This window comes from Lactuca saligna, chromosome 9 (assembly GCF_052625555.1).
Source record: "Lactuca saligna cultivar CGN05327 chromosome 9, ASM5262555v1, whole genome shotgun sequence".
Lineage (NCBI taxonomy): Eukaryota > Viridiplantae > Streptophyta > Magnoliopsida > Asterales > Asteraceae > Lactuca > Lactuca saligna.
This window is the reverse complement of record NC_136425.1, coordinates 187,191,555-187,263,643: the sequence shown is the minus strand read 5'-3', so window position 1 is coordinate 187,263,643 and position 72,089 is coordinate 187,191,555. Positions and strand designations below refer to the sequence as shown.

The following is a 72,089-nucleotide window of genomic DNA, read 5'->3' as shown; positions in this document are numbered from 1 at the left end:
ATGTTATGAAATTGTGTAACAGCCCGGATTTGCAGGTATTATTTTATTCTTGTATTTTTGGTGATTTGTAAGGGGACTCGGCGAGTTGGATCTCAAACTCGTCGAGTAGGATCGCGGTTTGGACGCGGGTTCGCGTTTGGACTCGGCGAGTCCATGCTGTTTAATGAAACCCTAATTTCCAGAGTATGAGACCTATTTAAAGGGCCTTATGGCCGTCATTTGTGCTCGCCAGTCCATAGAGAGAAACCCTAGAGTGCTTGAACGTTTTGAGAGAGAAAGGAAGCATTTCTTGACCTTTGTGTGTTGTTTAGAAAAGGAGAAGGAGGTTCTAGCCAAGAGGAAGCAAAGGAGGTTGCTATACTGTGGATTTGAATCTTAGATCATCGATCTAGAGGTATGATTTCGGCTTATCTTCTGTTTTGTGAAGTATAATTGGATTTTGGGTTTCTTGTGGCCTTTGTTGGGTTGATTTGATGGCCAAATAGTCCCTTGCTAATGATGGGGATTTGGATCTGGATCCATAGAGGTCCAGAGGGCCTCATTCATCAAGCTTTATGAAGAACAATGGAGGTTATTGATGGGTTTTGGTCATAAGACATCCTATGTGCTCATACAAACCCTAATGCTTGGATCTAGGTTTCTCTATTGTACATGCTTTGAATCCAAGTCTATAAACCCTAATTGCAGCATACAAGTAATCATATTAACATAAGAATAAGTTTATAATGTTACCTTTATTGTTATGTAGCAATAACAATCCCAAATCTCCTTGTATTGACTTTGGAATGCTTAGAGTCACAAGTGTCACTCCTCTAATGGCTTACAAACACCAAGAGAAAATGGAGAAGGTATAAAGAGAGAGGAGAGAGGTTAGAACTCATCCTTTGGACTTCTTGGGAAGGGATACACGAATTCATGAGCCTTGGGGTCTTTATATAGGTGTAGAGATAGGGTTTCAGTCATTATCCTTATCTAGTTGCTTATCCACAAAGCAACCCATAAGATAAGTCTTAGAAAAACCCTTATCTCTTGGCCTTGAACGATTTCAAGGATATCCTTATCCTTGAATTCGTCCATCCTATAACAAGGATAACCATTGTCCTATTTTGCAACTATCACATAATTACAATTCAGCCCCTCTAGTTTAATTAATTACATTTGATCACAAAATTAATTCCTAATTAATTATTGACCAATATTAATTAAACAAATATGATTTCTCCTTTAATATATTATTCTTATAACATATTAATAAATCATAATAACCTCTCTCTCTATTTATTTCTCCAATCAGGTTGCTTTGGTGAAGGCAACCCAAAAGGACCATGCACCATCGGGTCAAGTACATACCAAAATAGTTATGGACTTAGACACTAATCCAACAGTCTCCCACTTGGATAAGTCTAATAACTATTATGCGTATGACTTTAGATCCTGATCTGCAATCGTAGCTTTCCAAAGCCGCTGTCAACTCTGATCCTATCAGATACGCGTGTCATTAGATAAGGGATCATATATTCCTCCATTCCAGATATCGTATGAGATATGATTTCTAATCATTCTCTATGTACTATTTCTCGATTCCCGATTTATGACGACTGACTAATTGAACAAATCAAATTTGCCCTAGCCCGGCCGAGCATTTACGTTTGTCATCACTAAACCATCGAGGGGCCCAAAGATATCTCTTTTATCCTTCTTTGGATAAAACGAACGGATAAACTTTGATACAATGCTTGCTTGCACTCACTAACCAAATCACACACAACAATATGTTTTATAACACCAAGTTACTAGTGCGTTTACATATTATCAATGTGCAACCGATTAGCAAGATACAACTCACACATCTCGGTTTCAAGAATATAAGATGTTATCGTCTCACCAATCACTCGTGATACAATTCATGGAGTGATCCAAGTGAGCGTGGGTTTAATCCAATGCTCAAATTCATATTCATAAGCACTCATGAATGTTGCAGCAAACATTTGCTTATGTCTAATACTCTTTTAGACAATCCACACACCAATTCACGACAGTCTTCATTCATATCTACTTCCAACATATGAACGACTGTGGCCCATTTGAATAATTCGATTATTCTTAATAAACTCAATTATTTTGGAAGTCAAAACATGCAAAGTGAAACACAAGAATAATACTAATCCCATATGGCCTCAAAACTTTGAGTATAAATAAAACTCCTTTTACTTATCACCATATCGATTACTCATTGTTTGTTGTTTCGGGTAATCAACTTCTTACTTGAATTATTACACTTGTCCCATGTTCTTAGCATGCACACAATGTTTACCTACAGTTCTTACTTTGTGAAATAGATCAAATTGACCACATTTCCAATCATTCTCATTTCACAACTCCAAATCCGTTTTTCATAAGTTTAAGAATATCAAATTCTTGCCACTTATAGAATATGCTAGATTCTAATTTTCTATGCAATGATTCTTTCGTAATATCACTAACCAAAGTCACAAAGACTATTGCCAATGAAATTACAAAGTCTTCTAACGGAGATTGTTACAAGACAATTCCTTAAATATGATGTCTCTCACTCAAAGTACATTCCTTTGAACATCCTTTTGCATAAAAGTTTCTAATCTAGTCATGGATTTTCAATATTTACTTCCCAATATGGACACGCTTCCATATTTTCCATATAACAACTTATTCTTAATAGAATCTTTTCTATTCATAATAAGGTCGATATGGTCCATTCAATACCATTCTTCCAACTATTCACAAGCAACCAATCCTCGTCGAACTTTGGATTGTCCTTTGATGGTTGTTTAATTATTTTAGTCAAAACCGATTCTAGTCCCTTTTCCCTCTAAATGCGCTAGACATTTGGAAAATTTTAGAATGGTCAAATGTTAAAGCACTTGCAATCGATCCTTTACCCGAAGCGTATGGGACACAATGCATAATGTTTTATTTGCTATGTTCTCAAAATTCGAATTGTGAAAAGGAATGCCGTAATCATAATCGAAATTTTAAGAACACACTATGTACCTTTGACTAAATTTATTAACATTTCTCAACCCAAGCCTTTAGATTTGAAATGAAGCATAATATTCTCTCCCTTAATTATAGCAAAACAACTTTACAAACCTTACGACTTTGCAAGGTATAACTCTTGTTTTCTATAATTAATATTGCCAACTTGCAATACGTTCCTTAATAATCATACAATCATAACATTTATGCTCCCACTATCATGATGATTACTATAAAACATAACACTTATGCTCCCACTAGCTTCGACATGTATTCCTAAACATCTTAACTTTTAGAAAAACAATACCTATTGAATTTCTTAAGTCCATGTTTCTAATACTTAATGCTTTGATAATCTTTTATCAAGGCTTCTTGAACTTGTACACCTTTGCCTTCGATAGTCCGTATGTGTGTCTAAACAATTAAGACTAATTGCCAAACCTCACAATTCAAATTATGGAAAGGGATACCGTAACCATGATCGAATTCGAGAATGCAATTTTACAATCACTATCTTATTAAAACCTTTCTTAGTGAAAGCATTTCCTCACAATCATTTTCATGAAGGAGGAAATCTTATGACACTTAGATTTTAAACGGTGTATGTGTTTCTATCCATGTGAATTTGTTAAAACCAAAGTTTACGACAAATTCAAACTCATATGGACCGAACTTTCTTAATCTTGATTTCTTGCCTTATGGTAGCACAGCTGCCCACCACGTCTTCCAAGTAGTTAAGCATCTCGCCTTTTTCCTATCAATGTACCTTTCATTGATCAAGGTGCCTTGACATATAAGATTCTTTTCTCAATAAACATTTCTTGACAAACAAATATTCAAGGGTTAGTGTAGCATTTATCAAAACACTTCATAAATTGGTCCTAGTTGGTCTTTGTCTTATCCAAGACATCACAACTTACCACATTTGATGAATGTTATAAACCTTCAATACTTTTCACTCATTGTCACAATCTTAACTTTAAGACTTGTTATTGGAACAAAGTATGACAGACTTCTTGATTTAACCATTTCTTCAATCCTTGAATCCTATTCTTGGACATACAATTGTACCAAGACTCACTTAGAGGATCAATTGAGATATGGTTCTTAATCATTAAGACCTATCATAAAGCATAAAAAGGTACTCTCCCTTCTTCTTAGAATGGAGAAACTTTTTTCTTTCTGCCTACTTGATTCTTCCTATTCGTTTTGCTATTGATTTAAACCTTTTTAATCAATTCCGAATTACACTTAATCTTATAATATAATCATATTTACTAAACCTTTAGCAAATCATGACGAATATCTTTGTTACTCTTATGTTGGACTTGATCAATACGCAACTTTGTGTACTCAATCTCCTAGTCCTTCACTTGACACTTTGTCAACGAATTAGTCTAATTATCAAATATGAAATTTCTCATTCATCATGCAACCAAGTTGCATGATTCCAAATTTTTGTCCAATTGAAACTTTGGGCGATGAGAAACTCTCCCTATTTGGTAATTCTCGACAATAACATAACTAAGAATCATATCCATTCGTTGTAGAAATATTCAAACGTCAATTTTCATAACGATTTCATTGCAAGGAAGTAAACAAATAAATAAATGAGTCAAACAAAATTTATTTTATTTATAAAAGCAGCGGAAAAACATTTTTCCTTACAATGCAAAATCTATTGAAAACTATGTAAAAGGAAATTTTCTAACAACTCTATCATAACTATCTAAGCTCAAAATCCAATCTTCAAGTCAATGCGATTGAGATCCATCTCTTGTGATTAGATTCATCTTGCTCTCTTATCAAGTTTCCTTTCTTTTCACATATCCTACAAAAACACTCAAATGCAATCTTATCACATCATGTATTAAGAATCAATGAATAGGAACTTAATGGAGTTAGATAGTGGATTCTTACCTAAAGTAGAGCCATACGTTCTGACTCTCCCATCTCTTAGATCTCTTAGGCAACTTCGTCTCCAATGCCCCTTCTCTTGGCAATAAAAGCAAATTGACTCTTTTGGAACAACACATGGAACTACTTCAGACATCACCTTTCTCTTATGATCAAACTTTTCGATCATTGCATGTCTTTCATTGCCATTGTCTATATCCATAGAGGTCTTGAAGGCAGATTCACCAATCAACTTTGCTTTTCTATTGCGCCAAACCACTGCTGATTCAGCAGCAATAAGCATGTAGGTGAGATCCATAAGGGTCACGTCGTGGTTCATAATATAGTACTCTCTTACGAACTCACTATATGAGTTGGGAAGTGACTGAAGAACCCAATCAACAGCCATCTCTTCACTAACAACGGATCCCATCATTCTTAACCTATCAATGTGTGACTTCATCCCTAGGATGTGTGCACACACCGACTTTCCTTCTTTATGTTTACTTGCTAAAAGGGCTTGAGTGATATTGAATCTTTCAATTTTACAATCTTGTGGGTTAGGGAGAATAATTGGAGGAGGAGGAGGAAGTGAAGCATGATTTCTTGTTCCTCGATCGAATCGTGGAATACCATCTTCATGTGGAATTCTTGTTCCACGGGATTTGGGAAGACCATGATTGTCGAACTTTGACATCTACAAAATGGGAGAAAATGAAATTCAAGTTAGTTGATCGATTGAGTCCTTAGTAAATCACCCAAATGAGATACTAAGGCTAGGACCCAACACAATACGCTACAACCTAGAAAAGGGATGCCGTAATCTAGTTGCAGAATATTTGAAGGTAAGTGAATGATGATTCACTAATTTCCACCATGAAAAACGAAAAAGAAATTTAAGTTTTTAAATCTATGAAAACTCCTAGATCCTTTGAGATTCACTGAACTTTCAATGGCATGTTTAAATCTCGATATGCCCCTCTTGTTTGTGACTGGGATGCCGAGGATCACAAAGCGGGTGTGAATAACCATGAAAAGTTACATGGTGCCCTCACATGTTACAGTCACCTATTCAATGTGCCGGTAAACCACACACGCTCCACCGAACTATGACAAACATTGAGTCACCCTTTGCTACCTTTGCTTAGAACCATTTAGTGTGCCGGTAAACCACACACGCTCCACTAACGTCTTCGCAAGGGCACAAAGTGTAATTTCATGGAATTGCATCAATTCACTTTTTCCTAAGTAACTAAGATTGGGAATTTGAAAAACATTTAGTTACTTTGTATTTCATTCTACTTATAATGGAAGGATTCGTCCTATCCTACCCGTTCGGCTAACGACCCTTCACTAGTCAAGAGTGCGGTGGGTAAAAGTGGATACCCATTCAATCGCCATATTATAGGCAATTTCCTTAAACACCCCTTATAGACCAGCTTCGTGAATGAGGCCTACTACCGGTAAGACTGACTTTTACTCATACATATATATAATGTTAGACTTTTAATGTTATATATATAGTATAGGGTGCATTTTACACTTTTAAAATACTAAGTGGTCAAATTTAACAATTATACTTTTAATTCAATTAAATTGTAAACCTAAACTTTTATGGATTTATTAAATCTCTTTTAATTATACTCCTTAATTAATTAATAAAACCATAAGGGTGTGATTTGAACTTTTCAAAATATTACTAGGGTTTTAGAATTTAACATTCCTAATTAACTTTTAATCAACTTTTAAATTCCAAAATTTGAGGGCAAGTTTTGAAACATTTTTCAAAACATTAGGGTTTTAACTATTTAAATTTCAAAAGTACAAAACTTTTGGGTTCAAATTTAAACTATAAAACCTAAAGGGCAAAATATGAAACTTGACAAGGATCAAATAACAAATAATTCAAATTAACATTTAATCACATAATTATCCATATTTGATTTATTTAATGATTTCTTGCAAAACAATTTATCAATTTAATCAAAATAATCAATCAATTATCACATAAGGAAAAAAAAATATTTTATTAATTGATAATTATCTTTAATTAGATCAAGAATACAGTCATATATATATCATAAAATCGAATTTATATTGATCTAATATGATAAGGTAACTATCCATATGCAAAAACAGCAAGAAAACCCGAGATAAGCACTATCTGACGCTCGAACTCGCCGAGTACCACACTGTACTCACCGAGTTGAGGTCTACTCATCGAGCTCCTCATCCATAAAGCCCAAAAATGATTTTCCAGTTATACAATGCATTAATACAATTGAAACCATCCCAGGCTCTGATACCACTGATGGGTTTTGGTCATAAGACATCCTATGTGCTCATACAAACCCTAATGCTTGGATCTAGGTTTCTCTATTGTACATGCTTTGAATCCAAGACTATAAACCCTAATTGCAGCATACAAGTAATCATATTAACATAAGAATAAGCTTATAATGTTACCTTGATTGTTATGTAGCAATAACAATCCCAAATCTCCTTGTATTGATTTTGGAATGCTTAGAGTCACAAGTGTCACTCCTCTAATGGCTTACAAACACCAAGAGAAAATGGAGAAGGTATAAAGAGAGAGGAGAGAGGTTAGAATTCATCCTTAGTACTTCTTGGGAAGGGATACACGAATTTATGAGCCTTGGGGTCTTTATATAGGTGTATAGATAGGGTTTCAGTCATTATCCTTATCTAGTTGCTTATCCACAAAGCAACCCATAAGATAAGTCTTAGAAAAACCCTTATCTCTTGGCCTTGAACGATTTCAAGGATATCCTTATCCTTGAATTCATCCATCCTATAACAAGGATAACCATTGTCCTATTTTGCAACTATCACATAATTACAATTCAGCCCCTCTAGTTTAATTAATTACATTTGATCACAAAATTAATTCCTAATTAATTATTGACCAATATTAATTAAAAAAATATGATTTCTCCTTTAATATATTATTCTTATAACATATTAATAAATCATAATAACCTCTCTCTCTCTCTATTTATTTCTCCAATCAGGTTGCTTTGGTGAAGGCAACCCAAAAGGACCATGCACCATCGGGTCAAGTACATACCAAAATAGTTATGGACTTAGACACTAATCAAACAGTTATGACCTTGAGTTGTGGTATTTGTGGCTAATGCATCATATATGGTCATATAGAGGTTGTATGTGCATCAAGATAGCGACTTTACGTAGTAAATGAACTTGGAAGGACTGGATCTATAAGTTAGTGGAACAGATCTGACCTTAGGAGTGAGTTTGAGTCATTGCATGGCATGAACTTGCCGAGTCCGAAGAACAGACTCGGCGAGTAGCATGAAGATTTCCCAGCACCACTCAGCGAGTGGTCTTGTCGAGTTGAGGGATTGACTTAGTGAGTCAGGGAGAGTCAGAGTGGGTTTACAGGTGGACTGAGTCAAGCTGGGACTCGCCGAGTTGTTCTTGAGACTCGGCGAGTTGAGTCGTGGAAGCCCCACAACTCATACCAGGTGACACTCGTTGAGTTAGGAGAATACTCGACGTGTCAGGTGAGGATTTCAGGGAAATCAGTGTATGCGCTCAGACTCACTGAGTCGCTTTGGTGCACTTGCTGAGTTCGGTCAAAGTTGACTGATGACCAGTGTTGACTTAGTAGGGATAGTCAACCTTAGTCTTGAAAGTGTTACTTAGAAATATATATTGTATATAGGAGGATAGCTCGAGGGACCGAGAACGAGTGATTCAGGGATTTGCGACTTATCGAGATACACGAGGTAAGTCTTCTCACTATACTTTACCTTGAGTAGGTAATCAGAGTTATGATACAGTGCTTGTATGCTATATATGTGTTATGTGTTGCATTGCATTATTCTATGTGATTTATGTTGTGCATGTTTACAGAGTTAGAACCTGAGGGTTCACAGAGTTTGGGTGCACGGACCCAAAAAGTTATAGCCTCGAGTGGCTAATATTTGTTATATGTAGTATTTTGGGGAACTCACTAAGCTTTGTGCTTACAGTGTTTGGTGTTATTTGTTTCAGGTACTAGTGAGGACCGTGGGAAGGCGCCGGCTTGATCAGTACACACGTACGGGATTTTACAATTATGAGATCTTGGGATTTTGTATGACTAGGATTGAATTTCAAACATGGGTGTTTTTATGAATGTTAAGTGAATTATGTTTTTATAAAATTCGAAATTTGTTTTGAAATTTACGGTGTTAAAAGTTGGTATTAGAGCCTTGGTTTGAGGGATTCGGGTACACCTTCGGGGGTATTTGAACTCAAACTGAGGATTTGGAAAATATTTTCAACAGAGAACCAAATTTTATAAAAGAAGTAAAAGATTTTTTAGAGAAACTCAGAGCAGAAACGTGTGTACGATCAGTCAGCGCCCGAACGGTGATTTCCCAGAATACCCTTATATTATATGTTTATGAGATTCATATGATGTATTATCTTGCTAGAGCAGGCTAGGTATTCCTATTAGGACTAAAGTTCCCTGATTTGTGATGCCTTAGCCTAGGAGATGGTGAGCTGCTATGAGATGTTTGAGAGTGAATAGGTAGCAGCGAGGAGCTTATGAGAGATCTTTTAGAGAGTGATAGAGTACTTGGGATTTGGAGTCTGAAGAGGAAGGTTTGGGGTGTATACTGAAATGGTGCGGACAGTAGTATTGGGCCCGTACTACTGAAAACACCGGAGCGGTGTACAGTCCAGATAAAAATCTTCGGAATGCCAAGGATCAAGGAGGGAAGAGTTGTCGAGTGAGTGTACGCTTGAATGGATTCTAATTTATCGTATGTTTTGTTTCAGAGGTTGATCATGGTGAGTACACGTCATATGCCAGAGAGCAGTGGGGTTAGTGATGAGGAGATCTGTCAGATCATCCACGAGGAGGTGGTTGCGGCCATCAGGGCAGAGATACCAGAGATGTTCGGGTCTATTAAGACCACGCTGATTGAGACTTTTGACGAGCGTTATCCTGCTCTTTCTGAGGCTGCTGTTGCGGCGGCCACCTTGGCTGTTGCTGCCGCGAGGCCGCAGGGTGGTGATGTGTTGCTGTTCTGAGAGTTCAACAACACAAAACCACCAGAGTTTGATGGGACCCAGGACCCGGTGGTAGCTATGAGATGGATTTCTGATATAGAGGGGTGTTTCTTCACTTGCTCATCTCCTGAGCATTTGAGAGTTCGGTTCGCACTGAACCAGCTTCGCTTAGAAGCGAAGGACTGGTGGAAGTTTGTGACCGCGCACTTTACGCCTGCTGAGCTTGCGGCAGTGACCTAGGAGAGGTTCACTGTCATGTTCCGAGATGAGTACGTTCCCCAGGTGGAAAGGGAGCGTTTGGCCCAGGAGTTTCTGACCCTCAAGCAGGGTACTGAGTCTGTTACGGTGATTACCAGGATGTTCCATGAGAGGGTGATGTTCTGCCCTGAGCACGTGTCTACGGAGCAGTCACGTATAAGCCGATATATGAGTATCTTGAGGCGAGACATTAGGGAGTTCGTGGCGAACTCCTCGTACCGAACATTTGCCGAGCTTCAAGAAAATGCCCGGAAGAGAGAGATTGAGCTAAAGACTCAGGCCAGGGAGGAGGCTGAGTCTCAAGGGAGGGATCGGCGACCGGCACAGTCCCAACCGGCAGCCAAGCGGGCCAGGCCCGCTGATCCCAAATCTGGGAGCCATAAGGGTCGCACCTGTGGAAAGTGCGCCAAGGGTCATGATGGAGTTTGTAGAGCTGGGTCTTGCTACAAGTGTGGCAAGGAGGGGCATATGGCCAAGGACTGCCCTAAGCGGTTTGCAGTGTGTTTTCACTGCAATCAGACCAGACACCGGAAGGCGGAGTGTCCGCAGTTGCGAGGATCAGCTCAGGGAGCACCTCAGGGATCTGCCCCTGCCGCCATCAGAGCTACTGAGGTTCGGCCAGTGAAGGCCGAGGCGCCGAGGGCACGAGGGAGAGCCTTTCAGTTGACCGCGGAGGAGGTCCGCGCAGCGCCCGATGTCGTGGCTGGTATGTATTCTTTCGTGTATTTCTTTTGATGTAGAGATATTATGATTATATTATGTTATGCGTAGGTACTTTTCTTGTGAATTATGTGCCTGCCTTGGTGTTATTTGACTCGGGTGCGAGTCGGTCTTTTATATCTTTGGCTTTTAGCCAGCATATCAGTGTTAGTGGCGAGGCGCTGAGTCGGCCTCTAAGGGTTTCCATAGCTGACGAGAGGGTGATATATGCCACGGAGGTGATCCGTGGGTGCGTGTTCGAGATTTTCGGTGTTGAGTTCCCGATTGATTTGGTTCCCATTGCGATGGGTGACGTCTGTGTCATTGTGGGCATGGACTGGTTGAGCAGATTTGCTGCGTTTATCGACTGCGAGCGGCAGCTGGTGACCATACGAGACCCTAGTGGGGGAGTTCTTACGGTGTACGGAGAGGGTACCCGTTCTGGATCGGCGTTTTGTTCGGCTGCTAGGGTGAGGTAGTGTCTACAGCAGGCTGTAAGGGTTTCGTGGCGTACATGTCAGATACGCGGGTTGATTCTGAGAGGTCAGGGTCAGTGGAGGAGGTTCCGATAGTGCGTGAGTTTCCGGATGTATTTCCAGAGGAGTTGTCGGGTGTGCCTCCCCTGAGGCAAGTAGAGTTCAGTATCGATTTGGTTCCGGGGGCCGCACCTATCGCCAAGGTGCCTTATCGTCTTGCACCTCCAGGGATGCAAGAGTTATCCTCGCAGCTTCAGGAGCTGCTGGGGAAGGGGTTTATTCGGCCAAGCAGCTCTTCGTGGGGAGCGCCTATCCTGTTCGTCAAGAAGAAGGATGGTTCACACCTGATGTGCATTGATTACCGGTAGTTGAACAAGCTGATGGTCAAGAACCGTTACCCATTTTCGAGGATTGACGATTTGTTCGATCAGTTGCAGGGAGCATCTTAGTTCTCCTAGATTGATTTGAGGTCTGGATACCATCACGTGAGGGTGCGAGATGAGGACATCCATAAGACAGCGTTTAGGACGCGTTATGGGCATTACGAGTTTGTGGTGATGCCCTTCGGGCTCACCAATGCCCCAGCAGTGTTCATGGATCTCATGAATCGGGTGTGCAGGCTGATGTTGGATCGGTCAGTGATTGTATTCATCGACGACATCTTGGTATATTCGAGATCTAGAGAGCAGCATGAGGAGAATTTGAGGAAAATCCTTGGAGTTTTGAGATCGGAGAGGCTTTATGCCAAATTCTCCAAGTGTGATTTCTGGTTGCGAGAGGTCCAATTCCTGGGACATCTTGTTAACCAAGAAGGGATACTAGTTGACCCGGCCAAAGTTGAGGCGGTGACGAGTTGGGAGGTGCCGAGGTCACCCTCCGAGATCAGGAGTTTTCTAGGGTTGGCCGGTTATTATCGGAGATTTATCAGGGACTTCTCTAAGATTGCAGTGCCACTCACCAGGTTGACCCGGAAGGGTGTCGCTTTTTCATGGGGCCCCGAGTAGCAGGCCTCCTTTAAGATGCTTCACCAAAGGTTATGCGAGGCCCCGGTGTTAGCCCTCCCGGAGGGAATGGAGGACTTTGTGGTATACTGTGATGCGTCAATCTTGGGGTTGGGAGCGGTGCTGATGCAGAGAGGGCATGTGATAGCATATGCATCGAGGCAACTGAAGCCTCATGAAACGAGATATCCCACCCATGATCTAGAGTTGGGGGCAGTGGTGTTCGCTCTCAAGATTTAGCGTCACTACCTGTATGGGGTTCGGTGTACGATATACACGGACCACAAGAGTTTGAAGTATTTGATGGATCAGCCCAACCTAAATATGTGTCAGAGAAGGTGGTTGGATGTGGTCAAGGATTATGATTGTGAGATCTTGTACCACCCAGACAAGGCTAATGTGGTAGCCGATGCACTGAGTCGCAGGGCGGAGAGCACCCCACTGCGGGATGTATGTTTGAGATTGACCGTGATAGCTCCAGTGTTGGACGCCATTCATGGGGCACAGGCCGAGGCTGTGAAACCCGATATGCAGAAGAAGGAGCGAGTTGTTGGATTGATTTCAGAGTTTGTTACCAATGGTCAGGGGCTTATGACATTCTAGGGGCGTATCTGGGTGCCGTTTGTGGGGGGAACGCGTACCATTTTGATGGAGGAGGCTCATCGGTCGAAATTTTCGATTCATCCGGGGGGCACTAAAATGTATTTGGACCTGAGGAAAGAGTATTGGTGGCCCTGTATGAAGAGGGATGTTGCGTGGTTTGTTGAGAGGTGCTTGACCTGTCGTAGGGTTAAGGTCGAGCACCAGAGACCGCATGGGAAGTTGCAGCTGCTGGATGTTCCCGAATGGAAGTGGGAACAAATCACCATGGATTTTATCACCAAATTGCCAAGGACCGCTAGGGGAGTTGATGCAATTTGGGTGATTGTGGACAGATTGACGAAAAGCGCTCACTTCCTTGCTATCAGCGAGAGTTATTCCGCAGAGAAGTTAGCAGAGATGTACGTGAGGGAAGTGGTATCTCGACATGGGGTGCCGATCTCGATTGTCTCAGACCGGGATGTGCGTTTCACTTCCAGATTTTGGAAGAAGTTTCATGAGGAATTGGGTACTAGGCTACATTTTAGTGCCGCCTATCACCCCCAGACGGACGGACAGAGTGAGCGGATGATTCAGACGCTCGAGGACATGCTTCGGGCATGTGTGTTGGATTTCGGGGGAAGTTGGGATACGTACTTGCCCTTGGCAGAGTTTTCCTACAACAACAGCCATAATTCGAGCATTGGTATGCCGCCCTTTGAGCTGTTGTATGGGAGGAGGTGCACGACCCCCATTTGCTAGGGAGAGGTGGGTCAGCACATGATGGGCAGTACAGAGATAGTGCTTTAGACGATAGAGCAGATCCAGCAGGTCAGACAGAGGTTGTTGACTGCTCAGAGTCGTCAGAAGAGTTATGCGGATAGACGTCGGTCCGAGCTTGAGTTTCAGGTCGGCGACTTTGTGCTCCTGAAGGTCTCTCCTTGGAAAGGATTGATTCGATTCAGGAAGAGGGGCAAGTTAGGACCTCGATTCATTGGTCCATTTCGAGTGATCGCGAGGGTAGGCCGGGTAGCCTATCATTTAGAGTTGCCAGCAGAATTGGGGTAGATTTACGACACTTTCCATGTGTCGCAGCTGCGGAAGTGTATAGCCGATGAGTCGGCAGTGGCTCCGTTGGAGGATATTCAGGTGGATGCGAGTCTGAATTATGCCCAGAAACCAGTGGCAATCAGAGATCGAAAAGTCAAGGTTCTGAGGAACAAGGAGGTACCCTTGGTTTTGGTTCAGTGGCAGCATCGGAAGGGGTCCGAGATGACCTGGGAGTCGGAACGTGAGATGCTTGAGCAGCATCCGGAGTTATTTGCAGAGCGAGACTTCGAGGGTGAAGTCTAGTTCTAGTGGGGGAGAATTGTAACAACCCGGATTTCCAGGTATTATTTTATTCTTGTATTTTTGGTGATTTGTAAGGGGACTCGGCGAGTTGGAGCTCAAACTCGCCGAGTAGGATCGCGGTTTGGACGCGGGTTCGCGTTTGGACTCAGAGAGTCCAAAAGGTGGACTCGGCGAGTCCACGCTGTTTAATGAAACCCTAATTTCCGGGGTATGAGACCTATGTAAAGGGACTTATGGCCGTCATTTGTGCTCACCAGTCCATAGAGAGAAACCCTAGAGTTCTTGAACGTTTTGAGAGAGAAATGAAGCATTTCTTGACCTTTGTGTGTTGTTTAGCAAAGGAGAAGGAGGTTCTAGCCAAGAGGAAGCAAAGGAGGTTGCTATACTATGGATTTGAAGCTTAGATCATCGATCTAGAGGTATGATTTCGGCTCATCTTCTGTTTTGTGAAGTATAATTGGATTTAGGGTTTCTTGTGGCCTTTGTTGGGTTGATTTGATGGCCAAATAGTCCCTTGCTAGTGATGGGGCTTTGGATCTGGATCCATAGAGGTCCAGAGGGCCTCATTCATCAAGCTTTATGAAGAACAATGGAGGTTATGACCTTGAGTTGTGGTATTTGTGGCTAATTCATCATATATGGTCATATAGAGGTTGTATGTACATCAAGATAGCGACTTTACGTGGTAAATGAACTTGGAAGGATTGGATCTATAAGTTAGTGGAACAGATCTGACCTTAGGAGTGAGTTTGAGTCATTGCATGGCATGAACTCGCCGAGTCCGAAGAACAGACTCCGGGAGTAGCATGAAGATTTCCCAGCACCACTCAGTGAGTGGTCTTGTCGAGTTGAGGGATTGACTCAGTGAGTCAGGGAGAGTCAGAGTGGGTTCACAGGTGAACTAAGTCAAGCTGGGACTCACCGAGTTGTTCTTGAGACTCGGCGAGTTGAGTCGTGGAAGCCCCACAACTCATACCAGGTGACACTCGTCGAGTTAGGAGAATACTCAACGTGTCAGGTGAGGATTTCAGGGAAATCAGTGTATGCGCTCAGACTCGCTGAGTCGCTTTGGTGCACTCGCTGAGTTCGGTCAAAGTTGACCATTGACCGTTGACCAGGGTTGACCAGTGTTGACTTAGTAGGGATAGTCAACCTTAGTCTTGAAAGTGTTACTTAGAAATATGTGTTGTATATAGGAGGATTATAGCTCGAGTGATTCAGGGATTTGCGACTTATCGAGATACACGAGGTGAGTCTTCTCACTATACTTTACCTTGAGTAGGTAATCAGAGTTATGATACAGTGCTTGTATTCTATATATGTGTTATGTGTTGCATTGCATTATTCTATGTGATTTATGATGTGCATGTTTACAGAGTTAGGACCTGGGGGTTCACAGAGTTTGGGTGCACGGACCCACAGAGTTATAGCCTCAAGTGGCTAATATTTGTTATATGTGGTATTTTGGGGAGCTCACTAAGCTTTGTGCTTACAGTGTTTGGTGTTATTTGTTTCAAGTACTAGTGACGACCGTGGGAAGGCGCCGGCTTGATCAGTACACACGCATGGGATTTTACGATTATGAGATCTTGGGATTTTGTATGACTAGGATTGAATTTCAAACATGGGTTTTTTTATGAATATTAAGTGAATTATGTTTTTATAAAATTCGAAATTTGTTTTGAAATTTACGGTGTTACAAATTGTAATGTTTAAAACAATGTACTGAATGAACAATATCAGTTGTAATATTTCAATGCGTGGTGATGAATGATGTTATGATTCATGTAGAATCATTGTGATGGTATTCAATTTAAGTCACAAGAGCCCTCGGACGTTTCCGTCGTCCGGTTCGGGGGTGTGACATAGTAGCACAGTCCTTTTGGGTTGCCCTCAAACATAACAACTGGACAAGATGATTTTTGGAGAAAGAGGTTGATTTATTATTTGATTAATAAACTGAAATAAATAATTTATTAATAAATTATTAGAATAATATATTAGATGTAAATAGTACTATTTAATTGATAATTAATTATAAATTAATTGGAATTAATTTTGTGATTAAAGGAATTAATCAAAAGTACAGGGACTAAAGTGGAATTGTTCAATAGTTGAGCAAAAAGCTCCAGAACCTTCCACACATAGCGTGGACGGTTTCTAGAGGCATTTTAGGGTTTCAAGAATTATCCTTAGAGGATAATTAGGAAGCTAGATAATTACCAATTCAAGATAATATTATTATATTGGTTTTCGACTTATCTAGGGTTTCCTACTTGCACTATATAAAGGCCCCCTAGCCTTTATCTTTCGGCCATCTCTTCTTCCTCTAGGGTTGGCCGAAATTATACTCTCCTTCCCCCTCTCTTCTTAATATCCTTCTTGCTAGCTTGGGTGTGAACCATTAAAGGCATGATGCTTGTGGTGCTTGCTTCCAAAGCTTCAACAAAATAAGGATCGTTGTTATTTGTTATAATAACAATACGGTGTGTAATCCTAAACCCTTTTATATTGTTTTCGAAAATAACCTAGGGTTTTTGGGTTCTTATTTTGATGTTCATAGTTATAGGTTCAATAGTGAAAACATAGATATTGTTTTAGGTTGCATGTACACTTAAGAGTTTAAATTTATTTTGTTATATGCCTAAAACCCATCAGTCTCTAGGGTTGCTGATAACCCACAAGGTGTGTTGTTTGCCTACTGAGACTTTGTATATTCTCCAAGGTTGCTGATAACCCATAGCTATTTATGTGTTGTGTTGTATGAGATATCTTGGGGAAATCACTAAGCTTCGTGCTTACAGTTGTTGATTATATGTGTTTCAAGGTTCTGAGGATCGCGGGAAGACGAAGGTCTGATTGTACACACTCGTTGGGTGATTTGTTACTGGTATTTTGTGGCACTCAGATATTTTTTGATGATGATTTGTATTGATAATTGTGTTTTTCCGATGATTTGGTTTATGAAAAATATTTTGGATAATTTAAAAATGAAATTTTTGGTTTCAAATTTTAGGTATTATATATATATATATATATATATATATATATATATATATATATGTGTGTGTGTGTGTGTGTGTGTGTATGTGTGTGTGTTTCATAATCCTAGGTAAACTATGAGCCAAAAAAGAACTATGGATTATTTTTTAAAACGAAAAGACCATGTTCATTACCCACAAATGAGTTTTGTTACTAATAATATCAAGGAAAATGGTCATAATACACCCTCACGACCTGAAAAATAATAGTAACATCGAATAGCTAATATTGAATCTAAAAAAATGATATTTCATATTTAAAAGATGTAAAGTTAGATTCTTTGATTCGTTATCCCAGAAAACGACATTCGGTTTTAACGTATCCAACTCACCATCGAGTTAGGTCATATACAATTATCATATCATGGTTAACTAAATGAAACAACAATATGGCAAAGATTGTGTTTTCATAGTCCATGAATATATTCCCCCGTTATTCTATAATCCTGATTCCTCTCCCCTGCTGATATCACTCCCTTATCGGTTGGCAATTTGACAAAATGTGATAGAATGTCTATTTTTATCCCTAGAAACATTCCTATAGATGTGAAGAAGACCAAGAATTTTGTACAGACTAAAAAGCACACTTTGTGGTGTATTAAAGGTGCAACAAGTTATGGTCTAGTTTATATCAAAAGAAATATGAATGGAAAGAAAGAAAGGTTGAGTAAATCAATGGGAAAAGTCAACTTTGAAAAAATGAAGATGACGCAAAGTTTTGGGATTAAGGGGAAAATGTTGGGATAATCCTGAAAAGTTGGGACAGTTCTAACATTAAACCCAGGGGCATTTTTGGAAAGTTTCTTTTTTAAAGTTTTTTGAGTTAGTTTAGGAATTGGATTCTATCTTGTCTAGTATAAATAGGGTAACGTTTTGATGTATTTAGTATTAGTTTTAAAGCTTTGAATCAATAAAACTTGCAGCCTAAGTAAATTTTCCGGATTTCTTGTTTCTCCCCTATTTTGGTTCTCCTCTGTTTCATTTTTCTTCTTTTTTGCACAGTGAATTGAGCCTTGTTCTGATTTCCCTATTCAGTTTCCTTCTTTGTTTTATGACACACTTTCATAGAATCAAGTAAATTGATTCCTCAATAATCCATTCCGAAAGAATCAATCGAATTGATTCCAACAAACCACTACTAAACACGAATGCAATCATCTAGCACCAGACAATTGATCATTGCTAAGGTTATAATTTGAATCCACAATAACACAATCGATATTCAGATTGTGAGTGTAGATGTCTTTGTGTTGCAAAATCTCCTCTTTGTGCCACTCCTTCCACCTCTCCGCTAACCCATCACCTTCAAGCATTTTCACAACTTTCGATATCTTGGGTCGCTCCATTGGTTTGACTTGTGTGCACAATACAGCTATCTGTATCAACTTTTCCACTTCATCCTCCATGTAGTTACCTTCTAATTCTGTATCGACCAATGTCTTCAGATTCTTATCCTTCAATAGTCTTTTCACCTACACAATTTCAAACTCAATCATCTATCCAAAAAACACAAACTTATGCCTTAAATAAAGATGATATGATCGAACTAGATCCAAGGCTTGTTAACATGCTTACCAAATCAAGCAACAGGATCTCGTTATGATTGTCAAGGCGAGCACGATCATAGGCCCGTTGCCTGGTGATGAGTTCCAGAAGCATAACACCATACCCAAAAACATCGGTTTTTTTTTTAAGATCTCCCAGTGGATGTATACTTTAGCGCTATGTGTCCAATAAAACCACGGGCGTGTGTTGTAACATGAGTATCATTGTAGTCCATGAGTTTAGCCAACCCAAAGTCTCCGATAACAGCTACAAACTCCTCATCGAACAAGATACTTGAGGCTTTCACATAACGATGAATGATCTTTGGGTCACAATGGTCATGCAAAAAAGCAAGGCCCCTTGCGGATCCCAGTGCTATTCGTTTCCTTGTCGACCAATAAAGTGCAGGTTGTGTATCAGGTCGATCTACAATAATTTATCAATTAGTTTGTTAGGTAATATGACAAGTTGTAACCGATTCTTCTATTTAAAATCAGAAAACCGTGTATTTGAAAATACCATGTAGACAGGATGCAACACTGCCATTGACCGTATAGGGATACACAATCAACCGTTCAGTTTGTCTCATGCAAAACCCTTGCAGCTGGAGTAGATTCCTATGTACCACTTTGGTTATCATCTCAACCTCCTTTTGAAACTATAATTCGTTACCTTGAACATAACCTGTGCCGTGTAACATATCTTTTCAAAAAAAAATTACATTTCAGAAAAAAAAAAATTGAGGGGTAGCACGGGCAACCCCTGGCTATTAACTGGTTAGGGACAAAGTAGCGTATGAGGTGAGGCATTTAATCCATTTATTTTTCGTCAAAGGGAGTATTGGCAGTATAATAGATGACTCAAAAATAACTTTAGAATTTGGACAATACCTTTAGAATATAAGAGCATAAATTGATAATAACTTGTTAACTTAATATAGACTTCCATGATTAGCTTATCACTACCAGAATGAAAGGCATCAGCGGCGACACGTAACTTTTGTGTTATGTGTCGTCGCTAAAAGTGGTTGTCGCTGCTAATGCCTATCGACCCCGATCTATGTCGAAATATGAGGTGAAACCTTATCCGTTGATCATTTTGTCCCTAATCGAAGGACTGAAAATCGATACCGTACATACCAATAGCGGCGACGGTGTCGCCGCTAATACTCGAAAATTTTGACCGCCAAAGTTTCCCCCAAAGGTGTCTCCGATAATACTCAAATGACCATCAAAATTTCCCCCCAAGGGTGTCGCCGCTAATACCCTTCGTAGATATAACCCCCTTCAGCTCATTTTTCCTATTCTGTGAACTCTTTTCTCTCAGTCACCACTCCGGCAACAACCCCTTCTTTTCTATTTTTCTTATTCTTTATCTTCTCTCCATGTGACATACTCGTTGTTGGTTTCAGATTGTTTCTGTCCCTTGCTTAAATTTGTTGTTGTCTGCTAGAAATTGGCCAAAAAATTGGTCCTACTACCAAAATACCGCCACCGACACTACTAGAAAAACAATCTTTTACGACGTGCAATGTGTGTCGTAAAACCCTCAGAAGACACGCAAATGCGTGTCAAGGATGGCCCTATCATAACGAGAGGCGACACACTTTTGCGCGTCGTCAATAGACGACACGCATTTACGACGTGCATTTATGACACGAATTTAAGACTCGCATTTACGACGCGCAATGTGTATCAAGGAAACCCCCAGCTGCTACAGGGATCAGCGTAGGGATCTGCACCCGCTGCTATACGAGCTACCGAGAGTCGGCTCGTGAAGGCCAAGGCGTCGAAGGTTCATGAGAGAGCCTTCCAGCTGATAGCGGAGGAGGTCCGTGCGGCACCTGATATCGTGGCAGGTATGTATTCCTTTATTTATTCTATTTTGAGTTATGTGTGCTTATATTGTGATATGCGTAGGTACTTTTCTTGTGAGTTATGTACCTGCCTTGGTGTTATTTGACTCAGGTGCGAGTCGATCCTTCGTATCATTAGTGTTTAGTCGCCACATCAGTATCCGCCGTGAGTCGTTGAGTCGACCTCTAAGAGTTTCTATAGCCGACGAGCATGTCGTTTTCGCTACTGGTGTGTTCCGAAGATCTGTGCTGGAGATTTTTGGTGTCGAGTTTCCGATTGATCTGGTACTAATTACGATGGTTGATGTATGTGTCATCGTGGGCATGAATTGGTTAAGCCGATTTGGAGCAGTGATTGATTGCGAGCGTCAGTTGGTGACTATTAGAGACCCTAGTGGGGGAGTGCTTACAGTATATGGCGAGGGTACCAGATATGGGTCAACTTTCTGCTCTGCTGCCAGGGCGTGGCAGAGTTTGCAGCAAGATTGTATGTGTTTTCTAGCGTATGTGATGGATATGCGGGTTCCTGCTGGGAGACCGAGTTCTATCACCGAGGTTCCAATAGTGAGTGAGTTCCCGGATGTTTTCCCCGAGGAGTTACCAGGTATGCCTCCCGAGAGGCAAGTGGAGTTCCGGATTGATTTGATTCCGGGAGCGGCACCTATCGCCAAGGCACCTTATCGCCTTGCGCCACTAGAGATGCAAGAGTTATCCTCGCAGCTCCAGGAGCTGCTTGGGAAGGGATTTATCAGACCGAGTAGCTCGCCGTGGGGAGCGCTGATCCTTTTTGTTAAGAAAAAGGATGGTTCACACCGGATGTGCATTGATTACCAGGAGTTGAACAAGCTGACAGTCGAGAACCGTTACCCACTTTCGAGGATTAACAATTTGTTCGACCAGTTGCAGGGCGCGTCTTGGTTTTTCAAGATCGATTTGAGGTCTAGATATCATCAGATGAGAGTCTGTGAGGAGGATATCCAAAAGACGGCCTTTAAGACTCGTTATGGGAAATACAATTTCGTGGTGATGCCTTTTAGGCTCAACAACGCACTGGCAGCATTCATAGATCTCATGAACGGGGTGTGCAGGCCTATGTTGGATCGATCGGTGATCGTGTTCATTGATGATATCTTGGTGTATTCGACATCCAAATAGTAGCACGAGGAGCATATGAGAGATATTCTTGGAGTTTTGAGATCGGAGAGGTTGTATGCCAAATTCTCCAAGTGTGAATTCTGGTTACTGAGGTCCAGTTCCTAGGTAATCTCGTTAATCGGAATGGGATATTGGTCGACCCAGCCAAGATTGAGGCAGTTATGCGATGGGAGGTGCCGAGATCCCCATCCGAGATCAGGAGTTTTCTTGGATTGGCCGGCTATTATCGGAGATTTATCAGAGATTTCTCCAAGATTGTCGTCCCCCTCACAAGGTTAACCTAGAAAGGCATTACTTTTACTTGGGGTCCCGATAAGCAAATCTCATTTGAGACTCTTCGCCAGAGATTCTACGATGCCTTGGTGTTAGCCCTTCCTGAGGGAGTGGAGGACTTTGTGGTTTTCTGTGATTCATCTATATCAGGGTTGGGTGCAGTGTTGATGTAGAGAGGGCACGTGATAGCATTTGCATCGAGGCAGTTGAAGCCTCATGAGGCGAGATATCCCACCCACGATCTAGAGCTTGGGGCGGTGGTATTCGCCCTCAAGATCTGGCACCATTACTTTTACGGGGTCCGGTGTACCATATACACAAATCAAAAAAGCCTGAAGTATCTCATGGATCAGCCTAACCTAAACATGAGACAAAGGAGATGGTTGGATGTGGTGAAAGACTATGACTGTGAGATCCTGTATCATCCGGGCAAGGCTAATGTGGTAGCCGACGCCCTGAGCCGTAGAGCAGAGATTGCTCCGATCTGAGATATGTGTATGAGGATGACGGTGATGACTCCAGTCCTAGATACCATTCGAGAGGCTCAGGTGGAGGCCTTGAGACCGCAGAACTGCATGAGATAGCGGGTGATTGGACAGGTGTCCAAGTTTGTGACGGATAGCCGAGGGCTTATGACTTTCCGAGGGTGGATTTGGGTGCCCTTTACGAGCAGAGCTCGACATATACAGATGGAGGAGGCGCATAGATCGAGATTCTTGATTCATCCTGGGGCTACTAAGATGTATTTGGACCTGAAGAGAGATTACCGGTGGCCCTGTATGAAGCGGGATGTTGCTTGGGTGGTTGAGAGGTGCTTGACCTGCCGTCGGGTCAAGGTAGAGCACCAGCATCCGCATGGTCCATTGCAGCCTCTGGAGATTACCCAGTGGAAGTGGGAACAGATCTTTATGGACTTTATCACCAAGCTACGGAGGACTACATGTGGAGTTGACGCAATTTGGGTGATTGTGGACCGACTGACGAAGAGTGCTCACTTCCTTGATATTAGTGAGAGCTCTTCTGCAGATAGATTGGCCGAGATTTATGTGAGAGAGGTGGTATCTCAGCATAGAGTGCTGATTTCGATAGTGTCAGACTGAGACGTACGCTTTACTTCCAGATTCTAAAAAGAAACTTCATGAGGAGTTGGGAACGCGATTGCATTTTAGTACTGCGTACCACCCATAGACGGGCGGGCAGAGCGAGCGGACGATTCAGACGCTTGAGGACATGATGCGTGCCTGTGTCATGGACTTCGAAGGAAGTTGGGACACTTACTTACCCCTAGCTGAGTTTTCCTATAACAAAAGCCACCATTCAAGTATTGGTATGCCTCCCTTTGAGCTATTATATGGGAGGAGGTGTCGGACTCCTATTTGTTGGGGAGAGGTAGGACATAGAGTGATGGGTGGCACTAAGATAGTGCTAAAGACGACTGAGCAGATTCAGCATGCTAGATAGAGATTACTGATGGCCCAGAGTTGCCAGAAGAGTTATGCAAACAGGCGACGATCCGAGCTAGAATTCCAGGTCGGATATTTTGTCCTCCTGAAGGTATCCTCATGGGTCCGATTCAGAAAACAAGGAAAGTAGGGGGCCCGATACATTGGTCCTTTCAAAGTGACTGCCAGAGTAGGAAGAGTAGCCTACCGGTTGCAGCTACCGGCGGAGTTGAGTCAGGTTCATAACACCTTCCATGTATCTCAGTTAAGGAAGTGTGTAGCTGATGAGACGGCAGTGGTACCCCTAGAGGACATTTAGGTGGATGCGAGTCTGAATTACATTAAGAGACCGATCGCGATTTTAGATCAAAAGGTGAAGGTTCTGAAAAACAAGGAAGTGCCCCTGGTTTAGGTCCAGTGGCAGCATTAGAAAGGGTCCGAGTCGACTTGGGAGCCGGAGTCGGAGATGCGGGAGCATTATCCAGACTTATTTGCGGAGCATGAATTCGAGGGCGAAGTCGGATTCTAGTGGGTGAGAATTGTAACATCCCAAGTCCAGGTATACCTTTCAAACCTTGATCTTTTGAGCATTTGTCCATTTTGGCCCTTTTTGGAAAAAGGTGGTAAATGAGTACACGGGGCGTACTAGAGAGTACGCTCAGCGTACTCATATGCATGCATTTGACGCAGAGACCACCTAGTACGCTAGGCATACCAAAGGGTACGCTGAGCGTACTAGGCCGAGAATGAAAACCCTAATTGTTGGTGAGTCCTCTATATAAAGGATATGATAGCCTCATTCATGGCCACCATTCCCAGACACCAAACCCTCATAACCCTAAATCATCGTTCTTATGGCTTGTGAGTACATTTGAGAGCTTGTGAGCGTGATCTTGTGTTCTTGAAGTGGATAAGAAGCCTTGGTGAAGAAGGAGTGAGAGTCCAGGATTTTAGATCTGAGCTCAGTTGTGTGGAAAGCTTCACATAGAGGTATAAAGCTTCAAGCTTTCTCACTCTTTTGATTTGTCCATTTATATGGAGTATTTTAGGGTTTTGTCCCAAAAGATGGAGACTTTATGAGATAATGAGCTCTAGAGGCCACGATCAACCACCTTTTAGTGTATTTTGTGGAGTAAAGTCATAAAAATCCAATCTTAGACGTTAGGAACAAGCCATGCATGAGGTATGAGCTTTATGAGGAAAGAGGATGAGTGTTTGTGACCTAATCAGCCATGCAAAGGCTTAAAGTCACTGACTTTATGGATTAAGAGATATTAGGGAGTCCAGATCTATGATATGAGCCAAGGTCTTAACTGATTAAGACCAAATATGGGAGGAGAGTGAAACTGGGACTTACGTTGGTCGTAATCCTAGTACGCGCAGCGTAGGGGTCAAGCATCCTTGGTATCTACATGGCAGCTACGCCCAGTCTAGGGAGCTGGTACGCGCAGCGTACTCTCTGTCATTGACTTTTGGTTGACTTTTAGGGTTTTGGTCAACGTGTGGTCTATTGAGCCCATGGAGATTTAAAATGGTCTTTTACCCTTCTGTGAGTATTTGGAAGGGTTAGTCTAGCTTCATGAGAGCATATATTAATTAGGGATAATTATTGTGTGTGTTAGGCGGAGGTTGGACTGGTGATTCGAGTTCAAGGTTGTCCAATTCTTACGAGGTGAGTCTTCTCACTATACTTTACCTAGAGTGGTATTTATGTGTGACCAGAGGGTTGTATGTGCTTATTTGAGTTATGCATTTGTCTGTGTGATATATATGCTATATTATGTGTTACTAAGATCGGACCGGGGGGTCCAACGAGCTGTGAGACCAGAGGGTCTTCACTGAGACCGGACCAGAGGGTCCAACGAGCCATGAGACTAGAGGGTTCCACTAAGACACATAGAGTGGAGGGTCTTACAGAGTTATAGCCTCGAGTGGCTAATGTGTTGTATGTCGTATTTTGGGGAACTCACTAAGCTTCGTGCTTACCGTATTATGTGTTATGTGTTTCAAGTACTTCTCAGGATCACGGGAAGGTGCTGACATGATTGTACACACACATCAGATTTTGAGTTATGATTCAGAGGATCCTGGAGTTTTTTTATATATACAGTTTTTGGATTATGGGATTTGATGTTTTGACATTGTGACTTTTGGGATTTTGTTACTATGATAATTATATTTTGAAATTGAAAATTTTGATTCAAAAATTTACGTCGTTACAAAATGAATTTTTGATAGAAGACTATTTAGAGTAAATAATCTTAACAAAGCTATAGTATATGTCACATGGTTTCCGTATATATAAAGAACGCCGAAATCTGAGTTATAACGAATAAATTATGACATGTCGAAGTTTTGCGGCTAAACCGGCACGGCACAGCGTAACGTAAAAAGTGACTTTTTGATAAATTACTTTCTAGCCTTATAAATCTAAATGAAAGTCGTAGTATACGTCAAACCGAGAGCGTGCATAAAAAGAATGCCCAAATCTGACTTCGTATGAGGAAGTTATGATTTTTCTAAGATTTAGCATAGTAGTGCACAACCCGGAATTCGAATTTTAGAGAGACCAATTTTTAGCCGACACAACCTAATCAAGAATCAAATATCTCGTTAATAAGAGCTCAACGATAAAAAGACAGATGAAAACGAACATCAGATGAGAAAGTTATGAATTTTTAATGGACTTTACCTGTCCAGACCTGTTAAAATATAACTTTAAAAATAAAGTCAAAATTAGCCAATGAAATCTAAATGAAAGTTGTAGATCATGTTGCCTCCTACGCGTGGATATTAAGAACGTCAAAAATGGAGCTCGTATGCAAAAGTTATGGATTTTAGAAGTAACTAGTTTTTGAAGTGATCTGTGAGTGACACGTGGCACAAATCCTAACCATTGCTTCCTCTCCATGCCTTGCCACCAGATGGTGACACTTGGCACTCAACTCAACGAGTTGGAGGCCCTGAACTCGGCAAGTTGGTCCAAATCTCATCCTATAAATAGAGGCGCAAATCTCTCATTTCTTCACACCATTCTCAATCCTTCTCTCCCAACACCCCCCCCCCCCCCAAACCCTCAAGTCTTTTCCCTAGCACTTCCTAAGTGTTAGAGGCGAGTTCCGTAGAGCCAGAAGGCTCCGAGAAGAAGAGATTTCGTCACGAAAGTTCTACCCCCGCAGAACCCGATTCCTAGCCAAACCCCTGGTAAGTGAGATATGGTTACCTTACTTTAAGTATAGCTTATGTTTAAGTTTAATATTGTTATTATGAACTTATAAACAATCTATGTATTATAAAATATAATATACAAAGTGTTAGTATAATATCGTTTAACTACTCGCGGTACGGGGAATCTAGTTTGAAGAGCCGCATAGGGTTGTTGGATTTTAGAAGTGATATAACGCCAAAATGGTTCTGTCCTTCGGTGTTTCATGTCTGACCCATGTCTATACATAGTGGTTGAAAAGTATTGTTTAACACTTATAAAACAATATCGCTCGTAAATTGTTGCTATAAATATTAGACGAAAATCTAGTGGTAATGATACTAGGTTGCATCGAAGGAAAATATAATTGTTAGAAGCGAAGCACTGCCCGAGTTTGGAATCATCACTTTAACAAGTGAGTGCATAGTTCCTTTCATGAACATGATTTTAATACAATTACTGATTAAAGTATTAAATATATGTTTATGTGTGAAATATTTGATATTGCTTAAAATACGTGTTAAGAACATATATGATAATATATTATGATTTAGGATATAGAGTAAACCTAAATTTAATTAAGAGGAATATTGGGTAGTATATCCTTATGAGTACGAGTGATATATACACGGAGGGTAGAACTTTAAAATTTGTCATTGATCTGAGATCATGGATTAGACTTAGTCATTTGTCCTTAGTCCGAGAGTATGGAGAGGATATGATTATTAGTCATTAATCTGGGAGCATGGATTAGACACAGTCAATTGTCCATAGTCCGGGAGTATGGAATGGGCATAATTATTGATCTGGGAGCTTGGATTAGACATACCTGATCCGGGAGTATGGATTAGGTAAATAGGTAAATTTTAGATCTGGGAGTATGGATTAGGTAAAGATGTTAATTTTAGATCTGGGAGTACGGATTAGGTAAAGAGGTTAATTTTAGATCTGGGAGTACGAATTAGGTACAGAGGTTAATTTTAGATCCGAGAGTATAGATCGTGTCATTGTAAGGATCGATGGGGTGTGGTAAAATTGATTATATGAGGTGAAATTGTATATGTTGTGAGTTTTAAAACACACACACACACACACACACACACATATATATATATATATATATATATATATAACATTGTGGGATTAAAATCCCTATGTACTCACCAGGTTTACCAACCTGACCCACTCAGTTTATTTGTATCACAAGTGTCGATACGAAGCTACATTACACTGAGAGATTAAAGGAAATGTAGTTCACTAGTGTAAATAAATGTAAGGTCTGTTTATGCTTATGAATCTGTATTTACAATGACATCCCAAAGTTTTAATAGAAACAAAATACATTTCTTCGTAAATGGTTTGATAATATGTTTATCATGTTTTTCTGGGAACAAATTCCGCAATATTATTCTTTAAAAATGAATACTCTGATTTTCAGAAAAGCATAAATAAAATTTTTTTAAATGACCGTGAATTTAGGGATGTGACGATTAAATATATTTAAGTACGTGTAAGGGAAGCAGTAAGAAGAGTTGACATGGAGGTTGAGTTTTGTGGATTGGTTTTGAAATAACGTGATGAACATGGGTAGCAATTATATGACTAGAAGTGTAAGTGGCAATATGTCGATAAAGCTGATGTGGTTGTCGATGTAGTAGCAGACGATGAAATAGCAGTGGAAGAGGATGTTGACATGGAAAATAAAACACATGGAGGTGTCGAGAGCCACTAAGGAGATCAAATTATGTTTCGGCAATGTTGCTAGGGCAGCGGAAAGGGTGGGGGTGTCGTTCACACTTTTAGGGTAGTGGAAGGTGGCACGGTTGGTTTTATTAAGAGTGTGGAGTGAAGAAAACCATTTTATAACTCGGTCTAAGTCACTAATGAAACATCCCTTTTTTCAGTTTAAATGAATAACTTATTTAAAAATCATTTATCATTCTTATAAAATCATCTTTGCAGAAAATATGCTCCCAGAGTCTTAAATTGTTAAAAGTTCGCAGTTCAAAAGATTAAACTTTGAGGGTGTTCAATATTACCGCACAACATTAATTCAAAGAAAAGGATATAAAAATGATGCCCTTGTATATATCCAAGGTCTCCTTTAATGCCTTCAATCACTACTCTCACACGATTATATGTCAAAAATATAGTTTAGGCATTGGAAATGCCTAGTGAGTAATGTTTGGATTCAACATATTTATGGTCGAAGGAATAGGCATATTTCTTAAACTAATGATAATTCACTAAAAGTGATAGATATGAAGCAAAGATCAAAAACCAGATGGGTGGTAGATGGGGATGAGAACTCGAAATTCTTCCATGGATACGTAAACAATAGCAAAAGAAAAAACAAAATTGCGGGTCTAATGATAAACGGAAAATGGTCCACCGGTGTCAAAGAATTAAAAAACGAAGCCTTTCGTTTTTTCCAGCACAAATTCAGCGAGCAATGGGTATCACGCCCCAAACTTGTCAACCCCAACATCAAATCTATTGATATGATGGATGCCATCAGGTTGGAGGCCCCTTTCTCAGTTGATGAAGTTAAGAAGGCAGTATGGGCCTGTGGTGGAGACAAGGCTCCGGGCCCAAACGGGTTGACCTTTAAGTTTATAAAGAAATATTGGGGCGTAATTGCAGATGACGTGATGAACTTTGTTGGCCACTTTGACGAATTTGGTACCCTAGGGAGGGGATGTAACTCTTCTTGCATCACACTAGCTCCAAAAGTTAAAGACCCATCCACCCTTAGTGACTATAGACCAATCAGCTTGATTGGTTGTATGTATAAGATAATATCAAAACTACTTGCCACAAGGATTAAGTCAGTTGTGGGGAAGATTGTGGGGAGGCACAATCGGCATATGTTGCAGTAATAAGTATACTCGATGGTCCGTTAATAGTTAATGAACTATGCGGGTGGGCAAAAAGTATCAAGAAAAACATTCTACTCTTCAAAGTGGACTTTGATAAAGCGTTTGATTCCATTAACTGGGAATACTTGGATTTGATCTTAAGTCAAATGGGATTTGGGACAAAATGGAGAAAATGGATTTGTGGATGCCTGTCATCCTCAAGAGCATCGGTGGTTGTAAACGGATCGTTAACAAAAGAGTTCAACATCTCGAAAGGTGTCAGGCAAGGGGATCCACTCTCCCCTTTTCTATTTATAATAGCAATGGAAGGGTTAAATGCAGCAATGAAATCGGCGGTGGAAAAAGAAATATTCAAAGGAATACAAGTACCTAGAGATGGCCCGATAATTTCACACCTTTTTTATGCAGATGACGCATTGTTTATAAGGGAATGGTCAAGGAATAACCTGAAAAATCTTGCAGCTATACTCAAGTGTTTTCACGTATCCTCAGGATTGAAGGTAAACTACAACAAATCAAAAGTCGTGGGTGTTGGTGTGTCATCAGAAGAAAATGCTAGGTGGGCACAAATTTTGGGATGTGTATCGGGATCTCTTCCCTTTACATATCTTGGAGTACCGGTTGGTGCAAACATGAAGCTGATAAAGAACTGGAAACCAATAATTGATAAATTCCAAGCTAAGCTTTCTACTTGGAAATCCAAAACGTTGTCATTCGAAGGAAGACTCACATTAACTAAGGCGGTCTTGGGTAATCTTCCAACTTACTACATGTCACTTTTTAAAGCCCCGATCGGGGTCATTGAATCACTTGAAAAGATACGTCGGAAATTCCTATGGGGTGGAAGTGAGGAAAAGAGCAAAATTCATTGGGTTGCATGGGATAAAGTAATTGCTCCTAAGGAACTCGGTGGGATCTATTAGAGCATTAAACGTAGCGTTGCTGGTGAAATGGTGGTGGAGAATTAAACAAGAAACATCTTCTCTGTGGGCTAAAGTTATTGTAGGAATACACAATTTAAAAAACAAACCGATGGATTACTTAGCAAAAAGGAAATTCAAAGGTGGCTGGAACAATATTGCTGGTGTGAAAAGGACATCGAAGCGATGGGTTTTAGATTCAATGAAATTTTTCAACAAATAATAAAGTCTGGAGATAATACACAATTCTGGCAAGATACATGGGCAGGCTCTGAAAAATTAAAAATAGTTTACCCAGGACTATATGAGATTGAGATGAATAAAACATGTAATCGTAGCAGGCAAATTTATGGGGAAGTGGAAGAAACGTCCATTGACTTCAGATCTGGCAGCCCTAGTGGATGGTATATCAGCAGCTATTGGACCAGTTAGTTTACAATTGGGTGAAGACAAATTCTCCTGCCAACTAGCACCTGATGGCATTTATCAGGTAAATCTACTAAGGAGGAAAATTGATACACAACCTTCTATATCAGGTAATCACAACCAACTCACCTGGAGTAAACTCATTCCTATAAAAGTCATAACTTTCATTTGGAGAGCTGCATTGGAAAGGATCCCAACAACTATGGCACTTTCACATAGGAGAGTCAAGATCGAAACAAACAATTGTAGTGCCTGCATAGGTGAATCGGAATGTGCAAATCACGTGTTGATTAAATGCCCTTTTGCAGCCCCTGTTATACATAAAATAATTAGGTGGTGTGATGTTACTACATGTAATATTCAGAACATAGACGAGTTGATCCAAAAAAAAGGAAAAGATTCAATGCAATTTGTTATGGGATGCTTTGGGGAATATGGAGAGCACGTAATGAACGTTTATTCCAGGAGAGATTTGCTAACCCTTGTGGAGTGGTGGACAACATCAAGGCAACGGTCTACACATGGATTAAATGTAGGGGAAAAAAGTTTAATTGTAATTGGGAAGACTTCTGCACTTTCCCTTTTTTGTTTTAATTGGTTCCTGTAATTGTACTTTACTCTCAGATAGTTACTTACTATTCTGATTAAGTTTATAATATATGGTTGTTTCAAAAAAAAATCATTTTTAACTCATTAAAGTATTATTGAATAATCACTTTCATTCAAAACTCTTAAGTCTTAGTCTTAAATCACCCTCATTGGATATTCTCCCAAATCATAAGTCTTTTATCTTTAGTCATTAATCTTATGGGTTTACTGTATGTATTATGTATTGATCCCATTGGGGAATGATAGGCAGAAAAGTCAAGGCATTGTTAGCACTATGGGATTAAATAGACCTTAGAGTGCTAAAAAGAGGGACAAAAAACATATTTGACGAAACGGTTGAACATAGGTTATTTTTGCTAATTCTTCTTGTTGTGTGATAATACTTTATTAGTATATTGTAATTTATGGACAAATTTCGGACTCAATAAGAGTTTAAGATAAGCAGCGGAGTTCTAGAGTTAATCTATCTTTAACCCCCTAGTGCGAGTACATGGTGTTTTCCCAATACAGGGCACATGTCAATTTTGTTGGAATATTGTTTATGCTTTTTATTTATTGAATTGTTAATGTCAAATGCAATGAATGTTTTTTGAAACTTGCTATTGTTTTTATGGGTAATTTGGTTTAAATATCTTGTTTAGCCAAGATTATTCTAATTTTCTAGACATTGTATGGCACTACTGGCCCGACACCTCCCTTCGCGAAATATTAATGGTCTATCCTCGTGTGGGATTCTCAATGGGGGAAAACATGCATGAACAAGGGGTTACTTAGGTACAAGCTTCAGATAAAGTGAGAACCTTCAAAGCGAAGTATCAAATCAAGGGATGACACATATTTTACCTTAAGGTACATTATGGTCCTTTAAGAGGATCATACCATAATCGATTTTGATCGACTTTCTTACTTTCAAGGGAATTACGGCTCCATTTATATCTTTTGTTTCGTATTTGATAATTGTACTTGGCTTTTATTTGTAAAAAGGGAAATATTTGTTATTCTTCTAAATGTTATTTTGAGTCTTAAAACGCATATATTGATAACCCGTTGTTTGTCTTATGTATCACTTTTATTGACATGTGTTTTAGGTTTGGGTTTGAAATATGTATGGACTTAGATCCTTCGAAGTGGATGTGCCAAATGGAAAGACTTAGACATTGGATTAGCATGAAGCAAATACTTGAATATATTGTTTCAATTATTGGTAGATTTTGTACTTAATGTTCGCTTCGGCCTTGGAATTTTTTAAACCCTAAATCATGCTTTTTTATCATTTTTATGTTGAATTTTGAGGACTTTCTTCCATTAGAGATGATATTAGTGCAACTAATGTCAATAATGTTATTCTCATTATTGAAATAATGGGTTGTTACAATTTGGTATTAAAGCCATAGTTTAAGTGAATTAAGTGTTGTGGCCTGAACCTAAGCTTAAACTATGAGGAATAAGAAAGAACCAAGTTGATTTAGGACCACTATTATTGACACACTTAGGTCCTATGTGCTATTTGGAAATGATAAGAATGCATGACTAGGGAATACCATGATAAACGATTGATGTATTATTGTTTATTATTCTAAAAGACATAATTATTGAAATACAGAATAGTATGTGTGTGTATTGAAAATTCTCATGGAAGGTGAAAAATGAACGAAGTGACATCTGAGCATGATGAAAGGGACAAAGAGTTAAATAAGTCATTTTTTCAAAGAAGTCAATCATTTTTTACAAAAATCAAAATAATTGGAGAACTAATGAAGGTTCTTAATTTGATAAGCTTGAAGGAATCCATACGTTTCATATTAAGTTGCATGATAAGTGACATGAAAGGACATCATTGGATGAATTTAAAAGTGGACCAACTATAAGGATTGTGTAATACAATAAAAGAACAAAATATATTTATTTTTTGTCCAACATCAATAGAAAATCTATAGCAATCTAGATATCCAAAAATATGTATAATTATGATTGAAAAAGTGTGCATGTCTAGTTTCCAATGCAAGAAACAGTGTACCATTTCGAGCTTCCTAGGAGTTATGGCAGTTTTCCCATAGTGTATCCTAGTAGATAGATTTTGTCATTAACTATTGTAACGCCTATGTTTTTCGTTGAAGTGTTTCATAGAAGATCCTTATTTATGATGGTTAATAATGTAAGATTTCTTATAAAGAAATAAACAAATAAGTTCTTCGTTCACAATACGTGTTTATATAAATGTTAATTATATGTTTATTATGTACATGGTATTGTTGGGTTATGAGCATAACATCATTCCTATGGTGTTCATGCAACCCTAATTGCTTTGATATAGGTTTTCTACTATGAACACAACAACATTGAATACCAAAGAAGTGATCCTAAGAACTAGCATACAACAATCAAATTGACATATATACTAGGGTTTAAATCTTACCTTTCTTGTTATGTAGTAATAACAAGTTCTCCTTGAATATCCTTGACCTTTGACAGCTTAGTGCCTCAAATGGTGCACCTCTAATGGAGTCACAAACACCACTAGCAATAAGATGGCTTAGAAGAAGGAGGAGGAGGCACAAAATCGTCCAGGGTTCCAGCTTCTTCCCGAGTTGCATTAGCTAAAGTGGATTTACGATCACGGGAACTAATCAATCGGTTTGTTCTGTTCTGCCCAGGAATTAACAATTGGAAAAAGAAAAAGATTCTATATCTATTTTTTGTCCTCTAGGGTTTCAAGTGGCGATTTTAGGATGCCTAGGGTATCCTTATATAGCTGAGGAATTAGGGTTTCACTCAAAGGCCTTATCTGGTTACTTAGGCTCTAAGTAGCCCACAAGATCCTTCCAGAATCTCCTTTTGGACGAAATCTTATGGGCTATACATAAGGATTTCGTCCAACCCCTTTCCAAGGGTTCCCCAGCCTACAATGCAATTATCTTATAATTACAATATTAGTCCCCCAAGTTTAATTAATTTCCTTTGATCACAAAATTAATTCTAAATTAATTCTTGATCAATATTAATTAAACAATATGATTTCTCTTTTAATATATTATTCACATAATATATTAATAAATCATAATTAGTCCTCTTTCTCCTTAATTCATCTTATTAGTTGCTATGGTGAAGGCAACCCAAAAGAACCATGCTCATAATCGGGTCAAGTACATACCAAAATAGTTATGGGCTTCGACACCTAATCCAACAGGTATATAGATAAATATTATGGTTATATAATATTAGTATAAAATCCTATTTGTAACACCCGGTTCCCAGTACATACTTTAATATAAATAACTGCAGATTTTGCATTGGGACTTGACGAGTTGGAGGCCCAACTCGTCGAGTAGAATAGACTTTGGACACAGGTTTTAAGTAACCTACTCGACGAGTCAGGAGCCCGACTCGGCGAGTAGGTCTGCTTGGATGTAGGGGTGTTGAACGGGTAAAATTTCCGGGTTTCCGGTAGAACTGGTCGGATAGAATGGGTATTTCCTTAAGAAAATCATACCCGATACCCGACCTATATTGTAATTCGGTTTTTCGGGTTTCGGATATTCGGGTTTGAGGTCGGGTCAGGTAATTATCGGGTATACCCGAAAATTTCTTAAATGACACTTATTGATAATTTTTTATTTTTTTATTTTTTTATTTTTACATGTTGGTTGGTTTAATAAAGAATCAGGTAGGAAAATATTCCATACAATTAACGAGTACATATATAATAGCAATACAAACCATTATAATATGTTATGTACTTTTTTTAATTCCATTCCGTGCGATAATGAGAAGCTGAGAATTGTGATGACGGTTCAGGACTTCAGCTTCAACGTCATATTCCCTTTGCAAGTTTGCATCGACTCTCAAGCTGTCGTTCATAAGAAGAAAACGAAGGGTTTTGTTTTATTTAAAGTGTGCGTACGTAACTGCACTGTATATTTGGTATTATTTAAAAAAAGAATTCGGGTATTCGGGTATACTTGAAAATAAATATTCATACCTAAAACCCGACCTATATTATTATCGGGTTAACCTATTACCCGAATGTTCATACCCGTTACCCGTTCTACCCCACCCATTCTACCCGAATTCAGAACGGGCCGGGTGGGTAGAACGGGTTTCGGGTTTTTTCGACAGGCCTACCTGGATGAAACCCTAATATTTATGGTTTGCACCCTATTTAAATGCCTTATCTTGTCCCAATTCAGCCTCCATCGTCTCTCACAGCCCAGAAAAGCCCTAACTCGAAACCCTAAAGCATTTAGAGTGTTCTTGAGCCATTTTTGTGTGTTTTGGTTGTTTGAAGCTTAAATAAGGAAGTGGAAGCTTGGGGGTTCCAGAAGAAGCAAGTAGATCCAGAGGTTTTGCTTCATTAGCAACTCATTCAAGGTAAAAAGCTTCAACCTTGAACATCTATCTCTTAGATCTCTAGTTAGGGTTCATTTCCACCTTTTCTAAGTTTTAGTAGAGCCAACTTGGGGGTTTTGTGGTTCTAAAGGGGTAGAACTTCAGATCTGGAACCATTGAGGATTCACATGGCATAAAGGTGCCAACTTTATGGCCATGGGAGTCTCATGCATCATATAACCTCATTTTAAGGCCATTTGAGCCAAATACCCCCATGCATGAACGTTAAGTTTGTAACTTTACGTGTAATATGGACCCTAGGAGGTCAGATCTATGTTTTGGATGTATTGAGCTCGACTGAAATCAATTTTATGGACATGGAATTTGGGGGACTCGGCGAGTCGTCCATGGGATTCGACGAGTCGGGCTATGGTCCCCCAACCTTTTATGTTTCCGATTGAACTGGTTGAGTCTAGAAGAGGACTCAACAAGATGGATGTGAGTATGAACCTGAAGATCATGGAACTCGGCAAGTTTAAGACTAAGTCCCAACTACATGAAGAAAAACTCGACAAGTTCATAAGGAACTCGGCGAGTCCAGGACTAGATGTGCCTTCTTGCATGAAGAAGGGCTCAACAAGTTCAAGGATGAACTCGGCGAGTCAGTGGTAGAAAGTCCTGACCTCGTATGAAGGAGAACTCGGGGAGTTCTTGAAAGACTCGGTGAGTAGGGTTGAAGCTTTTAGTGTTCTAAGGACTATGGAACTCGGCGAATTAGTGGGTCAACTCGGCGAGTTGAGTTAGCTAGATGTTGACTTTGACCTAGAGTTGCCTTTGACCAAGGTGTTGACCTTGACTTTGACTTTGACATGAGTTGACCATGAAATGGTAATTAAGGAATATCATTATGTGTAGGAATCGAGAGGAGTTAATATCGGCAATGAGGGCAGTTTGGACACTTCACGACACTAATGGTATGTAGTATGATGGGGGAACTCACTAAGCTTTGTGCTTACAGTTTTCAGTTTTGTTTCAGGTACCTCTTCAGCGAAAGGGAAGGAGCCGGCACGGTAGCAGCACATCGCACACACATGATTTCATCACTATGATGTTCTTGGGATTGTACTCTGACACTATTATTATTCCATGACATGTTTTATGACATTTGATTTATGGGATGTTATGATATTACTGATGTTTTCAGTAAACAATTTTATAAGCTACTTAATTAAAAATGAAATTTTTGGTCTTGAAAATTAAGATGTTACACTATTATAAACTAACAAATTATGTTAAATAACGTTTATAATTAAAATATTGTGTTGAATAAATAATATACATGAATGTTGTAGTAGTCGTAAATACGAACCCGTGAGTATATAGATCGCCAAAATGTAGCGTCATGTGAAGAAGTTGTTATTTTTCAAAGTTACGCGTTACAGCACATTGTGTCTGTAGTTATTATAAAATAGGAAACGAAAATATATTACTTTTTTAGCCAAAGTAATGTAAATGAAAGTTGATGTACACGAAATTACGAAACCATGGATATAAAGAACATCGAGAATGAAACTCGTATGAACAAGTTACGAATTTTGCAAGATCATTCATTGTATGCTCTTTATAAAATATGAACTGAAAATAGATTGTGAATTACCTATTAAAATCTAAAGGAAAGTTGTAGTACACGGAATTACGAATCTTTAGATATAAAGGACAACAAAAACGGAGTTCGTATTCGAAAGATACAATTATCCGAAGAAAACAAGAAAATACCAGATGATAACTGAAGAGTCTCAACCCCCACGTACAACAGAATGACACGGCAGCCCCAAACACTACCATGTGGCAACTGAAGACCCCATTTCCCCCAATAACCAAGAGTTGACGTAGCTCAACCGGAATGCGGCACGTGGTCGTGGCACGCCCTGCGTAAGTCACGACGTGGTTTTTTAAAAACATATATATATATATATATATATATATATATATATATATATATATATATATATATATATATGGATTCATAATCTCTTCTAAGCTCACACCTTTCTCTCCCAAGTTTTTCCCGCACTCTAGTGGATCCGATTTTTTGAGTTTCCGAAGAATCTTAGCAAGGAACTGCAGCGTTGGAAAGCCTGACAAAAGAAGTATCCGGCTACGAAGTTACACTCGTAGAATTTCCAAGTTTTTACTAGAAAACTTTGTATGGTCAGTTGCACTTACTACGTTTGTTAAGTATAACTTGTATTGGAATTCATTGCCGTTATTATAAATCTATAAATAAGATTTATCAGTAATTTCAGTTATAATGTTGATTGATCTACTTACGGGCATGTTGTTAATGCAAGATTTTAGTGAGGTGTTTAAAATGAATTTTCCAAATAGTATATTTATACGTCAAACGATCCTACCTCCAATATGATCTTACCTACTCATTCCTTATTTGATAGATATTAGTATTTTTTGGGATTAATGAGGACTGTGGGATATTGTTATTATAGTTTCAAATAATATAAACAATGACTGAAACTTAGTAATATTTGTATTCATTTCATTTAAAAGGAAATGTGAAAGTGTTAGACTAATTGTATATCTTGTATAGTGAGTGAGTGTGTAGTTATTTTCATAAACATGATGCTAATAAAAGTATATGTTATTTAAAAGATTAATTGTATATCTTGTATAGTGAGTGCATAGTTACTTTCATGAGCATGATATTAATAAATGTATTTATTACTTCAAATATCAAATGTATACTTAATGTTTGCTATTTGTATTATTTGCTAAATGTATACCCTATATTGTGATAGTATTGCATGAATAGGAAACATATAGTGGAAGTTGATTACATGTATTGTAGTTTTGTCTAGTTGTAAACTAAGGCTTGAAAAGGATGCTTAGTTTAAAGTAAGTTGAATAAATTAATAGTCTCATATTGGGGGTGTGAGATTGAAAAGGAGAGTAGAGTTGTGTTATGTGGCACTATCATGTGTCGAGGTACAAGTTACATACCGGAGTATTGTATTAGTATTCTTCCTCTAGACAGCCAAAAATGGTGGGTCAATATCAGACAACTAGTAGGTATGTTTGGGTTATCTAACGAATTAAGGTGAAAACCACTTACACTTTCTAAATAGTCTTGTCGAACATTTTCAAGTTTTCATTCTCGTAGGTGTTTAAATTCTATCCCCCAACATGGTTTCCTCTGTTGACTTACACTTGCCAATGAATACCTGAAGCAGTATAGTCTACTCATTGCTTAAAGTGATCCATCGAGATAAATACCATAGGATCATTGTTATAGGATTAGTGTGTGAGAATCGATGGGTTGGGTAACTCCGGATATAGTATCTTATAGATATATATGTTATATTATATATCTATATTGTTTGGTAACGTTGGTTTTGTTAGGATTATTATATATGATTTATTATCATTATAATATTATGGGATTAAAAGCCATATGTGCCTCACCAGGTTCCCAAAACTGGCCCACTCAAGTTATATGAATCACAGGTAGCGATACTAGAGCTTTTAAAACTTCAATAGGAATTTCGAGTGAATAAAGAGACAACCTGCAATAGTATTCAGGATGGATATGTCTTTACATTGTAACATATGTTGTGTATTGATTATGACATTCTTAGTGTTTTTTGGTATTTTGAAACAAAGTCTATAACTCAAAACGTTTTATTAAACTGGAACTTTCCACAAACAAAGAAACATGGTTTTAAAATGCAAAAAGAAAAGTTTTATTCGGTTGTGAAAAATAGAGGATGTCATAATTAACATGTATGTTATTTTTGTTAAAAAAAACATGGTTTGCTAAATAAGAGAATATTAGTCATTGTGCAAAAGGATTGCTTTGGGATACTCAGATTTTGTGAATTAGACTACTGCATCATTTGTTGCAATGATAACATTACTAGAATGATTGGCTCATTTGAAGAACAAAATGTTAATGTATAAAAAATAGAGTTATTTCAAGAGTGGGTGATTATTGTAATTTGAAATTTTGTTGGAAATGAAAAGCTTGAGATTGTATGAGATGTGAATAGTGTTCTAGAATATACATATTTATAGGGAAGCACATGGAGGAAAAAGAAGATGTCGTGAAATTTATTAATTTGAGCGAGGAAGTCAATATTCTTTTGCTGAAATCGTATGAAATAGCCAAGAATGAGTGCACGGGTCGTACTCATGGTTCCTACAAAAACTACATAACTATATCGGGGACTTGGAACCATTAACATTCATTTATGATAGGGTCTTTGTTTCATGTCCATTGCAAATATATTCCTAAATGTGTATTATGGTGTATGTGGTTATCATCTTTTCGCGAACATAGTATCCAAGTTAAACAAAAATGTTATGAAAAAAACATTGTTTAAGGCTATGCAAAAGCTTAAAGAGTGGAAGATTTTAAGTACTAAATGAGGATTTGCATTTAAACAAATATACCGAGTTGAAGTACTTAGTCTAAGCTTAAAAAAGTAATCACGGTTAGGTTATCGTTATAATTTTATGACATCAAATAGTACAGAATCCATCAACGCATTATCGAAAGATGCTCGTAAGATACCGATAATGATGTTCCTCAAGTTCTTTCGAATGACAATGCAACATTGGTGCAATAAGCGTTAGAATAAAGCATGTATAATTAACAAGAACGGAGAATATATAGTTAATTCTTCCCTTTAGCATAAAATGAAACTAACAGTAATATTTGTTACTTTATGCAACGGAGGTAACAACCAAACTAACAACATCGGTGTTATGTTTTTTTTATTACGTCACAAAGCCATAGTTTTTTCCAGACATGTGTGACTTGAATACCACCTTCTAATAAGATCATGTTTTACGTTTTTTATTGGCAAGACTTATAATTGTGGCTTTTCGTTATGTTCTTATTTATGTTACTAAATATCGGTTAAACACATATTTTCATTACTATGGTAAAGGGTGGGTCACAAAACATTAATCAATGTTACATAACATAACTAAGTTAGAAACCAACATATATAAAAAAAATTAAGTAAACAACCCTCACACATATTACTCCTCATCATCGCAATATGTCATTCATGTCATTCAGGAAACTCAAGAGATTTGTATGGGAAGTTTTTTTCTTTGCAACAACGCATTCTAATTTTTCATTCATATCCAAAGCCTCAGCCCTTATTTCATGTTCTTTCTTTGAAAGCTCTACTTCTTCGGCATGTATCCATTGTTCAAGTTTTGTTATGAACTCTTTTGCATATTTTATCATGTTAGTCTTTCCATAATTTGAGCTTCTACATGATTCATTCCTTCCCATACAACATAGATATTAAAAGAGTTATTTTCTATTTCTCTTTCTTTTGGCTGATATAGTCTCATTAATCTCATTAGAATCCCCTCATGTTATAAGTGATTCATCGTTAGGACGTTTGAACTTGTGGGAGATTTGGTAGAATTTTTTTATAGAGATTAAACAGAAGACATGTTTTGTATAAAATAATTATCACAGTCTTTATATACAAAATTTAGGTGGTGGTAGGTGGTGTGGTAAATGTACATTTTATATATATATATATATATATATATATATATATATATATATATATATATATATATATATATATATATATATATATATATATATCATTATATACTTATAAAGGAAACATTTTTCCTTTCACCACATTCACTTGAAACTTCCATTTATTTTTTCTTTCATCTCATTCATTTGAAACTCCCATGACTTTTTAATTTCTTTCTAATAATGATTATAAGTTGGTTAATAAGGTTAAATAAATATAAAACCTAAAGTGTAATCATATATAAACTAGATTTTAATATTAAAAGAATATATTTTCTTCTACTCATAAAGTTATGTTTTTAACTTTTAACATATTATACTTAATTTATTAGGTCTAATATGTTGTTGTATGTAAACCATTATCATTTTAAAGCTACAACTTTTGAACAATTTGTATGAAATACTTAAATTGTTAATTTAAATATAACCTTACAAGAACAACTTAAATATAAATTTTAGTTCAACTTAAACAACCTAGATAATATTTTGTAAATAGTTAAATTTGATCAATTGTAGTGTCTTTCTAATAATAATTATAAGTTGGTTAAGAAAGTTAAATAAGTATCAAACCTAAATTATAATTATATATAAACTAAATTTTAATATTTAAATAATATTTGTACTTCTACTTATAAAGCTATATCTTTAAAGCTACAATTTTTGAACAGTTTAGACAAAATACTTAAATTGTTAATTTAAATATAACATTATATGGTCAACTTCAATACAAATTTCAGTTCTACTTAACAAAACCCAAAGAATATTTTGTGAATAGTTAAAAGTGATAAATTGTAGTGCTAAATGCAAAAACTAAATTGTAATATTAATTTAACTAAAATATTTCCTACATATATTTTTATAATCGTTAAAAGTTTTCAAATAAGTAGCTTAAAATAACTTATAATAACAATAGTTAAAAATTACTCTATATAAATGATTATATTGTTACCTTTAAAATCAAAAAAAAAAAAAAAAAAAAAAAACAAAATTGTTTGATGTTTTAAATAATTACAATGATAGAAATTAAAACGTTAAACAAATAAATTTTAAAAAATTAATGAACAATACCAGCAACTATAAATAACTTTTAACCATATATTATATTTAATTTTATTCATAAGTAAGAGGTCATTCAAAAGATTGAGATTATGCAGTTTTAATAGATGTATATATTATCATATAATTCAAAATAATCAATATATTATATCTTCTTAGTATATGAATTTTTATATAAAATTTAACAACATTATTGTTATATTAAAAAAAACATATATTTGTAAAGATTTCAGCTAGATAGATTGCGCGGGCATTCGCCTAGTGTGTGTATATATATATATATATATATATATATATATATATATATATATATATATATATATATATATATATATATATATATATATAGAGAGAGAGAGAGAGAGAGAGAGAAATTAGATGGTGGTAGGTGTACATTGAATAGATAAATGATATTAATCATATTATATAATTTAATGTACTGAGAACATCATATCATTGTTGAATAATACTACCAAATAAAACGGGACGTAACGGTAACCATAAAAACAACATAACATTTAATAAACATCATCTATTCTAATAAATGAAAGTTTTTTTTTCACATGTCATACTCTCATTCAATTTGTCAAATGTTATTTTGTGGTTATTTTGAATTAATTTGTTTTCCACATGTCGTTTTATTAGTTTTCTATTTTAATAAATTTCACATAATACTTTAATGTAAACAACTATAGGGTTGTTTAACTTGCAAGAGATTCATCAATTTGTTAACTATGATTTGACTTATGTCATGCATCAAGCAACAAACCGAACTGAAATAGTGTACGCTCCACCTTCTCTTCAATGAGAATTACCAAACAATGTATTCCCCTTTTGTAACTTAAACATTTACATGTCTTTCTTAAGTGTGTAACTTAAATATTTACATGTCTTCTTAAGTGTATGTGTAATGTTATATGTTAGCAATATAGTATCTCATCAATGTGAGATTCATAAAAACTACATTCGAAATATCACAAATCATCCTAACTTGGAGCTTACAAAAATACAAATTCTTATGTGTAATGTTATATGTTAATAATATAGTATCTCATCAATCTGACATCCATAAAAACTACATTCGAAATATCACAAACCATCTTAACTTGGAGCTTACAAAAATACAAATTCTTCAACCGGTGAACACGGTGAAAAAAAATACTTCAACCTAAGTGGACTTCGTATGAAAGGGCCATGAAGGTTCAAAGTTTGTTTATTTTTCATATTTTTCATTGAGTGCTCTACTTTGGAATTAAAAAAAAAATGATTTTCCGACCTCCAAATGGGAGTGTGATATGTCCATGGATAGACCTTGTTACGAGAAAAACAAAATGAAAAAAAAAAAACTCAAACGGACATCACACGAAAGAGTTACGAAGGTTCAAAATTCGATTAAAAGAAAACATTGATTACGCAGGCAACATCTGAGAAAATATTTTGCTATTAACGTGGATTTTCACAGATAGGCTTTGCAAAAACTTCGGTTATTTTGATCGTTTTCCATTTTCTTTTTTGTGTAAAAAAAGAAAAACACTGTTACGATCATTTTCTCTAATAATAATGTGTATACTAGGCATCATATAAGAATATTTCCAAGTGCCATCATACCATAACTCAATAGCCCTTTCTTAATACAATAACAATCCACACCCAAAAGAGAAAAGAGACAAGGTGTTAGGCTGCAATAGACAAAAATGCCCTTCTCACCCTTAATAGAAAAGATCCAAAAAAAGTTTGTACAGCCTGTTACACAGCAGCCTAAATGATAAATAAGTTTGTTTTCATATGCCTACCCATTACATTTCCTCAAAAAAAAAAAAAAAAAAAAAAAAAAAAAAGATGCACATAAAATAATATATAATAAAATAATAGTAACTTAAAGAAAAAAAAAAAAAGGCAACGTAAAACACATTTTTGTGGATTAATATGGTAAAGTTTGTTATCGAATTAAAGAAGTTTACAAAACACAAATAGTCATTATTTACATCTTGAAAATCCTCATGTAAAAGAACACAACCATATAAACAATTTCAAAACATACAAACTTACCAGCAAACACACTGATACAGTGGGCCCCAAATCCATAACTGCCATACCAGAAAACAAAAAAACAATTATACTTATAATCTTATATCAACATGTTACTTCAAAATATAAAAAAACAAAAGATTATGAGAAATGCTTCACCTATATATCAAGACTCTGACAGCTCACAAGCTCAGTAGACTCGAAACTCCTCGAAGCAATCACATTCCAAACATTCAATTCCGATTCCGACCCATCTCCGGAATCACCATTCCGTTTCCCAGCCTGCATCACAGCAATATTCTGATTCCCATCTTTCGTAACAACATGAAGCTTCCCCAACAACCCCGCAAGCAAATACGGCGATTCCGATTCCGCAAAATCCCGAATCGGAACATCACCTTCAACCACTTTCCAAGAATCTTCAACATGATCATAAACTTTAATTCTAGCACTTTCTAAAGAACTCGAAGGATCCAAAGCATAAAGATCATTATCAACAATCACACTCAATTTAGTCCCGGCTTGTTTTGCGGGCCACCCTTCTCCCATTCCAACCGGCATATCAACCCAGGAATTCAATTCCGGATCATAAACTTCACCACCAACATCAACGAAAAAAGGCCAACAATATAAGCTTTGAGGAACGTATAATTTCCCACGATAAGTTGTTAATCCGGTTGCAATTGGTTTAAGTAAATCAGCTAAAAAAGCAGTTGGTAACACTTGTGCTTTTGAAAAGGGCATATTTGGAATTTCCGACCATAACCCGGTTTTCGGGTCGAAAACTTCGGCGGATTGGAGCGGGGTTAAACCGCCACGTCCTCTGCTAACACCACCAACTACAAAAAGTTTGTTGTTCAAAACACCGGTTTTACAATAAGCTCTTCCAACCAACATTGAGCTTGATTCACTCCAAGAATTTAAAATCGGGTCATATTTGAAAACCGAATTCATGGCACTTGATCTTGAAAAACCTCCTAACATGTAAAGAGATCCATCAACGGCTCCGATTGCACACCCGTAAAACGGGATTTGATCGGGGCCATTGGTCCTTCCAAGCCATCCTCTAACTGCATCTGCAATTCTTATGCTTGATCCTACCATGTTCCACACTCGAAAACCAGATGATTTGTTTTCATCTTCGAATGGAAGATCAGGAATCGGGGGTAGTTTTTGCCATTTTTTGTAAATTGGGTCGAATGCATGCCATAAAAGTCTATCGCCTTGAGTTTTGGTTAATATGTAAAGCCATTCTTCGGTTGTTTTTAATTCTTTTCTGACTTTGTAAATTTCGGGACTTGTTATTGCAAGTTTCCAGCTTCGTGAGACTGCTTTTACATTTAAGTAGCAGATTCTTGGAAGTCTTGCGAGGATTTCAAGTGAGATTTCATCGGGGAGATTGGGGATTAATCTAGGGTTGTCATCCCAAATGGTTGATGATGTTTTTTGCCTCTTGCTGGATTCGGATTTTGAAACATGAAAGGTTTCCGTTTGTTTACAACTGCTTACACTCAGTAAACCACCCATCAAAGTTATGTGTATGAAGATGAAGGTATTAATAGATAGTTTAACTGATATATCACTGATCCATGGTGACCTGAGAATGGGAAGAAAAGTATTGGAATCAGAAAAGAAAACTGGATACAAAGAACATAGTTAAAGAAACGGTATAGTTGTTCAAAATATATTGGAAATGATTAGCAATTTTCCACTAAGTAGAGTTCTTTTTTTTTAATGATGGTTGTGGTGTACAAATGATATGTCAATTGAAGAATTCCCAAAATGTGAATTACAAATTGCAAAACAGGAAGCCCTAATTATCTCCAAAAGCAATGAAACCTAATATAGTTGTGCTACTGCTAACATAAAAACAGAGATGTTGAATCGATAAATTTATCAGAGATTCTGATTTTATGAGTTATTTTGAAGAATTTTTTACTCTATCACGTATACTGTATATATTAGCTACAGGAAACCAAGTAATTCGTGAGACATAAACAAAAGAGAAATCCACATCAGAAAACTCGAAATCCACATCAGACCTAAGCGGATTAATAGAATTTCGCCGAAAAAGTTATTCTGATTAAATAAATAAACCCTAAAACCGAAGGATTTCACGAGACATGCGTATAGAAAGATCCGGTCAAATCCACAACAAAATAGCGTCACCAATGACAACTGAATCGCCTGGCTTGCACAACAGAGCCCTAAATGAAATTAAAATAACTAAATCGAAAACTAAAACGAAGCAATTACCTGGTAAAAGTCGATGGTTATAAGAATTAGGGTTTTTGTGGAATACAGGTAGAGAAATTGAGGGATATCGTTTGCAGGATATCAAAATCCAAACATCGGGCACCAAAATTATTGGTATCTCTGTTACTCAGTCTGCCATAACTGTGACCTTATGTTCTGTTTATCAGTACAATATATATGTGTAATGTGTTCGTTGTTTCTTTACCTGATTTTATTATGGCAAATTGTAAATAATACTATATTATTTTATGTTTTAATTCAAATATTTTATTTTTTTGTTTAATGCAAGTTTTTTCATTTTTGTTTAATGGGCACAAATTTGGAAACTGAATTTTTAAATTTTCAATCTAAAAAAATAATATTTTTTATTTTGATGATTTTAACATTATCTTTTACCAATCTAACATCCTGGTTTAATGGTTAAAATTGAATAAAAGTGAAAAATATGATGTTTGATTTATAACAAAAAAAAAATTAAAACATTATCAAAATAAAAAATATATATTCTTTTAGACATATATTAATTTAAATGTTTTCATATTTAAATTGAATGAGACAGTTTTCGTTGTGGGAAATGGAAATTGTCGTTTTTTTATTCATGAAAGGAATTCTAAATTTGCAACGCACCTTAAAAATAAAATAAACTTCAAGCGGCAACTTTGGACTCATGTCGGCTTTGGTTGAATTATATATATATATATATATATATATATATATATATATATATATATATATATAACCATGTTAATATGAAGTTATAAGATCTAAGTAATTATTAATTATAGGTCAACAAATAAATAAGGGCTTATGAAATTTTACTAAATTCAGTTATAATTTTTGGAAAAACAAAAATATTTATCTTGTTTTATATTCTTTCTTTAAATATGGTTAAAATTAATATTTTAAATAAAGTTAGTGGTAACTTAACGGCAACGTCAAACCTTAAATTTTACGAACAAATATCGTTTGTAAGGTATGACTTAAGATGATATATATATATATATATATATATATATATATATATATATATATATATATATATATATATATATAAGGCAAAGTGAATATATCTAACAACCTTATATAAGCTTAGGTACCTAACTTCATTAAACTACGTCATTTTGCATTAAATTTTCATTGCAATCATCCAAGGTTCTTAAACTTCATCCCTAAACTTGATTTACTTCAAAAAAAATTTGGAAATTCACCATTATATTTCTCCTATATCATTTCATTTGTAGCGGTAGAATATGAAGCTCATCAGGCGGTATTCAATAGAAAGTCGTGATGTAAAAGAAAGATATTTGTGAAAGTCCAAAAATTTGGAAGTAATAAAGTTAGGGGTGCAAACGAGCCAAGCTACTCGTGAGCTACTCGAGATCGGATCGTTAAAAGCTCGACTCGAAATCGATTTTAACCGAGCCCGAGCCGAGCTCGAGCTTAATATTAAGCTCGTTTATTAAACGAGCTCGAGCTCGAGCCCATGTCACTAAGCTCGATTAGGCTCGCGAGCCTAAACGAGCCTTTATATAATATAATTTATTATTTTTTTATATATTAAAATAAAAACATATTTCGGGATTAGGGATTTAGGGTATTAGTAAACGAGCTTCTTAACGAGCTCAAGCCGAGCTTAAGCTTATTTAGACACGTCAGACAGAAAACGAGCCGAGCCCGAGCCCGAGTCGAGCTTGTATAATTATTCACGAGCTCGAGCCGAGCACAGTACAAGAAGCTCGAATCGAGTCGAGCTCGAGCTCGAGCCTCGTATAACTTAAACGAGCCCGAGCCGAGCCTGACCAGGCTCGGGCTCGGCTCGGCTCGTTTGCACCCCTAAATAAAGTTATGGGGTTGAAGTTTAAGAACCTTAGGTCATTACAATGTAAATATAATACAAACTAATGTAGTATTATGAAGTTACGTACCTAAGTTTATATAAGGTTGTTAGGTATATTCACTTTACTCATTCATATATATATATATATATATATATATATATATATATATATATATATATATATATATATATATATATATATATATATAACTTTTAGAACGATATTTTAATAAATATGGCATAAAGTACAAGTTTTGGAGTTATTGTGGTTAATACACTTTCTCTAATCATCAAATATTTAAATAGTAAGACAAATTTATAAATATTAATTTCTTTTCTTTGCATGTTGAAATACAAATAAAATACTAAATTTAATTATTTGCTTCTTTCTAAATAAAGAGAAAACTTAAGGCTATGATTAGCAAATCAAAAATTAGCTTGTATGCTAGCTTTTTAAAAAACTATTTGGACTAAAAAAAGTTGCAATGAGATTTTTTAGAATTATGTTAAATATATCATTTATTAATTATAAAAAAAAAATCAATTGTATCATTTACATATTTCAACTAACTTATCATTAGTTGTATGAAATATAATTTTTTAACATCTAGCAACTAGTTTTTCATATATCAATTATTTTTTATTAAATAGTTTTTCGGTTACTTCATTAAACATATTCTAAGAACCGAATGCTCGGGACGGGATATAGTATGATTTATGATTCAAATGGCAATACACATCCACTAAACGTAATATTTAATTTTGATATATTACTTATGTAAAACACATAATTGCTAATGATATAATTAAATTATTAAATGTTTTGAATCCGAATTAAAAATATTTGCAATTAAAGTATGATTTATAATAAGTGCCAATAAAAAATGAAATAAAAAATACTAAATGTTTTATTTGTTTTATTATAACGCTACAGAGTATTTTATACAAAAAAAAATGGTTATTATAAAGCGTATGTTTTAAAAAAATCACAAATGGTTATACTATAAAAGTTGTTTATATTGAAATGAAATTAAATGACTGTAAATAAAAAATAGTATGGTTGCATAGGGGACTACTTTTGTATTCCTGAATTTCACAATTATCGAATATAATAGTATAGTTTTTTCTAGGTGTGATGCTTGTATATTATACGGATTGATTATAAAAAAGAAATTAAATATTAAGGTGTAAACATTCAATATTTTTTAAAATAAAAAAATAATAAAAATAAAGAAATGTATTTATTGAAATTATTATAATGTTCATTACATTTAATGGTTATATAAAAGTAAAAGTATTATCTTGACTTTTTAATATTAAAAAAAATTGTATAAATTGATATGTTAAAATTATTTATTTCGGAAATACTACAAAATGATAAATATCAAAATTCGTTAAAAAAAATAATATGTAACGCAATAGATTTTCATTTATCATTAATAGAACTTGTTGTACACAAGACTCTTATTCTACAAACATTATCTTGGAGTTTGATGATTTGTAGGATTTATTAATAAAATATACTATATTATAATGATTATTAATATAGATTTCAAATAAAATTTGACTATACCATATAAAGATGCCACGAATCTTAACGTACTAAGTAATTCACCATAAGTGGACTTTAGATGTGACTTTTAGTTTGAATTTGTCGATATCAATTATTTGATAATGACCTTTTTTTCAAACAAAATTACATTTCTAACTTATAAACAATAAATTATAAGAGAAAATCACAAAAAAGAAATGGACGTCGGATGATAATCTAACAAAATAATCATGGGTTTGAGTTTTCACAGTAAGAGTTACACGTTTTGAAGAGAGGTCCACTGCAAATGCAAAACATTAAAAATAATAAAATAAAAATAAAAAAGTCATATGTTTCTTTAAGATAAATAATTTATTTTCTTTATCTTTGTAAAATGTATTTTCAAATATTTTTAACCCTATCAAGTAAGTTGGCTAACACTTTATAATTTTAGGAAATCAGATTAACAATATATATATATATATATATATATATATATATATATATATATATATATATATATATATATATATATATATATATATATATATATATATATATATTAATGTGAGACGGTCTAATTTTGTGAGACCGTAAGACGCATTTTTTTTATTTTTTTTATTTTTTTAGTTAATTCAAGTTCCGAAAATAATATTTAAAAAAATAATTTTTTGATTTTTCAATTTATTTTGCATTTTAAAATTATTTTTAGAATGTATACAGTATAATATTCTATTTAGAATATTTCACGTATTTTTCAAAAAAAAAAATAAGATTTTTTTTTTTAGTTAATTCAAGTTCCGAAAATAATATTTAAAAAAAGAATTTTTAGATTTTTCCATTTATTTTGCATTTTAAAATTGTTTTTTAGAATATGTCAATGTAATATTCTATTTAGAATATTTCACGTATTTTTCAAAAAAAAAAACGGGATTTTTTATTTTTATTTTTATTTTTTTTAGTTAATTCAAGTTCCGAAAATAATATTTAAAAAAATAATTTTTGGATTTTTCCATTTATTTTGCATTTTAAAATTATTTTTAGATTTGATCTTACGGTCTCACAAAATTAGAATGATTTCAAATGAACCTGAACCTATATATATATATATATATATATATATATATATATATATATATATATATATATATATATATATATATATATATATATATATATAACTTTTAGGATCGTGTTTTTCAATAGTTTTTGAAATCTGAAATTTGTCATTATTTTTTGTGGTACACCAATTCAGAAATTGACTAATCCAAAAACAAAATCAATCTACATTATAGACTTAATTCAAATTGAGAAACACATAATACATTTGCGTGATGCGCTTTTAGAAAGACAGAAATTATACGATATATTTCAAGTATATATGTTCCAACCTATTTTTGGAACATTCATCATCCTTATATAAATGGAAGACTACGGTTGGAAGTCGGTTAACTTCCCTTTTAGGCGTCAAAATGAGTTGGTTATAAAACATAACCAACTTATGACATCATCTTGATGGCTTACCTGATTTTGTCAAGAAATGCATGGTTGGAGTCTTTCCTGCTATAGCATTGCCAAGGGTTCTACCCCTTGGACTCCGTAAAGGGCTCTGCCTCTAGACCCTGTCAGGGGCACTGTCCCCGAATCCTCGTATTCTTAAATTCATATTTGACACTCCGAGTAAGCACCTTACACCTCCAATCTCATATAGCAAACATAACTCAACATGTCCCGATAGCAATACTAACTACACTAAAATATGTTGATAACACTAAAATCTACAATAAAACCCCACTAGACATTAGCTTTAAGAATAGTAACGACTTATGTAAATTATCTGAGAACACCTCGCAATTGTTAATTTAATGTGGTTTTTTTTGGAACAATTGAATATATTAAAAACTATATTGTTACTGTTAGGGTTATATTAATATTCATTAGGGTTTATGTAGGTCCTTAGGTTTTATATTATATTATATTATATTATATTGTATTTTATATATATATATATATATATATATATATATATATATATATATATATATGCGATTGTCATTTGAGTCATAAATGCAATGAATTACCATACATACTTATAAAGCTAGTATTTTTTCTTGAATCTCATGCATTTGAAACCTCATTTTTTAACTTTTTCAAACCACATTCATTTGAAACCCCATTTTTTAACTAATGCAACTCAAAAGTTTTCTTAATTCTGATTTAACACTCAAAAGTTTTATAACTTATATTATGTTTAATTAGCATTTAGTGAAAATTTTACTAAAAAAATATCAATCTTTTGGGTCTTTTGTGTTATATAAAATCTTACAGGTGAGAAGGATTTGAAGATATTATGATTCAAAAGTTTTCATATAGTTGCAGCATTCACGATCCAAATATGATGATTTGAAGAAATGAGTTATGTCGCATCTATGGTAATTGTAATATGATTTTTTCTTTCAACCAAAACAAAATAAACTTTTCTATTCTTTCTTTATATTCAATTTCTCATTTAATCTTTATATGTAACGCCCGTAGATCAGGGCTAATCAATTAAGAGACGATAAGCGTCAAAAAAAGACTTTTTGATAGAATTTTATTTAGAATGAATAACCTTAACTAAGTTGTAATATATGTCACAAGGTTTCCGTGCACATAAAGAACGCCGAAATCCGAGTTATAACGAAGAAGTTATTGTTGGGTTTTAGCCATAAGAACTTTCCTATGTGCGCATGCAAAACCCTATTGCTTGGATCTAGGCTTTCTAATAAACATGCTTTTGAATCCAAGACTTCTAATGGCTAATTAGGTTAAACAACAACATTAAAACAGATCTAGAATCATACCTTTGAGTTCCTTGTTGATCTTCTTGTCTTGGAGCTTCTAGAGTCACAATTGTCACTCCTCTAATGGCTTACAAACACCAATAGCAAGCAAGATGATTTAGGAGAGAGGAGAGGGGATGGAATTCGACCAGAAGTTCCTTGCTTTAGGTTCTGAAAGGTTGTACACGAATTCCACATCCCAAGGGCCTATTTATACCTTTAGACTCCTTAAGGGTTTCACCCTAAACCCTAACTGGATAATCTTCTCTTAAGGCTATCCAAATCCATTCCATAGATATCCCTATGGACGATTTTGAGCTATCCTAAAGCTCTTAGAATCCGTCCAAGGTCCATCCTAATGGATTTATAGTCTAAAGTATAACTATCAAACAATTGACAGTTTATACCCTCTTATTTAATTAATCTCTTTAAGTCACCAAATTAATACCAATTAATTTATGACTTATATTAATCAAATAGCTAAATATTATTCCTTATAATATTTACTCTTTCTCTTAATAAATCATCCTTCAAGTTGCTATGGTGAAGGCAACCCAAAAGGACCATGCACCACCGAATATAGTTATAGCCTTAGACACTATTCCAACAGTCTCCCACTTGGATAAGTCTAGTAACTATACAAGTATAATACGGTTTGCAATCGTAGCTCTCAAAGACGCTGTCAACTCTGATCTAATCAATCTTGTCCTTTAGATAAGGGATCGTACAGTCCTCTGTTAGATATCATGCTGACAATCCTATGGAATGGTTAGTCTAGCATTTAGATTTCTCGATCTTCGATTTATTTGACATAGAACTTAATCGAACACATCAATTCAGTTCTAACCGGGCCCGGCACATAAGTCAAATCAAATCATCGAGTGGCCAAGATATCTCTTCTACCCTCTTAGGATAAAATTTACAGATAAACTTCGACTTATATGCATTTACTTATTCATTAACCAACTATACACAACAATGCGTTTTATAACATCAAGTTACTGATGTGTTTTTCGCATTATCAATGCACAACCAATTAACAAATAATAAACCATATATCTAGGTTTTAAGACCATATGATATTATCGTCTTGCGATCACCTTTTATATCGTATTCCATAAGGTGATTCCAGCAAGCGCGGGTTTATTCCAATGCTCAAAACCAGTTCATAAGCACTCATGAACGTTGCAGCAACCCTTGCTATGTCTAACACCATTTAGACATTCTACACACCAATTCATGACAATCTTCATTCATATCTACTCCCAACATATGAACGATTGTGGACCATTTGAATAATTCGATTATTCCTAATAAACTCAATTATTCTGGAAGTCAAAACATGCAAAGTGAAACAATAGTTAAACAATTAACATGTGATAGTAACTTTACTTATAAATAAAACTTCTTTATTTAATCATCAAATGTCAATTACATTTATCTATTATACGTTTCTAATACTATCTAATCTATGCTAATATCATCCTTCAGCCCAATACTCCTAGCATGCTGTAAGTGCTTAACCCTACTCAGTCCCTTCGTAAGCGGATCTGCTGGGTTATCTTCTGATGATATCCTCTTCACTACGAGTTGTCCTTCTACACGATGTCTAATGAAGTGATATTTTCTGTCGATATGTTGAGATCTACCATGATCCCTCGGTTCCTTGGTCAAGGCAACCGCACCTTCGTTATCATAGAAAATCTCCATGGGCTCCTTTATGGCCGGCACAACTCCAAGATCACCGATGAAGTTCTTCAGCCATATTGCCTCCTTCGACGCTTCGCTTGCTGCGATGTACTCTGATTCGCACGTTGAATCAGCTACGGTTTCCTGCTTGGAACTTTTCCATGTCACTGCTCCTCCATTTAGGGTAAAGACCCAGCCCGACTGCGAACGGTAGTTGTCCCTGTCGGTTTGAAAGCTGGCGTCACTGTACCCTCGCACCTTCAAGTCATCACTCCCTCCAAGGACTAAGAACCATTCTTTCGTCCTCCGAAGGTACTTAAGGATGTTCTTCACCGCAATCCAATGTGCTTTTCCAGGGTTCCCTTGATATCTGCTAACCATGCTCAAAGCGAAGGCTACATCAGGGCGAGTACAAGTCATAGCGTACATGATTAAGCCAACTGCGGAAGCGTATGGTACTCGGCTCATTTCTGCTATCTCAGCTTCGGTACTCGGACTTTGAGTCTTACTCAACTTGGCATTTCCTTGTATCGGTAGTTCTCCCTTCTTTGAGTTTTCCATACTAAAACGTTTTAGTACCTTCTCTAAGTAAGTATTCTGACTAAGTCCAATTAGTCTCTTACTTCTTTCTCTTACTATCCTTATTCCCAAAATGTAAGAAGCCTCTCCGAGGTCCTTCATAGCGAAGCACTTCCCGAGCCAGGACTTAACCTCCTACAGAGTCGGGATGTCGTTTCCTATGAGTAATATGTCATCGACATATAGAAAGAGGAAGCTTACTACACTCCCACTGGCTTTGACATATACACAAGATTCGTCTTCGCTTCGTACAAATCCAAACTCTTTAACTTTCTCATCGAAGCAAAGATTCCATCTGCGAGACGCTTGCTTAAGTCCATAAATGGACTTCTCAAGCTTACACACTCTATTCGGATGCTTCGGATCCACAAACCCCTCTGGCTGAGCCATGTAAACATCCTCAGCCAACTTTTCGTTAAGGAAAGCGGTCTTGACATCCATTTGTCAAATCTCATAATCATGAAATGCGGCAATCGCTAGCATCACTCTAATAGATTTAATCTTCGCAACTGGTGAGAAGGTCTCATCATAGTCAACTCCGGGAGTTTAAGTAAAGCCCTTCGCAACCAATCGCGCTTTGTATGTGTGTACGTTCCCATCCACGTCGGTCTTCTTCTTGAAGATCCACTTGCACCCTACGGTCTTACGTTCGGGCACGTAATCAACCAAATTCCAAACTTGGTTATCGTACATGGATTGGATCTCGCTATCCATCGCCTCTTTCCATTTCGCAGACTCCGGGCCTGCCATGGCTTCCTTATAGCTATTAGGTTCATCAAGATTTACTAGTGTACCATCACTAATATACGTGTCCCCTTCGGTAGTAATATGAAAACCATAAAACTGGGGTTGAACTCTAACTCTATCGGAACGTCTAAGAGGTAAGGATTCGTCAATCGGTTCAACCGGAGTTTCCTCCTCGGGTTGAACGCCAGCGGTAGAGGTTCCTTCATCTATCGATTCTTGAATCTCTTCAAGTTCGATTTGCCTCCCACTGTCTCCTTGGCTTATGAGTTCTCGCTCTCGGAAAACTCCTCTCCTCGCAACAAAGATAACATTATCTTTCGGTCTATAGAAGAGATATCCAAAGGAAGTTTGCGGGTAGCCGATGAAAATACATCGCTCACTTCGAGGTTCAAGCTTGTCGTGAGTATCTCGTCTTACGAAAGCCTCGCAACCCCAAACCTTGATATGTGCCAACGAGGGAGCTTTCCCCGTCCACATCTCGTGAGGTGTTTTGGCAACCTTCTTGGTAGGGACTCGGTTAAGGATATGGGCGGCAGTCTCTAAGGCATACCCCCAAAAGAAGATAGGTAGTGAAGCACGACTCATCATAGAGCGAACCATATCCAATAAGGTTCGATTACGCCTTTCTGCCACACCATCCAATTGCGGTGTCCTAGGAGGCGTCAATTGCAAAACTATTCCACACTCCTTGAGATAATCGTGGAATTCAAGACTTAGGTACTCTCCTCCTCGATCGGATCGAAGCATCTTGATTTTCCTGCCCAATTGATTCTCCACTTCATTCTTGAACTCCTTGAACTTTTCAAAGGTTTCTGACTTTTGCTTGATTAAATAGATATACCCATATCTACTATAATCATCGGTAAAGGTCACATAGAAGCGGTTCCCATCCTTCGTGGTTGATCTAAAAGGTCCACATACATCGGTATGTATTAGGTCCAATAGTCCCTCACCCCTTTCACAAGTGCTCGTGAAGGGTGACTTAGTCATCTTTCCAAGCAAACAAGACTCGCATGTGTCATCTTCCCTAAGGTCGAATGACTCCAACACTCCATCCTTTTGGAGTTGGGCTATGCGTTTCTTGTTGACATGTCCAAGACGACAATGCCACAAGGATGCTTTATCCATACTAGTGGAAGAATCAATATTCAAAACATCATTTCCTAAGTTATCAACAATCATAACAGTTTCATATATTCCATTACATGGTATAGCTTCAAAGTAAAAGACACCATTTAGATAAGCCAAAATAAAACCATTCTCATTATTAAAAGAAAATCTAAAACCTTGTCTATATAAACCATGAAATGAAATGATGTTTCTAGCCATTTCTGGCGAATTGCAACAATTGTTCAAATCTAAAACTAAACTATTCTTAAGCACCAAAGAATACACTCCAATCTTGGTCACAGGCGACGATCTTCTGTTCCCCATGATTAGATTGATCCTTCCTTGCTCCACATCCCTACTTCTTCTTAGTCCCTGCACATTAGAACAAATGTGATAACCACAACCGGTGTCAAGAACCCAAGAAATAGCATGATTAGAATCGTTAGATTTTATTGCATATATACCTGCGAAAGATGGCTTGATCTTTCCTTCCTTGATGGCTTGCAGGTAATCCGGGCAGCTTCTCTTCCAATGTCCTATCTTATGGCAGTGGTGACACTCTGCCTCCTTCGGGTTAGAGCAGGGCTTAGAGGGATCAACTTTGGTCCCACTAGAAGAGGAACCATCTCGGGCTTTCACCTTTCGATAGTTATTTGAAGAAGCTTTCCTCTTCTTTCCCTTCCCTTGACCAATAGCCAAGACAGGAGCAGCAGACGGATTGGGAGTTGGTGCAACAGACTTGTCCTTGAAATTGCTCTCAGCAACCCTCAAGAGACCTTGGAGTTTACTTAGAGTGACCTCCTCTTTGTTCATGTGGTAGATCATCCTAAATTGATTATACATTGGAGGCAAAGAGTGAAGCACCATGTCGATCGCCAAGTCTTCGCCGAAGTCAACATTTAACTTGCGAAGGCGGTCGACATACCTTTGCATCTTTTGCAAGTGCACGGTAAGAGATTCTCCATGACCCATCTTAGCGGAAATCATGTTAGTGAAGATCTCGTAACGCTCTTGTCTCGCGTTTTGGTGGTACCTCTCCAACAAGTCTTGATGCATCTCGTATGGATACATGTCCTCGTAGGACTTTTGGAACTCGGAGTTCATGGTGGCGATCATGATGCAATGTACTTTCGTCGCATCTCGCTCATGGGTTTCAAAGGCGGTGATTTCGGCGGGAGTAGCAATTTCGGGGTTGATTTTCTCGAGCTTCTCATTGAGGACATACTCTTTATCCTCATAGCGAGCAATGGTGCGAATGTATCTTATCCATTCGCCAAAGTTCGTTCCATCGAAGGTGACCTTTTGGCAAAGGCTCATCAACGTGAAAGAACTAGCAGCAGCGTTGTTTGCGTTTGACATCTATAGAAAGGACAAAGATAGACTAGAACAAGAATCCCTAATTATCACCCAATAAGAAAAATTAGGGCTAGGATCCAACAATAACATTTACATACTAGAAAAGGGATGCCGTAATCCAACATGCAAATAAACTGAAGGTAAGTGAATGACGATTCACTAATTTCTCCATCACAAAACTTAAACTTTTGGTCCTAAGTGTTTTGAGAATTCCTAGGTTCGGATGAGATTCATTGAACTATTCAATGGCATGTTTAAATCTCGATATGCCCCTCTTGTTTGTGACTGGGATGTCGAGGATCACAAAGCGGGTGTGAATTACCATGCAAATTTACATGGTGCCTTCATTGTTACGATCACCTATTCGATGTGCCGGTAAACCACACACGCTCCATCAAACTATGATAAACAATGAATCACCCTTTGCCACCTTCGCTTAGAACCAATTAGTGTGCCGGTAAACCACACACGCTCCACTAACATCTTAGCAAGGTGCAAAGCGTAATTTCATGGGATTGCATCAATTCACTTTTCCTAAAGTAACTAAGATTGGGAAATTTTAAAAGGAAAGTTTAGTTACTTTGTATTTCTTATTATAGTTTTAATGAGAGGATAAGGTTGCCCTATCCTACCCGTTCGGCTAACGACCCTCCACCAATCAAGCAAGCGGTGGGTGTGAGTGTACACCCATTAAGCGCCATTTTATAGGCCGCAACCTTATACCCACCTTATAGATCGGCTTCGTGAATGAGGCCTACTAGCGGTAAGACTAGCATTTAGTTATACATATATATATTATTCTAATAATATCATATAAGTATAGGGTTGCATTTTAAACTTTTCAAAATCTAGGGTTTGAAATTTAAGTTGTCTAAATTAAAGCTTGTAATCACAAATATAAATTTCAAAACTATAAAGTAGGTTTTAAACATTTAAAAAACATGGAGGATCAAATAACAAATAATTCCAATTAACAATTTAATATTCTAATTATCTTTATTTGATTTATCTTGATTTCTTTGAAGATAATTACCAAAAATAATTAATTATTATCATATAAGGAAATTAAATATTTTATTAGATGATAAATATCTTTAATTAGATCAAGATAACCGTCATATTTATCAAAAAATCGGATTTACATTGATCTAATATGATTAAGGTAAGTTTCCATAAGATAATTATGAAAAAATCCCGAATCTGGCCATACCTGACGCTTGGACTCGCCGAGTGCACAAGGGGACTCGACGAGTCAGGCCTACTCGACGAGTCCACCTTGGAACTCGACGAGTCAGTGACTCAAAACCCAAAAAATCGAATTTTGCAGGTTTGTTTCAGTTATTCAAGCAACAATTTGTAGAAAACCAATCTAGGCTCTGATACCACTGTTGGGTTTTAGCCATAAGAACTTTCCTATGTGCGCATGCAAAACCCTATTGCTTGGATCTAGGCTTTCTAATAAACATGCTTTTGAATCTAAGACTTCTAATGGCTAATTAGGTTAAACAACAACATTAAAACAGATCTAGAATCATACCTTTGAGTTCCTTGTTGATCTTCTTGTCTTGGAGCTTCTAGAGTCACAATTGTCACTCCTCTAATGGCTTACAAACACCAATAGCAAGCAAGATGATTTAGGAGAGAGGAGAGGGGATGGAATTCGACCAGAAGTTCCTTGCTTTAGGTTCTGAAAGGTTGTACACGAATTCCACATCCCAAGGGCCTATTTATACCTTTAGACTCCTTAAGGGTTTCACCCTAAACCCTAACTGGATAATCTTCTCTTAAGGCTATTCAAATCCATTCCATAGATATCCCTATGGACGATTTTGAGCTATCCTAAAGCTCTTAGAATCCGTCCAAGGTCCATCCTAATGGATTTATAGTCTAAAGTCTAACTATCAAACAATTGACAGTTTATACCCTCTTATTTAATTAATCTCTTTAAGTCACCAAATTAATACCAATTAATTTATGACTTATATTAATCAAATAGCTAAATATTATTCCTTATAATATTTACTCTTTCTCTTAATAAATCATCCTTCAAGTTGCTATGGTGAAGGCAACCCAAAAGGACCATGCACCACCGAATATAGTTATAGCCTTAGACACTATTCCAACAGTTATGACCTGTCGAAGTTTCGCGACAGAACCGGCACGACGTTGAATGATGTAAAAAGTGAATTTACGTTAGATCGATATTTAGCATTAGTGATCTAAACAAAAGTTGTAGAGTTCGTTAAACCATGAGCGTGTATAAAAGAACGTCTGAATCTGACTTCGTATGAAGAAGTTATGATTTTTCTAAGTTTCGACCTAGCGGTATGCAGCCCGAATACTCGATTTGAGATCGAGCAGTTTTTAGCCGAAACAATCTAAACGAGAATCAAAGATCTTATTGATAGTAGTCCAACGGTAAAAAGGCAGATGAAAACGGACGCCAGATGAAGAAGTTATAAATTTATAACGGAGTTTTCCTGTCTTGGCCTACTAAAAATAAATAATAAAAAAAATAAAGTCAAAATTAGCCAACAGAGTCTAAATGAAAGTTGTAGAGCATAATCTCACCTACACGTGGATATAAAGAACGTCGAAAATGGAGCTCGTATGCGAAAGTTATGAATTTTTGAAGATCATGGCACACATACCAAAGCTTATCCGAAGCGTACGCCCAGCGTAACCAAGATTACGCCCAACGTATTGTGTATGCCCAGCATACTTGGAAATTACGCCCAGCGTAATCCCAGACCCAGCAACCTATAAATAGAAACCAACATCATCCATTTTCTTTGCTCATTTTCTTTCTTCTCTCTAAGTTTTTGCCTTGATTTGCGTGCCAATTATACCCCGTAGCCCCGGTATCATTCCCGAGCCCCAAAGCAAGTTCCGAAGCCCCGAGGATCCCTAGAAGTGAGATTCCCGAGTCGAAGCTCTGCCCGCGTGAAGCCTGTTTTTTTGTGAAGATCTTCCAGATCTACCGAAGAATACTACTTCTACAAGTTGTAGTGTTGTCCGATCATCTTCTGATCAAGTGAGTGTATAGTTACTTTCTTCTACCGCATACATATGAAGTATTTGCTATGAAATACGTGCTCTGTGTTTATACGTTGTTTATTTACTTGAGATGGATGTTGAACAAATGTTTTATACAAGTTTTTAAATCATTTAAATTATATATATGTAATTTATATCTACAAATATGTTGGGTAGAACATGGGTAGATCAAATAGTTGGTGTGTGATGAAAGATGAGTTCGAGGATGAGACGAAAGATGATATAGATCATGAGATAAGGGTGACCGGTGAAAAATGAGTGAAACATTTACCCAAACGATGGCCCCCGTCAATCAGCAGAGTAGGGATGACAACCATGGACTATTCTAGACAGTTCAGTGGAACACTAGCAAGCTCGCAACTTGTAGGTGTTGTGGACTTGATGTTCACCAGTGTACTCAAAAACCTTGGCAGCTATAGATTTAGTGCCTCATAATAAAACGATGGTAGCTATGGATTTAGTACGGTGTAGATGAACCATGGTAGCTATGGATTTAGTACTATGAACCTTGGTAGCTATGGATTTAGTACTATGTAGATTAACCTTAGGCAACAATAGACTGTGTGCCAATTCCTTAGGAACGAATGAAGGAAGGATAGTCGATTCTTAGGGTAAAACCTTAAGAAATAAAGAAGATAATGGGGATGGGTAATTGGGTTGATTGTTTGATGATTGAATATAATAATTATATTATTGTGGGTTGAAAACCTTATATGCTCACTAGGCTCCCAAGTCTGACCCACTCAGTTTTCTTTGTATCACATGTATCAATACGAAGACATATTGCATTAAGAGATTAAAGGAGATGTAAATCATTAGTGTAAATAAATGTAAGTTCTGTTTATGCTTATGTGTCTGTATCAGAACATGACATCCCGAGATTTTGTTATATAATGAAAATACTTTTCTTTAAGAAATGCTTTGATAAATTCTTATCATATTTTGTTTTGGGGACAACTTCCGCAATAATTTTCTTTAAACGATTACTTTGATTTTAAAAACAAAGCATAAACAAATTGGTCTTTTCTGGGCGTGAAATTGAGGATGTCACAGTTGGTATGAGAGCATTAGTTTAAGCGAACTAGGAAATCTGTAGGATTTCTAGACTTAAACTTAGAATGATAAGCAATGATTGTGAGATGAATGTCTACCATATTTTAGGTCACGAGCACTAGTATATTTTAGGAAAGTTTCCTAAAATGCTTTTATGTGCTAAATGTTATATGTTTGTCATATATGATATTATTTGTTCGGATCTATGGCTTGTTGCCGACCGGGTCTGGAAACCTTATGTGTTTAGGATTCTAAACGTATGACCACGGTATTAGAAATAGCATGTAAACGTTTCGGAGTGATATAGAGGATTTAAATATCTATCGTGAATGAGGATTTAAATTCAACTTATCCGATGTATATATCAAAATGGCAAGAACAAGAAGCGGAGTTGGAAATGCGAATGAGAACAGGAATCAACCACCTGTGATTGAGCAAGTAGCTGTTGCAGCAGCAGCAACAACTGAGCCAATAACAATGGCTGGTGTGCAAGCAATGATTCAAATGATGTTGGATCGTTAGATGGAGGAAACAAGACGTTTGCTTCGGCATAATCGTGAAGAATTTACAATACCAATTGAACAGCCCGAAGTAGATGGAGGGCAATCTGAAGGAGGAAACTTTAGTGGGATCATTGGTCAGGACGACCCACCGATGGTAAGGCAGAATAACCAAGGTAGAGGAAACGATGGAAAAGGACTTCATGGCATCCAAACCCCCATGTCTTTTTGGAAACCCAACGCCGGTACAAGTTATGGACTGGATCTCCGAAATGGAGACAATGTTTGAAAGTTGTGAATGCAGCAACCTACAGAAGACCGCTCTTGCGATTCCTCTGTTAAAATCAGGAGTATTGAGCTGGTGGAGGCTACTTGCTGGAATCATGCCTAATGGGGAAGCTAGCAATATGTCGTGGGAGGATTTCGTGGTACAAATGAAAATGCAATATTGCTCTGAACAGGATCTTATGGAAGTCAATAATGAGTTCCAGAATCTGAAGAAGGGAAAATTGAGCGTCGTTGAATACGCCACAAGCTTTACGGAAAAGATGAAGCTTATTCCATACCTATTTCCAACTGATCTTTCCAAGGTCAACAAGTTTTCCAATGGATTACCAGCAGACTTTGGACCGATAGTCAAACAAGCAACCACTTTGAAAGCCGCCATCTGGGCAGCCAAAAATGTTGAGACCCAAATAAAAGAAAAGGGTCTGGAGAGAGCCGAAGTTAGAGAGAAAAGGAAACATGAATGATCTTCAATAATCAACAAAGAAACCAAATTCTCGAAATATGGAGGAAGAGATGAAGCTAAGTGGTGCGAGAAGTGTAAAAAGAAACACTTCGGGAAGTGTAGCGAGGATATGACTTGCTACAAATGTGGGAAGACTAAGCATTACGCCAACAAGTGCGCATCCAACAAAAAGGTGTGCTACGGATGTAACGAGGAAGAGCATATTTCTAGAGAATGCCCAAAGAAAAATGCACCACCACAACCAAGGGCATTCCACATGATCCTCGACGAAGCGAATCAAGGATGAGGAATTTATATCCAAGGATCAACATATGATGTAGCCAATTAAAGGCATAGTATAGGGTGAACTTTAATTTTTGTGTAATCATTTCAAGTTATAATATAAACCCTGGTTTTGATATTTATGTGATATTTATGGTTTTAATACCTAGTGTATTAAATGATTGTGTGATTTTTGTATAGTGACTTGGTTCGACTGAGAGACAATACTTAGGACGAGTATGAGTAGGTGTGAAAGGTAGTAGATTCATATACTACCGGAAGTACAGGACTCACACATGGATCAGGGAAAGTCACAAGGTTACCAAGAAGCTAGTGATTGATCTCGTTTCATTCAAGTATGTCGTTACCATTGTTTCGGTAGTGACTAAGAAGATGATTGATATTCTGACCCTAGCGGTAATATCAAATTAAGTCCGACTACGACGAGTTTGTTACGTGGTTCATAGAACCAATTTCGAGGTAGCATCTGACTCAATTCAGAAGATTGAAATCAATGTGATCGATAGCATCGCGCTAGTTGTTAAAGAATATTGTAGCTAGAAATGCAACATGCTAAAATGTGATCATATCACATTAGAATATGAAGGAAGGTATATTCCATTTTGGAATTTGACTCTAAGAGACTTGAGTCAAAGCGTTGCATCATACGATGAGAGGTCATTAGAATATGACCCATCGGTCTGTTACAATAGATAAAGGAAAGTACTTATCCTAAGAAGAAGAAGGAGTCCTCAATAAGGACCTATTTTGTAACTCGAAGGTTACGATTGAAAGTCCAACATAGTACGAAGAGCAGGTGCAAGATTGAGCATCACGATGATTACTTAGGATGGAGGGATGATGTATGGAATCATTATACAAGCCCTATTTCATTGATGATTCCGGGACGTAATCATCCTAAGGGGGAGATAATTGTAACGCCCGTAAATCATGGCTAATCAATTAAGAGACGATAAGCGTCAAAAAAAGACTTTTTGATAGAATTTTATTTATAATGAATAACCTTAACTAAGTTGTAGTATATGTCACAAGGTTTCCGTGCATATAAAGAATGCCGGAATCCGATTTATAACGAAGAAGTTATGACCTGTCGAAGTTTCGCGACAAAACCGACACGACGTTGAATGACGTAAAAAGTGAATTTACGTTAGATCGATATTTAGCCTTAGCGATCTAAACGAAATTTGTAGAGTTCGTTAAACCATGAGCGTGCATAAAAAGAACGTCCGAATCTGACTTCGTATGAGGAAGTTATGATTTTTCTAAGTTTTGACTTAGCGGTATGCAGCTCGAATACTCGATTTGAGATCGAACGGTTTTTAGCCAAAACAATCTAAACAAGAATCGAAGATCTTGTTGATAGTAGTCCAACTGTAAAAAGACAGACGAAAACGGACGTCGGATGAAGAGTTATGGATTTATAACGGAGTTTTCCTGTCTCGGCCTACTAAAAATAAATAATAAAAAAAATAAAGTCAAAATTAGCCAACGTAGTCTAAATGAAAGTTGTAGAGCATAATCTCACCTACGCGTGGATACAAAGAACGTCGAAAACAGAGCTCGTATGCGAAAGTTATGAATTTTTGAAGATCATGGCACACATACCAAAGCTTATCCGAAGCGTACGCCCAACGTAACCAAGATTACGCCCAGCGTACTTGGAAATTACGCCCAGCGTAATCACAGACCTAACAGCCTATAAATAGAAACCGATATCAGCCATTTTCTTTGCTCATTTTCTTTCTTCTCTCTAAGTTTTTGCCTCGATTTGCGTGCCAATTATACCTCGAAACCCCGGTATCATTCCCGAGCCCCGAAGCAAGTTCTGAAGCCCCGAGGATCCCGAGAAGTGAGATTCCCGAGTCGAAGCTCTGCCCGCGTGAAACCTGTTTTTTTGTGAAGATCTTCCAGATTTACCGAAGAATACTACTTCTACAAGTTGTAGTGTTGTTCGATCATCTTCTGATCAAGTGAATGTATAGTTACTTTCTTCTACCACATAGATATAAGTATTTGCTATGAAATACGTGCTATGTGTTTATATGTTGTTTGTTTACTTGAGATGGATGTTGAACGAATGTTTTATACAGGTTTTTAAATCATTTAAATTATATATATGTAATTTATATCTACAAATATGTTGGGTAGAACATGGGTAGATGAAATAGTTGGTGTGTGATGAAAGATGAGTTTGAGGATGAGACGAAAGATGATATAGATCATGAGATGAGGGTGACAGATGAAAAATGAGTGAAACATTTACCCAAACGATGACCCCCGTTAATTAGCAGAGTAGGGATGACAATCATGGACTATTCTAGCTAACAACTTCAATTTGTCCCAAAGTATACCTTTCTCAATGCTCTACCTAAGAATTTCAATTTGTCCCAAAATAAATCACATTCCACATAATACTGCGCCTCTCAAATCCTAGGTTGTCCTAATATTTGCTCTACCCATACCAATCATATACGGTTGCCTTTATGCATGCAAATTATACACAGAAATGGATTAAATAGACTTTCGAATAAAAGATTCTACCCTGGGACCACAACCAAACAAGGAACAAGAAATAAGGCCAAATCAATCATTATGAGGCTATAGGCTCCTAACCGTATACAATTTTAAAAGCATACACATAGCAAGCTCCATATGATTATCAAAGCTCAAACATCAGTATAACATGGCTAACACCTTGGGGAACTACTTACTTGGCTCGGCTGATCACGTGCATTGCACTCTCATCTTTTCCTTTCTTTAAAAGTTTTTTTATTTTATTTTTTGAAAACAATTTAACCATTTCCTTAGTTTGAGTCCTGACACGCCGAAGAGTGTGCCCGAATCCCTCAAACCAAGGCTCTGATACCAACTTGTAACGACCTAATTTTTCAAAGGAAATTTTTTATTTTTGATTATCCAAACACATTTTCATAAATTACAAAATCCCATATTTAATTGTTTTCAAACTCGTATCAATTACAACTTTTATTTAAAATATCAGAGTGTCCCATAAAACGCATGTGTGGGAGTGCACGACATGCCATCAAGCCTTGCCCTTGCCCTTGGGATCCGATGTACCTGAAAAAAATCCACAACCTGCAAGCTAATGCATAGTGAGTTCCCCAGAGCATACCCCATACACAATCCACATAACACATATCATATTAGCTATGAAGCTACATATACCACATAAGTCATGCATACATAAAACTGTAAGGATGTCGTGGGGTCCCCCTATGGTCTTACACCTTCGTGTCATGGGCTACCCCACATGGTCTTACATCCAACTGCTACGGGCTCCCCCGGGGTATTTCATGCAATAACATACATAATCAACTTAGCATATCCTAACACAAAAATGTATAACATACTACATACACATATATAAACCTGTAAGGATGCCGTGGGCTCCCCCCATGGTCTTATATCACCGTGTCATGGGCTACCCCACATGGTCTTTACCTGGGAATGCCATGGGCTACCCCACATGCTCTTATATCCAACTGTCTCGGGCTCCCCCGGGGTTTTCCATGCAATAATATACAATCACTAGCATACTACTTAGCACAAAGCTAACTATCATACCACATATCTCTACAAACGCTAGTGTACCACATAACATAAAATAGGTCGGCCTTGGTGCCTTATACCCATTGGTACGGTGAGAAGACTCACATTTCTCGAATGTTGAACTGACAAGCTAGAACCAGATATGTCTCGCGTGTTGCTCCAACTCAACTACCTATAAGCATCATTAGATAGACTTTTCATAATCCCAGAATTACCCTCAAGGTTAACCCTGGTAAACCTTGGTCAAAGTCAAAGTCAACAGTTGAAGTCAACAGTCCATGTTGACCTCAACTCGTCGAGTGCATATAGCGACTCGTCGAGTTCCTACCGAGTCCAGACAACTTGATCAAACCCTAGCCAACTCATCGAGTTGTTTCATCAACTCAACGAGTTCACTTGATATTCAGAAGGCAGGGAAACCCGATCCAACTCGTTGAGTCCCCCTTCCTGTTTGCTTGTTGTGATGATACACCGAATCCAGGGACTCCACGGCTTAGATCTAAAGCCCTAAGGTGTCTAGAAGGATAAATTTTCCAACGTTATCCTCTAGAACCATTCCAAATGCTCTAAGTCCCTTTTCAAAGGTTGGAAAGCTCCAAAGCTTGGCCATATGGTCCAAAACTCTAGGGATCTGAAATCCCTCATTTCCAGAAAAGTTCCTAGTCCTCAAAACGTTCCGAAGATGGAGGCTTTATGGACATGCATGTCCAATTCATGTCCCTAGGTCAAAATGGCTAAAAAGAGGGAAATATGCCCTAAAACCCCATGCATGGTGTCCTTGCTCGACCGAAGGCCAAATCAGCCCAACTTGGGACCATTTTGCCCCGAAGATTCATAGAGTTGCAAACTTTATGAACACCATGCATGCAATCAACAAGAAGGGTATGAAATGAAGAGTAAACTCAAGATCTAGCCATATTCTATGATAAAAATCAAGTCTTGAAGATTTACAGCAGTCCACAAGATGGTCAAGCTCAAGGATGGGTTCTTCGTTTGCTGGATCTTCTCACTATATCCTTCTTCTTAAGCTTCAAAGGTCACTCTAGCTCACAAAATGGAGGAAAATGTGGATTAGGGTTAGCACAGACGTTCTTAGGGGTTGGAGGCTGATGGGAGGTCAACCTTAAGGCTTTTAAGGAGATTATATAGGGTGAAAACCCTAAAATTAGGGTTTTATCATTACAGTGCCTACTCGTCGAGTCGGCCTTCCAACTCGTCGAGTAGGGTGTAGATCCCTTGTCCTTGAAATGTCCTCTACTCGACAAGTCGGACTCCCAACTCGCCGAGTCCATACACCAAGACCCTAGATCTTAAATAAATTAAGGAATGCCTGGAACAGGTGTTACTATGTTCCCATAAGGACAATTATGGACCAATGGATGAATATAATTAATGGTTATGATTTGAGGGTCTATGATATTCTAATAGGATAACATGTATCATATAATCACACAAATTTCATCATAAGGGTATTTTGGATAATTTACTATATTTAAAAAAGAAAATGTTTAGATTTTAATGGATCATTAATTATCTTAATTTTAAACATCTGAATTTTTTAAATTACTTTAATTTTAATTTCAACCTAATTTTGAATGATAATCGAATTTATTCTTTCAGAATGACCAAATGTAAACCATAAACTAGTAAAGATATTACCGATTTTATTTTTACAAAATTTCATTCGACATATTTTTGATAATTAACATTCTTAAAGATTTATACAACATATATTATCAAGAATAACATTTTCTAAAAAAACGATTTTATATGAAACATATTCTATTCTTTAAGAATTAATAATTACATTAATTGTCACAGAACAAGACTGTAAACAACAATTACATTCATTATATATATATATATATATATATATATATATATATATATATATATATATATATATATATATATATATATATATATAGGGAAGAGTTATATGGAAAATGAATAATTAGGGCAACACATATTTGAACCAATGAAAAAACGACAACACATCACTTCCACAATAACTTCCACAATACATTACTTGTGAAGAAAGAAATGGACACGTGTCATTTTTTTTTGGAAAGGGAACTTCCCTAACGAGGGTTTCCAGGCCAGCTTTCGTGCACCGACTAATCCCCCGCTGCAAACATAAAGCTTTGCCTCATGCCCTGGAGTCACTGCAGGCGAACCTCCATGGCCACAAGGGCTGAGTGGTGCTAGGATTTGAACATGGGTCAATAGGTTATCCACCATATCTTCCACATGCCTTACCAAGTCACCACAACCCAAGTGGTTACGTGTCATTTGATTATTGGTTCCGGTAGATGTTGCCCTAGTTATTTGTTTTCCATAAAACTCATTCCTATATATATATGACTAATAATTGTTACGAATTATATTTATTCTTGAAGATTAAAACTAAAAATGATTAAAAAGGGAAAAAAAGTTCAAAAACATTAATTAATTCTGAAAGAATATTATTGCTAATAATCACTTTATACATACTAGCATAATACATTCCACTAGAATACACTCTTATTCTCCATATTTTCTTCCTTTTCCACATCAATGGCACCCTCTTAAAAACCTAAATCCATAAAAAAGATATAATCAACCTTCAAATATTAAAAATGTTAGTGCATTAAAATAGAATAAAACAATAAGTTCTAATAGAATGGAGACCAATTCTATTCTGACAGAATTGGTTACATGAGTCCATTATGTGGTGTGTTTGGTAATTCATTGTTTAAGTTGACTTGGAATTCAGGATTCTGTTATGATAGATATGGAGTTCTAGATTCCATTATAGCAGAATGTTGTAAACCTAAAGTGCATTAAACTTTAAGTGCAATTATCATTTTAAATTATAACCGAGTGTATTCTATCATTCTAAAAATTTGTTGCAAAAAAATATCATCATTCTTGAAAGAATCTCCGTTCACCTTCTTGGTTCGTTTCTAGATGTCTTGTATATGTTTGACCCTTAAACCACTTCAAAACACGTTGACATTCTATGAGAATGACATTCTGTAAGAATAGTTACTTTATGTGGGGAGATGTAGAAGGAAATGAACTCAATAGTGGCAAACAATCCATAGGTAAATCTTGAAACATCTAAATAAACATGAAAAATAAAAGTCATGATAAAACTTTAGCCAATTGTAATAGCCACCAAGAAAACTTTAAGTAACATTCCAAAAAAACATGTTAAACCTAGTAGTAAATCAAAATATTTTGTATAAAGTATAACTGATTTTATATGTTACTTCAGTCACACTAGTTGGGTTTTTATCCCTAAAAGTCACAGATAATCTAGCAGTCACAGATAATCTACCAATGTGTATTAGCAGTTTGTATATATGATGATATGGTGGTAGTGATGTCTGCTTAACATCTATCTTGAATCCGTGCTTAATGTGCCCTTAACTAACGCATAAAGGCAAGAGATCCCCGTGTCGCGAACCAAAATAAATAAAACTGGAATCAAAATACACTTAGGCAATTTAACAAATAGGTTATGGGCAAAACTAATGACACAATAGTTCCTTCGCTTCCCCTTAAATTATGCATAAATTCCAAACAATCAAGTAAATTATTTGAAAAAAAAAAAAAAAAAAAAAACACTCAACCAGAAATAGGGTACCGGAGCGCGATATTCCCTCATAGGGTTCGTAACATTAGCAGCAAATCTCATCAATTACTAAGCAGAAAAATAAATAAAGATCTTACCTTCAGAAAGCTAATTTTTAGTTGTTAACAGCTAACAACAATAGATCGGTGTTCAGACTGATCCCCTGTCTTCTTCGTCACACACTTTAACGGAGAACATAATTTTTTGAACATCGTGAGTCCGTGATGCCTGACGCGAGAAGGAGACTAAATCCGTAAAGTTGTGTGGGCCTTTGGCAACGAAGCTATTTTATGTTTCCGAAAGTTTGATTCTTGCTTTGTAAACACTCACAAGTCTACCTTCTCCGATCTTTAAAAGCTTGTTGAAGTTACCGGTGGCATTCCTGAGATTTGAAAATGAAAATTTCGTCAAGGTGTGCTCCTTTTTTTGTAGATTTCGGGTATGCTCCTTGGGGAAGTGATTGAGCCTATTGACTTGACTAATCTTGTTTTTGATTTTGACTCACTTATTGGATTTTCTTCTTTTGGTTCTGGTAAAGATTTTGAATGAAATAGGAGTGTGTAGTTTTTTAGGGTTGATAAACTAGAAACCCAGACAATCGACAAGGGAATGGAGAGGATGAAGATGATGATCGACTGATTTTTCATGGAAAAGAAGAAATGA

The 72,089-nt window shown here is 36.9% G+C and overlaps 1 protein-coding gene and 1 pseudogene across 2 annotated transcripts; both read right to left on the bottom strand.

Moving 5' to 3' along the window:
* Positions 1–18,388: 18,388 nt before the first annotated feature.
* Positions 18,389–24,233, bottom strand: LOC145017032 (BRASSINOSTEROID INSENSITIVE 1-associated receptor kinase 1-like; annotated as a pseudogene). Its single transcript, XR_013666352.1, has 4 exons — positions 24,200–24,233; positions 19,429–19,611; positions 18,940–19,335; positions 18,389–18,836 (listed from the first exon to the last, which is right to left on the bottom strand). The product of XR_013666352.1 is annotated as a BRASSINOSTEROID INSENSITIVE 1-associated receptor kinase 1-like (transcript).
* Positions 24,234–44,541: 20,308 nt separating this feature from the next.
* LOC145014624 (Galactose oxidase/kelch repeat superfamily protein) lies at positions 44,542–47,107 on the bottom strand. Its single transcript, XM_078973039.1, has 3 exons — positions 46,924–47,107; positions 44,827–46,264; positions 44,542–44,726 (listed from the first exon to the last, which is right to left on the bottom strand). Exon 2 carries the CDS (start codon positions 46,192–46,194, stop codon positions 44,827–44,829), a length of 1,368 nt encoding a protein of 455 aa, XP_078829165.1. The 5' UTR covers positions 46,195–46,264; positions 46,924–47,107; the 3' UTR covers positions 44,542–44,726.
* Positions 47,108–72,089: the final 24,982 nt, after the last annotated feature.

Bases quoted from the DNA above. Each gene is read 5' to 3' on its own strand.
- LOC145014624 (XM_078973039.1), bottom strand. From the start codon at position 46,194: ATGGGTGGTTTACTGAGTGTAAGCAGTTGTAAACAAACGGAAACCTTT.